The sequence below is a fragment of the Cryptomeria japonica genome, chromosome 11, assembly GCF_030272615.1.
Source record: "Cryptomeria japonica chromosome 11, Sugi_1.0, whole genome shotgun sequence".
NCBI classification, from domain to species: Eukaryota; Viridiplantae; Streptophyta; class Pinopsida; order Cupressales; family Cupressaceae; genus Cryptomeria; species Cryptomeria japonica.
In genome coordinates, this window is record NC_081415.1 from 692,530,415 (window position 1) to 692,602,503 (window position 72,089).

Here is a 72,089-nt window from a genome sequence, read left to right on the forward strand (position 1 = left end):
TCTTTAGGGTAGTCTGAATATCATTGGGATGTGTACAAAATGCAACATGATATCAAAGATCAGGAGAAATAGACAAAAGAAGAGTACTGAGAACTTAATATCTTCTATCAAATTATTTTCTCTTTTCTACAACACCTGTGTGTTTAGGATCTTGACAAAATATGATACACGGCAATTGATTCAACAACAAAATTGCCATATCTTCCTTCCACTTATGATAATTGTATGGAGTGAAATGTTATATCTTAGATAAATCCATGATCAAACAAGAGAATGCAACATATTTTCCTCACAATACCAACAAATAACTTTTAACACGCCACTAATCTTTACTTAAAAGAAAATAGATTACTATCTATATTAAGATAAAACTTTGAGCATTTCAAAATAAAACATAACTACTCAATTGAAATGGAAAACTAACTAGGTAATTGCTCTTCAACATAATAAGAATCTAACCGATTCAACTAAAAGTAAGATAATTTTCTAAATGAACTAAAACATGGATCATGAACTATTATGCAATCATTAAGGAAAATTAATTAACATGATCATTTCATTTTTCAAAAGAAAGTGAATAAAGTTCAGAGATTGCAAACCTTTAAGCTTTCCAACTAGTCTTTTTATCAAGCCTCAACATGGTTTGGAAGAGGGAGAGAATTGTCAAGGACTTTACCTTCAACCACAAACCTGGTAGTCCCCCGTAGACCTTCCAATTGGAAGTGGCCCTACCCTTCACAAGGGTGTAGACTAAGAACTAGATCTAGTTGCCATCTTGCTATATGAGCCTGGTGTTTAGAATCTACATAGATCTAGTCGGTCACACACTATAGGTAACCTCTAAATAGTATGACCTTCTCACTAGTAGGTGTATCTAGTTCATGTGAACTAATGGTCACATGCATAAAAAAATCCACCTTGGCCAAGGTTTTAAATTCAAGCACATTAAATGTGTTGTCAATATTTACCATATTTACTCGACTTTTATAAATTGGAGTTCAACCGACTCTTTGGATACCTAACATTTAGGTATAATTGTCCCACGAGTTTCGTAACCAATTAGTTATTTAATTTGTCTCATGACTACTATCATTAGTGGTCTACAATGACCTTCACGAGATTGTGACATCTCAGAACTAGCCAACTACTTTCTATCCCCTAACCCAATTAGACTCTACTACCCACATGGGTGAAACATCCATGGTTCCCAACTTTCAACTTAACTTAGATTTACATCTAAGGCTTGACTGCAACTTAATATTTACTATCACAGTAAACATTTATTTGATGAAGACTTGAAAGAGAAATAATTGATAAATGCAGTTAACTGATATACGTAATTGATTGATATTCAAAGGTTTAAAAGGATCCATGACTTAGATCAGTATTGACTATGGAATGCATAGACAAAAAACCAACTTCGAATTTTTATTTCTTATCAATGTTGTCTTTCTTGTAAAAAATGTATTACAGTTACTAATTATTATCCTCCTATCTTTGATAGATTATTTGAGCAACAAATATTGGAAAATAACACAGCTGCAATTTCACAAACTTATATAAATGCGCAACACAATGAACACAATATTTTCGGACAATTGTCCCTGAAAAAACCCTAAAGGGAAAACCAGTACTGCGGATGAGAACTATATTAAAACTTCAGCAAATCAAGAGATACAAATACCGCTTGCCTATTACTGGCAAAGCTTCGACGATCTCCTAATCCTCCCACTGATATTCCACCCCGCTATTATCCCAACGCTATCACTGCACCCTTGCTAACATTGCAAGTTTCTTCACATGATCCATTGTTTTCCAAATGCCCCTTGACCCCCTTATATACTATTAGGATTCTCATAGATATTGAGAGGGGGGGGGTGAATCAGTATCTAATCGGTAAAAAGATTTTCTTAACTTAAAACATGTAAAGCATATTAATACTGTGTACCAGTAAACAAGAAATAATGCAATAAACAGAGATAACAACAACCACATGAAGAACACACCATAACATAGTAGTTTAATGAGGAAACCCGATGTGGGAAAAACCTCGGTGGGATTTGTGACCCACAATATTCACTTACTGGCCAATAAGAGAATATTACTGCTACAATAGGGGCCTGCACATGTAGGAAGGCCAAGTGCCTAGAGCTCACTGCTTAATTACAAAATGGGAAGTCTCACCGACTTACAAAATGGATTATATAAATCCAATGTCTTGTACTGCTTCAAAATAGCATCTACTATGCCAGATCTAGTACTGGTTTATAGCTCTACTTTATACATAAACCCTTAACCTATAATTCGCATAATAGGTCTGCCTTATTTCGCCTAATAATCTCCTTCCATCTTCTTTTATAATTACTATAATGTTCTACAATGAACTCTTATATATATGAGTCATTTTACAACTTGCCAAGTCGGCTTACAATGATTTTATAATAATTAACAAAATATATTATAAACAAAATTCCTGTCGGCTTCTATGCTGGTATGCTTCCTTTCACTGCTGGTACAGGTGGTCTATGTGCTGGTGTAGAGTCTGACCTTGTTGGTGCCGGTAAATTGCCTTGCCGGTGTCATAGGATTGTAAGGTTGCCATCAATGACAAAACCTTCAATCACCTACAATATCTCATTGGAGTGTGCATTTGCCAACAATCTCCCCCTTTGGCATTAATGACAACACTCATGAGAAAAATAAAAAAACTGTCATCCAAAAGAAATCTGCCGGAATTGTCTTACCAAAAATTGAGTACCAAAAGAATTTATACTCCCCCTGAGTTGATGAGTCATTTACTGATTATTTTTCTCATTCCACTACTCCCCCTTTGACATCAATGACAAAGGTTGTCAAAGTGTCGATTGAGTGTGGTTTCTAGTTTCACCCTTGTAACCGATGTTTTACAATCTGAAAAAGATCTACCAAAACCAGATTCAGGCTCTCAAGGAACTTTTTGCTGTCTTTTATTGTGGCCTCTATCCTCTGAACTATACCGGTAAGGTGTTGCATTTGCTTTGCCGATGTTTTCTATCCTTGAATCAAAGCATCAGATATTTCTTTTCTTAAGGAGGTGAGGTAGTCCAATTTTGGACTATCTCCATTTTAGATCTTTAGCCTTTCCTTTTATTCTTTCGTTCTCTCTTTCCAACTTTAGTAGTTCTTCCTCAAAAACTGATAATGAATCAGATGAATTAATGAAATTGTCAGCTAGTTGATTTATTTCTTCCTGTATCTTGCTAATCTTCCGGTCTATATCAACTGTCAAAAAGTTAGTTTTACATGTATCCCTGTACAAAGTTTTAAATTCCTTCAATGTACTACACAGTTCCGATAGAAGTGTGTCAAATTGTCTGTACACTTCTTTATTTCTTCCTCAAAGAATTTGTGTTTTTCCTTCTCTAATCTCTCCTTGAATGCTTCCTCTTTTATTTGTTCCTCTTTTATTTGTTCAACTGTCACAGTGTTGTCAGTAATATACTTAGACAAAGTGTCAAGTTGACTCAAACAATCTTTATTATCTACATTACATTTAGGTGCTATCATTTTCAAAATTGGAATGGTATCATCTATTGCTTTGTATGCTTGTGAGCTACATTCTGTTATCTTCTTGATAGAATCCAGAAGAACTTCTGTTACATTAGTTTATTTGAATTCTGCATTTGAAGAGCCAACACTCTGTATCCCGCTAGAGGGAGCAATTTCCTTGCTTGTGGTGACCTCTGGTAGGTTAGTTTGTGTTTCCATTTGGGTCAATGCAAGAATATGAGTCCACTTTTTGGCCAAAAAGTGGAAGTGTTTTCCCTGATTTTCAGATTTTTTCTCATTTGAGCTTAAATTTTGAAACACTTAGAGATTGAATTTTGGAAAAAGTTCGGAATATAAAAGATAGCCCTCTGAGTGTACTTTCCAAATATGTAATTTATTTTAATACCCACATAATAAAAAATAACTTTTTGAATGGAGTTCTGAAAACTATGTTTTAAAAATGCCTGTTTTAGGACCATACCATGCATGTGTACGACCCACACTTTTTGACACAATTAAAATTATTTTCTCAAACAATTTTGGGAAATGGTTTGTAACACACTAAAAATTGATGAGCATATTTTTCTGTATTTTTTTTTCTAATATATTTTTTTTAATTAATTTTTTAATGGCCGTAATTATCTTTTAAAAAATTTGACATGTACGACCCACATAATTTGATGTAAACTTAACATTTTTTGATTTTTTTTTTAAAATACAAAAGAATTTTGTGTAGATTGATGACATATAATTTTTTTTCCAAAATTCTTTAAAATGAAAAAGTTATTAAATTAACAAAATTAGTTAATATTTCAAATTTATGGACTTGATTTAGTATAAATTAAATGAAAATTAGTTAAAGTAATCAATTTTTAAATAAATTTACATATTTAGAATCTAGACAGTATAATCTGAAATGGGTTTTAATTTCGTATAAAAATTCTCTGATTAGAGGCACGTAAATTATTTCAGAAGTTCATATTTGTGCTTTCATTCATGGAGATTTGAATTTGTAGGTCCATGTCTCAAGTGTGGCCATCCCAGGCCTATCCCGGGCCTAATTCCGAGCCAAGTGGCGGGTTGTGGAATCAACTTCCACAAAACGGGCCCCCATTTTCAAACAAGGGCGGCTTGTGGAAAAAAATGAAAAATGCGATTTAGAAATGGGGGCCGTTTTTAAAAAATGGGCCCCCATTTTAGAAAATGGGCCCTCGTTTCTGAAAAATGGGCCCACATTTTGTTTAAAAGTGGCCCCCATTTTAGAACAAAATGGGGGCCCTTTTTTTTGCTTCGGACCCTCGTTACCTTTCGGCTAGGGAGCCCGAAGCATAAACGGGCCCCCGTTTATAAGAGCGTGTTTTCCAACACGCGAACTTCCGTGAATTTGTGACTCATTACCTTGCACTTGCCCATTTCTTTAAGCAAAGGTTTGGATTGCTTAGTTGTTGCCGGTGGCACTGTCTCTGTGTGAACCCATTGCTGTGATGGAGCCTATTGTTCTGCTTGTTGTTCAGTGTTATCATCTGCCAGTTTAACTTCTATACCATCTTTTATCGGTGTCTCACTAGCCATATCTGTTTTCCCAGTTGAATCCTTATCTACAACAATATTGACTTTCTGAGTGTCAATGTCAACTGTATATAACACCTTAGAACTGTGATTTGTGTCCTCTTGTGGTATGTCCATACTCTTACTAGCCAGTTGATTGTTAGTGGCAACTGCCAATGGAGTATCCAGAGGCGGTGGGGATTATCTGTTATTTTTATGCTAGGTGGTCCACCAACCTTGCCTTTTCCCCTATCTGTATCTTTTTGGTATACTTTGATGGGTTTAGGATTTCTATATTCTTCCTACTTTTCTTTCTCTACAAGGAATATGTCCCATGCATTAGCAGTTTCCTCTACAACCTCATTCACTCTACCAACCATAAGTGCTATATGTCAGTGTGCAGCTGAGAATACTGACTGGTTAGCCTCAGAGATCAGATCATCTATCTCTTTTGGTGAGTTGACAAGATAAACAACAAGTAGTTTTTCAACTTTTATTTTCTTATCAAGCTCTACAACAACTTGCCTTCTAGCTTCAAGTCGTTTAAACAGATCTGCCAGTAATTCATCTACAACTTGCATTAAAAATTTCTTGTAAATGTCCAAGTGTAGAATTACATTGTTTTCAACTTTTTCCTTGTCATCAACTGATAATGAATCATATAATTTATTGATGTTTTTCAGCTTTCCATCCTCTGTTATTTCATCTAGAAGTTTGTCAATTGGAGCAATGTTTTGTTGAGTCTTCTTTTTGGGTGTTAAATTTTTCTTTGGAGTTACTTTTCTAGCCAGGGGCCTTACTGCCTGTTGTTTCTGTCTAGTTCTTCTAAGAGAAGGTGTAGATACCGGTGAAGGTTCCCTTTTTCTCACAACTCTTTTAAATGCAGCTGGCATATCACTTTCCGAAGAAGTTGCAACCGGTGAAAGATGAGTTTCCAGTTGAAGTGCTTCTAACTCATCTTCAGTAATACTGGTTTGTTTGAGTACATCTTCCTTAATAGCTTTAGCTTGTCTAGATCCTCTTCTAACTATTGCTTCAACCTTCTTTACCCTTTTCTTTGATTGGATTTGATTTTCAATAGTCTCAGCACTACCAAATACCTCTTCTTTAGGTTCCTTGGGTGCTTCCAAGAGGGCTTTTGCATATGTTTCAATTATGTGGTCATCAGTTTCATAACCCATTTCAGTAACCCAAATGGTTCTTGGGATAGATACCTCCATCCAAATCTCATCCTTCTTAATAACAAAACAAATTTCATCCTTATACTTATTTACAATTGCTTGTGATAATCTGACTCTGGTATTCATCTGGGCCTTCAGTGCCTGAAAGTACTCATTTATATTCTTTTCTCTATTTTCTCCCATGTTATTTAGTAAATCAGACAGTTGTTTGCCTACCGGTATATCAAAACCAAGATTTTTATTACCGAAACTGGGCACTTGTTTTGTTATGTGCAACATTAAATAGACAAGTAGGTTTCCAAATCTAAATGTCCCCTTTTTGTCTTTCTTTATCTTTCCCAAGTTGTCAATTAGTTCATCTTTCAACCATTCACACACATCTATTTTTGCATTATCTTTAATCATATCATAGGCACTCTTTATGTATAAGCTAGAGACTAAGTCTAACCTATTTGCATGTGTGGTTTTGTAGCCTAAGATCATGCTAATGAATCTGACATTGATGTCGGTTACATCATTTACTCTTAAAGATCTCTTATCAGATGTTGCACTTGTTAGGTTAGTCACTAGGTCATTCGAGACCTTCTTTGTCTTATCAGGTCTGTTACTAGTGGAGCGTAACCCTATCACAGCCTTTACTGCCTCTTTAGTGATTTTGTGAACTGAATCCAACCAAAAGAATGCACCATGTACCCTGCTTAAAACTATCCTTATAACATCCTTAGGGAAATCCAGAATACTAAGAATTTTAGTGAAACCTAGGGTTTCAACTATCTTGTGCTCAGGTTTAACATTACCAGAATCATCACAAATTACAGTCTTATACATGCTCTTGATTTCCTCATCACCTAATTCTTCTATGTGACAATGAATGTACATACTAGGGTCTTCAGCAAAAACTACTCCTTTGGAGATTTGAGAAAATGCACCAACATTATCATCCTTCTTAGCAATTTCGGGAACTAACTGAAATATGGGTCTAGGGCGTTTGATCACTTTGACTACAGTAGGGTTTTTTATGAATTCAGGAACAGATGAAGAAGCCATGATTATAAATACCTTTATCTGCCTTAGGAATGATTGCTTGTTGAATTGCTTCACTTCTTTGCTCAAAATGCCTTTGCTCGGGAATTTTCACGCTCTTCGAATGTTTGAATGCTCAGTGAAATGAAATTGGAACCAAAACAGTGATTTATAATGTTAATTTTGCCAACCACCACATTTAATGCTTGTCGGTTAAGTAATCACTTAACTTATCTACTGGTATAGAAGTAGTTTCAACTTCTTACCATCAACCGAGGGAATAATAACATGTTTCACGTTTGATTGCCAAACCCTCAAAGGAATTTTCTTCAGTTAGATGAAGAGTCTCCTACCAGTGGAGTGTTACTCTATTCTACCGGTGGAGGAGTATTCCTATCAACATTTAGTTTTTCTTTCCTGATCTATTGTTTTGAGAATTCCTACTTTACTTCTTCAACATTTTATTTACCTTTCAAACTAGGACCTTTGTTATTTATCGGTGAGGACTTGCTTCTACAAAATTTAGCAGTATGTCCAATCTTGTTACAGGCATAATACGTCACATTATTTTTCTGAATAGCTTTCCCATATCCTATGCTGGTTTGTGTTCTGCATTGATTAGATAGATGTCCAAATCTTCCACAAACATAACATCTTACATTCATTCTACAATTTTCAAAATTATGACCAACTTTGTTGCATTTTGAACATTGACCGGTGGGGTTATTGATATTCTGATAGTTTCTAGATCTACATTAATTTGCTCTATGACCATACTTGTTACAGTTAAATCATTTTCCATTAAATTTATAAGCAGCAGGTTGTCTTACCAGTTTGCCATGATCTTGTGTGTTTGCAGTACCGAAGCTTCACCAACTTCAAAGCCAAGTCCACAAGTATCACCATTAGGTTTCTGATTCTTCAACAAGTCACCAAGTTCTTCTGAGCTTTTCTTGAATTTTTCTTTGTGCTAATTTGCAGTATCCAGTTCTTTTACCAATATTTCTTTCTGTCTCATAAGTTCATTTGAGTCATTCTATGTATGCATTAGATCTGTCTTCAACAAATCATTGTGTTCTCATTTGTAGCATCACTTAGTCTTATAGTCAAATCTTCTTCATTCTTCTTTCTATCTTCAATTTCCTTACAAAATCTCATAGTCATATCCTGCATCTCATTCTTTGTTGTCATGTTTTCTTGTTTCAACTTATTTATCAGATCACTAAGGGTTTCCTTTTCATCATTCTCATTTTGTATATTTTTACAAAGTTCTCTTCTCTTATTTCTTGCAATGGTAAGATTTTCTTAAAGTGCTTGAATAATATCTTGTGCAGCTTTTAGGTCATCTTCAAGTTTGATATTTTTCAATTTTTCTGCATCATAGTCTAAGAGAGCTGCTTCTAATTGTTTCATCAAGTTTTCCATCTTTACTGGTGTCAAGATCTTCCTCAAGTTGTTAGGCTTATGAAAATAGAGGACTGAGCTCTGATACCAATTGTTAAGATTCTCACAGATACTGAGAGGGGGGGGGGGGGGGGGTGAATCAATATCTAACCGGTAAAAAGATTTTCTTAACTTAAAACATGTAAAGCATATTAATACTGTGTACCGGTAAACAAAAAATAATGCAATAAACAGAGATAACAACAACCAAATGAAAAACACACCATAACATAGTAGTTTAACAAGGAAACCCGGTGTGGGAAAAACCTCAATGGGATTTGTGATCCACAATATTCACTTACTGGCCAATAAGAGAATATTACTGCTACAATAGGGTCCTGCATATGCAGGAAGGCCAAGTGCCTAGAGCTCACTGCTCAATTACAAAATGGGAAGTCTCACTGACTTACAAAATGGATTATATAAATCCAATGTCTTGTAATGCTTCAAAATAGCATCTACTATGCCAGATCCAGTACCGGTTTATAGCTCTGCTTTATACATAAACCCTTAACCTATAATTTGCATAATAGGTCTGCCTTATTTCGCCTAATAATCTCCTTCCATCTTCTTTTATAATTACTACAATGTTCTACAATGAACTCTTATATATATGAGTCATTTACAACTTGCTAAGTCGGCTTACAATGATTTTGAAATAATTAACAAAATATATTATAAATAAAATTCATGTCGGCTTCTGTGCCAGTATGCTTCCTTTCACTACCAGTGCTGGTGGTCTATGTGCCGGTGTAGAGTCTGACCTTGCTGGTGTCGGTAAATTGCCTTGTCGGTGTCATAGGATTGTAAGGTTGCCATCAATGACAAAACCTTCAATCACCTACAATATCCCATTGGAGTGTGCATTTGCCAACATATACTACTCTCATTGGAAAACCAACGACTGAGACTAAAAAAAACTAAACAACCCTAACCAAATTGGTTGCTAGAAGTTTCTAAAAAGAATCAAATAATTAATAAAAATTGTTTGAACTCTAACTACATTTGTTAGCAAACAATTATTTACTAATTATTTAGCAAATGGACAAACAACTGTCCAAGCTAATAAACTAACAAACTAACACTCCCTCTTAGCGAGGAAGCTGTTATGCATGACACCCAACTTCTCTCCGAAGAAGATGAATTTCACCTTCCCCAATGCCTTTGTCAGAATATCTGCTACCTGCTGATTTGTAGGTATAAATTGTAGCTGAACAACTCCACGTTGTACACAATCTCTGATGAAGTGATACCTGATTTCTATATGTTTCAACCTATCATGAAACACCGGATTATCAATCAACTTAATGCAACTCTGATTATCGTAGTGTATCACTGTAGTCTCGACCTTCTAACCAAACAAGGCTACTAGCAACTTCCGAAGCCATATAGCTTCACACGTCGCCTTGCTAGTTGCTATGTATTCGGACTCTGCAAAACTCAGAGCCATAGACTTCTGCTTCCTACTGAACCAAGAGACAACTCTTGATCCCAGACTGAAACAACACCCCGAAGTGCTCCTCTTGTCTGTTGTACTGCCTTCCCAATTTGTGTCAGTAAAGCCCATCAACTTGATTCCTTCACCTCGAGCATATCTAATCCCATACTCGCTTGTACCTCGCAAATAACGCAACACATGCTTTGCCACTTTCTAATGCACTCCTTTTGGCTCAACCATGAACTGACTAAGAGAGTTAACTGCAAACGCTATATCTGGCCTGGTGTTGACCAAATACATGAGAGAACCAATCAACTGCCTGAATAATGTGGGATCTACATCCTTCTCCCTGGATGTATCTACCTTCCTCCAATTCATGATCATAGGTGTAGACATCGCTTTGCAATCTTCCATCCAGAACCTTTTCAAGATTTCAATGCAATATTTCCCTTGTCCAAGGAAAATCTCTTCATCTGTCAGCCATACCTCCATGCTTAGAAAGTAGTGCTTAAGTCCCAAATCCTTCATCTCGAACTTTGTTGCAAGGTCCCTCTTGCACTCTTCTATGAGCCCTAGTGAACCTGTTAGAAACAAGTCATCCACATATAGAACAAGAATGAGAATCTTACCCCCAACCACCAAGTAGTAGAGATTAACATCCGCCTCACTCTTCACAAATCCCATTTCTTGCAAGTAACTATCAATGCGCTCATACCATGCTTTGGGAGCCTGCTTGAGTCCGTACAAAGCTCTCTTTAATCTACACACGTGGGTCTCTTTGTTGTGTGCTACAAAGCCTTCTGGTTGTTCTATGTATACCTCCTCTTTCAACTCACCATCGAGGAAAACTGTCTTGACATCCATTTGATGGATCTGCCATCCCATTTGTGCTGAAATTGAGATTACAGCTCGTATAGAAGTATACCTGGCAATTGGAGCAAATGTCTCCTCATAGTCTATTCCCTCCTTCTGAGAGAACCCTTTTTCCACAAACTATGCCTTGTATTTCTCAATGCTACCATCTGCACCATGCTTGATCTTATAGATCCAACGTGATCCAACCATAACTCTATCCGTTGGTCTATGCACTAGCTCCCAAACATCATTCTGCATAATTGTACTCCTCACCATAGCATCTTGCCACACTTGATGTTGTGCAACCTCCTGATAGCTAGAAGGTTCACTATCTACCAACTGATTAACTAATGCAACATAGTCATCAAACTTGGCTGGTTGTTTCCATTGTCTACTACTCCTCCTAGGAGTACCCACTAACTTCTGAGTATTTCTTTGTGTCTGCTGAACCTCATGGTTGTTGCTACCAACTGTAGAAGATGAAATATCAACCTCCATGTCTTCTTGATACATCTCTTCTTGCACCTGCTGCTCCATACTCTGAGAACTCTCACCTCCTGAGCCTATGCTTGTACTAGTAACTCTACTATAGCTTTGTTGACCTTGTTTCAGTTGACTGATCCTTGGAGCTTGTGTTGGCTACTCACTCTGATCATCTACTGGAAAATCTCTAGACCTTCTAAATGCCTTGTCCTCCATGAAATTGACATCATGTCAAACAATAATTTGCCTAGTCCCTGGAATGAATATCCGATATGCCTTTGAGGTTTCACTGTACCCCACAAAGTACCCTCTTTCTGCAGTCTGATCTAACTTGGTACGTGTAACCTTTAGAATGTGACAATATGCCAAACTCCCAAAGATCCTGAAGTGACTAACATCTGGCTTCTTCCAGTGAATGCTTCCTTTGGTGTCATCTTCCCTAGAACCTTATGTGGAACCCTATTCTGTATGTATACTACTCTACTACATGCCTCTGCCCACAGATAATGAGGCATATCCTGGTCATGCAACATAGCCTTTACTCCCTCTGATATAGACCAATTCTTCCTCTCAGCAACTCCATTCCTGTTGCGGATTGTAAGGAACAATCCACTCTCTCTTGATTCCTTCTTTGGTATAGAACTCCTGAAACTCATTGCCTTTATACTCACCTCCATTGTTTGACTGAAGAACCTTTATCTTCTTTCTTGTCGAATTCTCCACAACAGCTTTGAACTCTTGGAAGCGACTGAAAACTTCATCCTTGGTCTTCAAGAAGTATATCCAAGTCTTCCTCGAGAAATCATCTATAAAAATAACAAAGTACTCATACCCTCTGAGATATTTCATCGACATTGGTCCACAGACATCTGAATGTACTAGATCAAGAACACCCTTGGATCTAGTGTCACTCCTTGGAAAAGTTGCTTTTACAAACTTCCCCAACACACATCCCTTACATACATCATCATGCTCTGTGCTCACCTCTGGAACACCTGCCACTATCTCACGAAGCAAATTAAGTGCTCCATGATGTATATGACCCATTCTCCTATGCCATAGCTCTCTTCGTTCTCTAAGATTGTTACTACTCATGAGTGCCTTAGAAATATCAAACTGCAGCCTGTAAAGCCGACTGCTCGTAACTCCAATAGCTATGGGTGATTTCCAATCCTTATGCTTAATCAATACATGTGCCCCTCTAAAGAGTACATTGTACCCTTTGTCCTGAAGGATAGATACAGAAATAAAATTCATCCCTAAGCCTGGAACATGCAACACATCATGATGAGGAATCATCTTAACATTCTCCCTCTGAAACTGAATAGTCCCTTTCCCAACTGAGCTGAGTTTGGACATGTTTCCCATAGAGATCTAGATTTTGGTGCTCTCCTCCTTATAACTGGAGAAGTATTCTCTAACTCCTATCATATGAAATGACACCCCACATGGATCTTTATTACAAACATGAAAATGGAAAAGAGGCTTCATTGTTGGGGCGCTCCTGCACCACCTTGGTATGTCTTGATAAGGCTGTGAGTAAGATGTACTATCCTTGGGTAACTATCTTTTGAGTTTTATGGCATCATTCATCAGTCTTTGAATTACAGAGGCTGAAGAGGTAGAGGGTTGCGAATTAGCCACTTGCACTTCTCTCTTCCATTTTCCCAAAGTAATCAAGTCATCTTCTAACTCAACAACAAGTGTTTTAACATCATTCAGAGTTGCAACTCTTTGTCTATGAATCAAGAAACTTATCTCTAAGGGCATAGAGTTTATAAAAAAAACATTTCAAATTATCATCTGAAGGTTTCTGATTTGTAGGAATTTTATGAACAATTTTATCAAACTGAGCCAGGAAATCTCTCATAGATTCAAGGATCTCTTTTTTTAATTGAGCTAACTGGGCCAAAATGGAATGCTCATCTTCTGCTACTTTGAAGCTAGCTTCAAATCTAGTTTTCAAATCTTGCCAGTTTGTTATTACACTGTTTGGAAAATGATAAAACCAATTTGCAACGACTTCAGTTAATGTTTGTACAAACAACCTTACTGCAACATCTTCATGTTGGAAAACTATTATACCACATGCAACATTAAATGCATTCAAATGTTCATCAACTATGGCCTTCCCATCACCACTTAATTTAGGCAAATGATCCCTCGCTCCTTTGGGTAAAGCATTCAAATTCAAACCAAGATTCAATGGACCTACTGTAGCCCCCCAAGGATTGTTGGCTGCCATTGGAAGAATGATATTAAGAGGTGTTGTGTTGATTACACTGGGTAAGGTAACACCATGCAAGGTTAAGGCTTGATAGACTGAAGATACAGGGAATGAAGGGGATGGATAAGTAGGTCTACTTCTTGCTCATCTCTTAGGTGAAAAGGATGGTTGGAAGTTTAGGTTTTGCAATTTCTAAAAGACAGAGTCAACTAGTCCTTCATGCCTCTGATACCTAGTGTACCTCCTTGGGTCCAACCTATTCACAATGCAAAATCTTGATAGAACTGGATAGATTCTTAAAAGTTCACAAGACAGTTCTTTGTATCTTGTAATCAAGCGACCAATCTTATAATTCAACTCCCTAGTAGAGTCACCAAAAATATTTTGGTAAACAGATTTGCCTTTCCTTTAATATACCCTTTGATGAAAAGCAAATGAAACCAACAGTTGGGTGAACCGAGTTTCGGTTTACCCTCTGCATAAGAGTGCAACTCCTTGTAATATATTCAATTAATTTTTTTGCAAATAACTCAGAAAGAAACACACTTTTCACCAAAAAGCAAGAAAGGCATTCACATTCATTTGTCTACACAAAAAGAATGCTACAAGATAATTATAAATAAATGTAAAGATCACGGACTCAAATTTTGAACATTTAAATTCAATGTAAAGCTTATTTCACAAAACATACTCAATGTAGCATAAATGTTGATCGATAATTGCTCATGCCTCATAGGACAAATGGGATTAGAATCATTTAAATAACAATGTACCACTAATTTTCTTAAACAATTAATTCACAAACTTATGAAGAACTGATAATGAAGTAAAATATTCTGTACACAAGCATACATCCCAACAGAGATTGCTCTATCATTCAAACAAATAGATTTGAAGACCATAGAAAATATACAATTTCATTCATATATCAAATGTCTACACTGCAATTCAAAGAAAATTAAGTCTGCAAATTCAAATCAAAGTTTTTTGGACCTTTAACAAAGCTTTCTTAATTACATTTATAGCCTCTAGGATAATAGTTCTTTTGAAAATAACCCTAAATTATTAAACTCTACCCTAGAGTTAAAAGAAACTACTTTCTTGAAACTGGATAAAACTTAAATGAACAAAGGCCTCATATAGGATGACAACTCACCCATAAACCAATCAAGACTCCAACGTGGTAGAAGAGGCTGCTGATTTGTCTTGTTTTGTTGCTACCACGTACATTTCGCCACTCTAAATGTGTTGTTGAGAAATTAAGGATAACTTGATAGTGCAGGAGTCCAATGTGTAGAATGCGCTGCTTCCAAACTTCTTTGTCCATGTTTGCCTCCATAACTTTAATTTTATGCACTTCCAAGTGATCGAAGCAGACTACTAACATTGATTCTATCCTTGCCACTTTGGAAAAGTCATTTGTAGTTAGAGACTTTGTCTCTTTAACAAGTTGCACCCTTTCTTTAAAGGTTTTGACCATAGCTGCCGCTGGTTCAATCATCAGTCCATCCTCCAAGAGTTGTATATCGGTTCATTTTAGATATTTTTGCATTGTATCAATAAGTTCTTTTAATCCTTTTTGTAACTTGACAGATTCTTCATGACCTTGTTTAATAATAGAGTTCCTCCATTCAACATTCTTTCTTGATACATACAACACGTTGTCATCTAGGTTATCTACTGGCTTCCCAGTAAGAAATTTCATGACACCAAATTTCTGCACATCATTCATCTGCCCCAAAACTGCTACCCATTTAGTTCTTTCTTTATCCCATGCAGTAGCTTCCAGTTCTAGCTCTTTACTCACAGTTACAACCTTATCATATACCTTGATCAGGCTAGCAATGTAGTTCGTACCCTGCTACACTATGGAATCAAGCCACTCATCAAAAATTTCAGCTATCATGCAACTTATCTGAACCTAATCCAATAGCTTTTGATTCACTGGTGATTTGGGGTCAAAGGACAATGCCATTTGTGTCAGGGGCTAAGGACTTGGGTGATGTATGGCATTGATATATTCTGCCATCTAAGTAACAACTTGTTTCAACTCCTGTTTGTCCTTTTCATCTTTCCAGGTCCTGGATATCATTCTCTTAGTGGAGGATTCCAAATGTTTGGCATCCACATCCCTTGGAGCAACTCCCAAGTCAATTTTCTGAACAATAAAATCATTCTCAGTGGCTTTTTTGGGATCTCTATCTAAGATAGGCTTAGCTACTTCTACTACCTAGTGGCCTGTTTCATCATCAACTTCCATCATTGGGTGTGTTTTGAGCTTCTTGGGTTTGGATATTTTCCCAAGGCACTTACTTACCATATCTTCCATGGGAATAGTAGTAGGAATAATACTGCGTTTCTTTCCATTTGAAGCTCCAAGACATCAAGAACTACTAGAAGTTTCTTTGGGCAGAGGTGTCTAATAATCAGGTGGGTTGACAACAGTCATAGTGCTCATCGGATTTGGATCTTCTTCAGGATCTTTTCCTGCATCTGTATCCTACACTGAAGGGTTATTTAACACTTGTTGATCCATGATCACCTGGGTTTCTTCATCTGAATCCAAGTCCACATCAATTTGATCCGCCACTAGTTCCTTGTTTTTCTTTTTGCTCCTTGAACGGGTGATTCGAACTGCTGAAGAACTCAATGGGGATCTCTTTGATCCTCTAGTTTGAACCTCTCCAATTTTTAGCCTTGTGGCACCTGCAACATCAACAATTTTGTTAGAGGAAGTGGGAATCTATGTTGTAGCAAGTGGACCAACTGTTAATTCATTAGGAGTGATAATCGACTCCTTTCTAAATTTGTGGTCCCTTAACCACTTCTCCGTTCTTCTTATGGCATTGAAGGACTTGGCTTGAATATTTTCCTCTTCTCTCCTATCCCAGTCAATTTTAGGGATAGGTTGCCCTTGAACCCTTTCATTGAATTCTCCAATACATCTTCTCCTTCCTCTTCTTGTACTCTTGAAACACTAATGGACAACTTCATTGTAACAACCTCCTGCAGAGTGAATCTTGATCACAATCTCCTCCTCACTTCAAATTCATCACAACAATTTTCTCAATAATCTTCTAATTGAGGTTCATGGAAGAAATGGTCATCAACATTTAGATGTTCTACAACATATCCCCTGCTATCAAACTTACGTCTAGCAATGTAGGGCTGCAAATTCATTTTCTTGAGCTTTAATTCTAGGTTCAAGGCATCTTATAAAGATTTAAAACTATAGTATCTAAGTTCAATGGGGAAGGCAACCCCAAATTTACCCTTCGTCCCTAGCCTTTTGTCAATGTGGGCTAGCTATTTGCAAATTTCAATAAGAACATAACTATCAAAAGCATCCCTGGGCAATTTGAATGGTTCACCTTCCAAGACCCCCACTCTAATGTAAGTAAATATGGGAAATTAGATAAAGTAGCTTCCATATATACTGATCAGCTCCATGGCCTCGACTGACATTCTTTTATTTATGTCTCCCTGTAGCTCAAAGGCAAGCCTTCCTACAAAAACATCATTCCACCGTGTGAAATTTTCTACATGTCTCTGTTGTTGTAGGTATCGTTGATAATCATAAACCTTCATGCCGTCCACCCAAGGCTCATTATGCAACCCTTTCCATTCTCTGGTACAAGACAATATATAAAATAAATATGAGGACATGTAAAAATTGGACATTCCAACAAAGTTACTCAAACCCTCATGGAGCCTTTCAACAATAACCTGCGCCCAGTCAAGATATTTCTCGCTAATTAACAATACTTGAATATAAAAATACATCCAATATTCCCAATAAAAAGCATGTCAATTTCCTTTGAGTTTGTTCAACAATATTATAATATCGCGTACCTCCATGAGGAAATGCTCTCTTGTAAGAGGCTTGGGTAATCGGGACCCCCTTTTTGAACCTTTAGAAGCCAATTAATTGCAATGACACTTTTATATGTGCTTTTCTTCTCAGAGAAAAATGCATATGAGGTACCAATTGACCAATATTCATACGACTCTTTATGAGGGATTCCCATTGCAGCCATCACCGTTTCTCTGTTAATTTCTATGAACAATTCACCACTGCTGGTCCTAATGCACCTGCTATCAACATCATATCTGGTCATACATGCTATCACTAATTCTGGACAAGGAGCGGTAGTTGGGAAAGAAGCATCTTCAATCAAGCCACTTCTAACTATTCTTTCCATCATCGAGTTAGCCCCAGGGTTTGTAGCTCTTTCTAAGAAATCTCCTAAGTCAGCTTGGGCCAAAGAAGTGTCACCCAGTTCTGGAAGTATACTAACTAGGCATGATATGTGACCAAGTTTTGGAAAAGTTGGCCTCATAATGGCAGCTTTTACATTCATCAAACAGTTCCTAGAAATAACATAATTCTATTCTAAAACAAAGAATTTTCCTACACTAACTTTCTGAGCTAGTAACACAGCGGAGGGGAAATTATCAAAACTTACTTGTTACCACCATCAAATCTATGAAACCCTTAGAAGTATGGAGTTTAAATTACCTCTGACGTCTTTCACTCATCCAACAATAACAACTACCACTTTCACAATTTGGGAATTCACATGTTAAGAAGTGGAAAAACTGAGTAGCACCTACACATGCCTCATAATGATTCATCTGATCGTGTGAGATAACCAATGATTTGATGGGAACCTGACAAATTTCTTAATTACACATCAACTCCGCGCAAATGACTTCAGTTTTCATGATTTCTTTCCAAATTTAGAATTTTAAATTATAAGATGCCCAAAATATTCCTTTTGCAACACCACCTTTTGTGTTATTAATGTCCTCAGGGCCAATCTTGGAATGAACCTTCAATGGTTCAATTTCAATCCCGAGAAAACAAAAGAACTTCCAACTTGTGGCTCAACACAACACTGGGAACGAGCAAAGACTTTAAACAAACATAAAGGAAGACTTTGAACATTGAATCACTTTAGAAATGGTTCAAAAGTTCAAGTTCAAGACCAACTTAACACATTCATGTTTTCTCACTTAACAACATAACAAAGTCGTGACCCACACAAAGGCACCGATTGAACTTTTAACCTTGAACCAATTTGTAGGTTTAACCAACGGGTTCATTGGGGCAAAAAAGTTAAAACATAAAGGAACAAAAGGTGCATGGCTAAAGATGAATCAAACTGAATGAGGGAAACAAAACTAAATCCACATTATTTTGTTCAAAACAAATAATGAGGTAACACTTAACAAATTCATCAGATGTGAATTCACCTCCTTAGTCTAATCTTAAACACTTCAAGTTCTTACTTGTTTCCTTCTCAACCAGAGCTTTAAATGATTTAAATTTATTAAATGTTTTTGATTTCTCTCTAAAAAATGTTACTCACATCATTTTAGAATATTCATAGATGAAGATCATGAAATACCTATCACCATAATAAATCTTTGTTCTCATGGGGCCACAAAGATTTGTATGTACCAAATCTAAAACATTCTTAAAAATATCATTCTTACTCTTGAAAGAAATAGAGGTCATCTTACCAATTTGACAATATTTGCATATCACACTATTCGGTTTGACAAGTTGAGGTAATCCTCTTACAATATTTGACTTGCTTATCTTAATCAAATTATCAAAATTAACATGACAACATATTTTATGCCATAACCATCTGTCTTCCATTCTTGCAACTAGACAATTATTAACATTACTATTCAAATGGAATAAGTTACCTCTAGTTTGCTTCTCGGTAGCAATCAATTCACCATTACCTCCAAGAATTTTGCAGACTAAACTCTTAAACTCAAGCAGATAACCTTTATCATTGAGCTGTCCAACACTTAAAAGATTATGCTTAAGACCATCAACCCAAAATACATCATCAACATTACTCTTTCCATTTAGAGATATCGAACCTTTACCTTTCACCATGCAAGGAGAGTTGTTTCCAAATCTAACAACACATCCAGGGATATGAACTTACTTTTGTCTCCAGTCATGTGGTGTGAGCAACCATTGTCTATAATCCATTCATCACTATTCTCCATATGAGATACTAGTGCCTTTTTATCAGACAGTTCCTCTTTCACATCTACAAACACAATTTATTTATTGTCACCTTCTTCTTCCGACTCCTCATCGATCACACCTTCATCTACTACAACATAACAATGTTTCTTGCCCTTTCCTTTGAATCTTCTAAAATTTTCTTCCTTATCAATGTTAGGGCAGTTAGCAGCAATATGGCCAATTTTATTACAAGAGAAACACTTAAAAGGTAGCTTTCCTCTATACTTACCAGTGCCTCTTGGAAATATCTTTGCTAACAATGCTTCAAGCTCCATCACTTGATCTTCACTATCTTCATCACCCCGGTTACTTCGATGACTTGTCCTGCACTCATGATTTTGATATACATCTTTTCTTTTTCTAGCAGATGAACCGGTAACATAAGCTTTAAAGGCAAATTCAGTAGATTTTGTCACACACTTGTCAAAACTATTTAATTCAAAATTTATAAGCTTACCAATCAATGAATCAACACTTACCTTATCCTTTGAAATAGATCTAAGTTCTTGGATTTCCGATACTCTTATAGCATACTGAGGTTGAAGAGTTCTGAGCATTTTACTTACTATTGTACCATCTTCTATTTTGCCTCCAACACTCTTAATGCCACCAACAACTTCTTTGATTCTCTGACCATACTGTCCAATATTCTCTCCTTCAAGCATTCTCATGTCATTAAAATTTCCTCTCAAACTTTCCTCTTTGGCTCTTTGAACACACTCATCTCCTCCATAGATTGTCTCTAACTTTTCCCAAACCTCACCTGCAGTTTCCAATCCTTGAATACCAATATATTCTGAATCAGATAAAGTACTTACAATAGCTTCTAGGGCTTGCATTTTATCTTGCTATTCTCTGAGTTCATCTGGTGTCAAGGGAGTAGTAGTAGGAGAAACATATTGTTGGCAATTGACACTCATTTGATTGGTTTCATATGTTGTCATTGATGACAACATGTTCCGACTACATTCTTTAGTTTGGTACTTCACCGACGGACACTTCACCATCAACGACAGGTATATTCACCAATAGGAAGGATTCTATGAGTATCAGTATAGGAGGTTGACATCATTGTGAGATCTGACAATCGACAATTCATTTTGTTGTTTATTCATATATGTAATGAGCTGATATGCATAATTATTTTTATATTATCAATGTAAGAGGATATAAGTCATGAAGGATTGTAAGGGTATATAGGTCAGTTATTAGATCATTTTGAGATAGAATGATGATGATGTTGATAGATTAGAGCAATAATTCAAAGATCATGAGGTCATTTGTGTATGAAATCAATATTTTGTAATGATTTGTAGATGATTTTGGATGCACTCACAAAGCGAAGGTTATTCCGGTAAGGGTTTTAAAACCAAAACAGTCAGAGCTTGAATTGAAACTAGATCAGAAATAGCAGATGTGTTAAATGAGTCTAGTCTTATGTTTTATTATTCAAAGTGACTGTCAGTGAGACTTCTTTGTGTTGAGCAGTGTGCTCTAGGCGATAAGCCTTTCTGCATGAGCACGCCCCCATATTATGTAATATCTCTTCATATGGCTTGTTAATTGATATTGTGGGTTACAAATCCCATTGTGGTTTTTATTCTTTGAGGTTTCCCACGTATAAACTCTCTATGTTATGGTGTTCATTTGTGTGATTGGTTCATTGATTGCTTTACTTCTTTCAATTATATATGTACCGGTATACCGGTTGGTGAATACATGTTATAATAAGGTTAAATTTGAACATTCTAGTAGAACATTGATTCACCCCCCTCTCATTGTTCTTGGACTCCAACAATTGGTATTAGAGCCTTGTGCCTCAGAGGAAGTCTAACAGCTTGAGGGAGATCTTGAATCCGAAATCCGTGGAAATGAGTATGGAGAAGCAACTTGAGGTAGCACTTGAAGATTATGATGCTGAAAGGATGAAGAACTTGAAGTTACAAGATGAATTAAATTTTGCAGTGGAATTCATTCTTATTCTATAGGAGAGGTTGTCATCTGTTCAAGCTAGGAGGAAGGAACTTTTGCAAAATCGGGATAATAAAGAGAAAGATGCCCTTAATGAAAAATGTCAAAAGCTGAGTCAAGAGATTGTTTTCATGAGGAATGAAATGCAAGCCCTAACTATGAGGATGTAAAAAGAGATTGAAGACTAGAAGATGAATGAAGAAAACCATGGGAGATCTCTGAAAGATAGATCTGAAGAATGCATCTAGTTGGTTCATGAAAATGATGTGTTAAGAACAAAATTAGTGCAATCCCAAAGCAATGAACAAGAACTTGAAAGACAAATGATAATCCTAAGAGATGATCTAACTATTGCAAATGAGTACAAGGACAAATTCAAAGTTAGTTCAGCACAACTTGATGAACTATTGAAAAACCAAAGACAAAACAAAGATTCCAATGGACTTGGATTTGAACAAGGTCAAAGCTCTGGTACTGTAAATGAAGACCAGAACAACCAAAACTAGAGGAAACCTGTAAGGAAGCTCAATGCTTACAAATTAAATGGTAGATGCTTTGTTTGTGATAAATTTGGTCACATGGCTAGGCAATGTAGAAATGGAGCAAATTAGAATTATAATTCTACTCCCGATCAATGTTCCAAATGTAATAAGTATGGTCATAAGACAAAAGATTTCAAAATGAATGTAAAATATCATGCATGTGGAAAATTTGGACATATGGCTAATCAATGCAGGTCAAGCAATTATTTTGGTTATAGCAAAATAATTCAAAAGAACAATGTTACATGTTATGCATGCAACAAGATTGGATACATAGCCAAGTTTTGTAGAAGCCAAAATCCACCGGTTAGCAATCATGGATCAAATGATAAAGGGAAAGAAAAGATCAATGAAATTCAACAAGATCATACCAAGAAATGGGTCAGGAAGTTAGATGATCAATCAACAAATGGAACTGCTCTGGTTACTCAACCAACAGAGCAGATTGCTCCTGCACTGACAGGAAGATCATCTAGTAAGTGAGGCAGATGCCTTAGGGGTAGGAAAATTTCATGAAAATATTGCATAAGCCCTGGGAAGGAGATCTAGAAGAAGTTCTAGACATTGGAAAAGGATTATCCGGCATGGAGATGTTCGACTGAGATCCGGTATGTTCCATTGGAAGTCCTTTATATCAATGACAAATTAGGGTTTCTCGAAGGTTAAAAGGTTTAATCCACTTCATTTTTTATCACCTTGCATTTAGAGAAATTAAGAGTGATATAGAGAGAGTCTAAGGTGATTCAGAGCAATCGTAAATCTTCATCAACGATTCCACCAGTACTCGAAATAATTCTCTAGGTTTATTTACCGACAACCATTTCTTAGGTATTTATTGCATTCATCTCTCATCATGGAAGCTAGATCATCCTCTACACCTACTTTCATTGCAAATCCAACTGTTGTTGAGGTTAAGGATCATCCCAGGCCAATTTTCAACCAATGTCTACATATTGCCACCTTGGATGATTCGGTTGGTGCATTTTCACATGTTCCGGAAGGAGTTTTTTATGTGGAAGATGCCAAAGAATATATTCATTGCCATATTGAGGATTTGGGTACTAGTGACACCAAGAATATGTACATGAATGAGTTGATGGGTGACTCTGGAAAGATCAAACCCGAATATAAGAAAATTGAAGATCTAGGGTTTACTAGCATTCTAGATATCCCTGAATTCAAAGATGAGATCATCCAATATGTACTGAGTAGGGTTCATGGAGAGTTCATTTGGTTGGATAGGCCATATAAGATCTCAAAGGAGGCCATTAGGGCAATCACTGGTTTTCCACAGATTGGTCAGTGTCTAGAGAAAAAGGTTTCAAATGATCAAGTTAACAAAATCACCGACGCAACTTCAGATCGACGATCAATGAGGGTTAGCACCATCACTGATCGAGACATCAGATTTGGAAACATGATTATTGGGTATAAGGTAACTCAATCCAACCATCTCAATTTTGTTTCTAGCTCCCGCATATATGCCTCACATAAAATTATGAGGGAAAATGAGAAAATAGATCTATATGGATGGATGAATGATGAGTTGATCATTAACCTTGGAAATATTAAAGGAGAGAAAAAGGGGATATTCTGGTATGGGAATCTCATTGTCTTCTTAATGTTATTTTTTCTTAATGAAACTCTCGGTTTGGGAAAGAGATAGTGGGCATTTTATATCCCGGTAGGCAGACAATTGAAGCAATCTATTGCTAGCTTGGGAAGCCTGCGAGATGATAAGGTTTGGGTTATTTCAAGGCATTTCAAAAAGAAATGAAATCCAGAGAGAGGGTTCCCAAACACATTGTTGACAAATAATCAACCGAGATTTGCTTTATGGTAAAAAAGGATGAAACCTTAATGGAAGCAGTTAAACCCCGAAAGATATGGATATATGAGATGGGGTATGAGGTTGATGCTGTGATTCTGGATGCTTATGCTAAAATGTTGATTGATGCTCCAATTGATGAGGTGAAAAGTCTTTTGGTACTGCAAAGCAAAAAAAGCAAGAGGTTCAAACTGAATTCAATTAGAAGAAGAGGGAGAAACAATGAGGTAAGGCCAACAAATTTGTTGAAAAGGTATTGCAAGACATCAAGGCCTTAATGGATGTTGTTCTGCCAAAAGGAAGGAAGAGCAAAGAGCTTGAAATATTCATTGAGCCTATTCCATTAGACTCTGGAACTGAAGATGACACTCCTCTAGCATTCAAGAGGGTATTGAGAAAGAAAGGTGAGGAGTCTAAGGAGGAGGCAAGGAAGCAACCGGTAAGAAAGGTGACAATAAAGGTACCGGCCAAAAAACCTGAAAAGAGCTCCAAAGGAACATCTCTTACACCTTCTGCACCATCTAATACTGACAGAAGAAAGAAGAATGGAGACACAGACCTTTCTATTGTAACCGATAATGTATCTATAATCCCTCCTAAGACTTGTGCAGAATTGATAGATGAAATCACCAAGGATAAAAGTTTGAAAAATATACACTACTATTATGAGCACTTAGATGATGATGATGAGCAAAAAGAAATTGAGGAAGAAGTCTTGTTACACCTAGATATATTTAAGAAGGCTTTGTTAGAAATTGAAAAGCAAATACTGACACAACTGTATAACAATCTAGATGCTAGAAGATTATTTTCTGCAGAGGAGGACCAACACATAAAAATTCAAGAGTTATTAACTACTTGTGGATCAATTAATCCAAATGAGTTGGATATGACCATTGAAGTTGCAAACAGAACAATTTTTTGTAGCAAGAACAAGATAATTAGTCTTATGGCAAGTAGGGTTAATGAAATAATCAGTGAAACTCACAAGGCATGGGCACAATTCTTTGTTGAAAACCCTGGTTTCTTCTCTTCACTGAAAGCTAAGAATGAGACTACTGACATCCCGGCTGAAGGGAAAGGCAAAAGTGTAGTGGGTACCCCACCTACAATTTTGAAAGATACTAAGGAATTGGATGTAGAGCCCCCAATAGAATCAGATGTACAGGACAAAGAGGAGATACCAACAAAACTAGATAATGTACATATACCGATAGATACACAGAATGTACAGTTTACAGATGTTGAGGACAATAGTCATCCGGATCAGAATGTACAGGTTGAGGATACAATTAATGAGGAACCGATAGTAACAGACAATGTACCAAGTGGAAAAGCTACCATTACAAAAGAGGATGTTATTAAAGGTATTAAACCATCAGAGAAAAAGGGAGAGGAATCCGATAGGGAACTGGTAGCCAACACATCATTGTTGTCAATTGACACCTCTCAGGTAGATCATAAGAGCATAAGTGACATGAGTTCTACTAAGCTCATGATGATTGCTGCTCAAAAGATGAAGGAAGGATCAGTGGACAAGGGAATAATTGATTAGTCAATTTCAATATTGCACATACTTGTCCCAGAGTGCCAGTTTGACAAAGGAGCAAGCCCATCCGACAAGCTCAACATAATTACTGAGCACATCTCTAAGGATTTTCAATCATTGCAGCAAATATCTAAGCGACATGCATTGGAAATATTCACTCAAGCTAAGAAAGACACTTTCGATCAATTGATTGAATCAGAAAAGAAATAGATTACTGACAAATTGAAGTTAATTGATAATGCTTTAAGGCAATGCACAAATATATGCAGAGTATGCTATAACACCAAATTACTAACAACAGATATAGATAAAGGCATTAAAGATTCTCAGACTAAAATTGTAGGTATAGTCAATTCTTTTGATGGTTCCAATTCTTTAACTACATCTATTGATGGGCAGATTTTGTTGTTAGAAGCTCAAATTTCAGCTCTTGAAAGTGACAAAGACAAAATCATTAGGAGAGCTAAAGGGCTCAGAGGATTGGTGAGTCCCTAGTTGGAAAACTTAAATGTACATAAAAAGGAATGCATTGATATGGATGGCAAGCCCACACCGATAGAGCTTAAGGAGAAAGAGTCCCATGCTCATATGCTTAATGGGCTTCTATCAGTATCCGACAAATTCAAATCTAGTTGGGACACTTATCTAGAGATTTTGGATAAAGCCTATCCAAATTTTTTTAATTAAATTCAGCTCTAGTAAGGTATTTTGGGACACATTCTTTGCATAAAATTTCATTTCGTGTCTAATAATATCCACTTCAGAACATTACAACATCACATAGACTTCATCTCTCAACTCCTTTGATCTTCGCACTATCAAAAATATAAAATTTGCTCATCACATATCACACTATCAAGCTCATGTATATATATATCCTTTCATACCTCATTACACAATAAAAATTATCATAAGGTCGACTAGAACCTTATTACAATCCCTAGGCTCAATGCATCTAGACAATCTTGCATTATACATTTTATTTATGTCGGCCACCGACATAACAAATCCAATTCTGTGTCATTTTACCGATCTGAGTGATTTTCATCACTACCGATTGACTGTGTTTCTTGATCTCTGCCTTGTTGATCAAATCTCATTCATCTGATCAAATCTTCTTATGTGGTCATGAATTTAACTTCATTTGATAGTCATCAACGTTATTGAAAAATGGCATTCCTTCATCCTTCATGGATTTCATGTACCAGTTGTCGGTGTGAGACTCTGTTAGTCATTTTATCGGTTCTAATAAAATTATCTCTGCTTTACCAGTTAAGTCTAGCCGGTTGAACTGAAGAACTTAGATGATTCAAAGAAACATAGTTGCCATCAATGACAACATACAAAATATTTATCATACATAAATCTAATCTCTATGCATAAAAAACATATATCGGTTGTCCAAATGATCAAATGCCAACAATCTCCCCCTTTGGCATTGATGGCAACACATAGGAAAATTTTTGTCAACTAAGTTTGCAAAATAAAAATTGACTTCATGACATACACTCACTTCATGACATGCACTCCCCCTTAGAAATTGCATGCCAAAATGAAATCATTACTCCCCCTTAACAATACATACAAATTTTTGACTCACTTCACTTTAAACTAATTCTACTCCTCTTTTGACAACAATGCCAAATAAAGAAGTAAAATACATATATTACATCAAAATTTGTCATAAAAAACTGCATGTATATAGAGATAAAAGTTTTAAGGTCTTTACAATACAATTATTAAGATAACATCACTAAAATGAAACTTCAACTGCTTAAGGTCATTGCCCCATGTTTATAACAGTGTCTCAGTGATCTCAACATGTGTCAAAATTTGAGCTACAAACTCCTCCATAGCATCAACTGTACTCATCTCAGGGGTAGCCAAAATTGTTGCGGACTCCTTGTATGCTCTCTGTTACATTTCAACTTTCGAAATTAACTGATTCTTTAGCTCCTTCAAGGATCTTATCTGCTTCACCTGTTCAAAATCATAAATTTCTAATATGTACTGTAAGGCACCAATTGATTTACCAGAATCCAAAGCGGAGTCCTATACCAGTATGTATGCTTCACTTATCCTTTCTAGTTCCTTCTCTATATCTTCTCTCTTTTTCTTTAAGTTAGAACAAAATAATGATACTTTAGATATAGTGGCCAAAATGTGACCTCCAATTTCTATTCCAGTTTTCAAAAGATCTTTGTTCACTGTTAAAGCAACCTTACCTTTGTCAATTTTTGAAAACAATTATTCTCCCCTTCTCTTCTTGTAATCTTTTTTTGCTAAATCATGAGCTTCCTCTTCAAGGGATTTTAGTTGTTCACTGGCATCAATAACTAACTGTCCAAGCTTAGCAATAGGGGTGGATAGATTATCTATCAATATTTGGTAGGAGACTTGACACAAGAACAGTTTGAATGGTGTCTGCTTCTTGTTTATGATCTTTCAACCTCTTCTTTTGTGCTCAGGATCGCATAGCAGTAGCAATTTCCATTAACTCAAATTATCCATATTTATAGGACCTTTAATACTCACAGAGTCTTCATCATAATCATCATCGATCAAGGTTTTCTTCTTCTCCTTTGTTTTCTTTTCTTCATCCTATTTTTCTCCTGACTTCTTCTCTGGTTTTTCTTTCCATGTCTCTATCTATTCCTTCTATGTTGTTGTAGTGACTAGTGGCAGGTGACTTTCAACATGATTATCCTTTACCAGTGGTGGTTACATTTCCACACCTTTTTTAGTAATCGGTGCTTCCTCTGCTTTATGTTCCTCAACCATATCCTTCTGGCTGTCATTGATAACATCATTTATATTTGTATCAATGGTTACATTTACCGATGGAGTTTTTGATCCTGCGGATTGAGCATTCACTGATTGGTCACTTGAGCTCTTATAAGTTTCCTTCTCACCTTCATTAATTACATCTCATTGTTACTCTAGGGGATCATCCATTTGTACATCAATATTTACTACATTTACATTATCTCTGGTATTGTCAACATTATCTGTGTCATCATTAACTACATTACCAGTGTCATCATCATCCAGTATATCTATATGCTCAGTATCAATAGGGCCCGACTCAAAATCTGTAGGCTTAACACCCTCAGGAAAATCTTCTCCCTTTAACTTAACAGGTGTATCATCCTCATCTTTTTCTTCTTCTTCTTCAGGGATGAGACCTAAAGATTTCTTTATCAAAGTTTCAGTCTCCTTTTGGATTGATTCAATATCACCTGTTAACATTCTAGTCAGTCTTTTCTTGGATCTAAGAAAATATTTTGCATTTACTCATGCATCTTCTATTTCTTCCTTACTGGATTTCGGTTGTAGGTGCTTAAGAGTGTAATCAATAAATTCTTTATCCTATCTAATGGCGGCTTGCCATCTTGCATCAATAATATTATACAAATTGTCTGGAATTTGCCCTTGTAGTTTAATGAGGACTCTACTAAACTTGTCCATACTGAAGATGATTACATCTCCAATCTCCCTTCCTTGAATTTCAGGCAAATGAGTAAACAATATGTTTAAACCTTTTTAAATACCATACTCCTTAATAATCTTAATCATTTTAGTGAAAGAATCTTCAAGTGTCAATAGTTTTGTAGCCTCTTTACCTTTTTGTGTAGTCTCTGCTTCTTATCACTTTCTCTTAGTGCTCTCTTATCTTCTTCTGATTCTGTTTCCTCTATATCTATCACCAGTTTGTGAGCTTTCTCCTTCTTTCTTTTTCTGATTTTGGTAGGCACAACATGAGGTTCAACAGTTTTACCTTTCCTTCAAAATTCTATTTTAGAGGGTTTCCGTCTTTGGGATTCAACAGGGTTCACCTTAGTTTCTTTTGCTTTCTTCTTCTCAGCTGCTTTGACTAATCTGGTCTTACCAATTGGTACACTGGAAGTTCCACCTTGTTGAGCCTCATATTTGGCTCTTGCTGCAACTATATGTTCTTTTGTGAATCTGGCCTGCTCAGCAAAGGCATGTACCTCTTTTCTTACTTTCTTTGCAATCAAGGGTTTCTCTAGTTCAAAGTGCACTTTCAGTAGTTTCTCCATGTAGGTTTCAAACCTCTAAGTGGTGGTATCAACCGATTGAGATAACAAATGATCATCATAAGCAATAAGTAGGTCTTTATCTACTTCAAAACCCATGGGCATTACCCATGTGTTCTTGGGAATAACAACTTCCATCAAGCATGTGTCTGTGTCAACCATAAAATAGATAAAATCCTCATATCGATTGACTACCTCTCTCGGTATGCGTTCTCTAGAATGCATTTGCTTCTATATTTTCTAAAAATATCCCCATGAAATATCATCGAACTTGTTTTTCAGCATCCTAATGTTGTTCTTCATCTGCAATAGTGCAAGTGTTCCGGTTATCCATTGTACATCACCAATATTGGGGAAATTTTTTTGAAAATAAAAGAATAAGCCCATGATAAGTTGTCCAAAATTGAATCTCAGTTTGTTGTCCTTCCTGACTACTTCCAAATTTTTCATTAATTGACTTCTCATTGCTTCACAAAGATCATAATCAACATCCTCCTTAATCATCTAGTAGGCAGTGTGAATAGCTGCTCTTGGTATACTATTCATTATGCTTAAATAGAAAATTCTATAGCCAATCACCATAGATGCAAATTTAACAACAGGATCATTAATTTCATTCACAGTCATGGCTCTTTTATCCCATCTAGATCCAGTTAACTTCACAACATCATCGTTAGGTATAGACCTAAGCAATGACACTTCATCGGTTGAGCGGAAGCCGGTTACAACGTGGATTGCTTCCTTAGTGATTTTGTTAGGTCTATCCAACCACATGAACTGATCATGAATACAACTCAAAACAAATCTCACCAACTCGTCATCAAAATCATCAATGAAATTGATCGTATGATGAAAACCTTTATCGGCTACACTTCTGAACTATTCTTTCAATCTTCCCTATTCATTACACAGAGATTTGTATTGCTCATAAATAGCTACAACTCCCAAGTCTTCAAGTTTGCAATGATCAGAGCATCTTACATCCTCTATATGAAAAACACTGTTTGGTACACCAGATAGGGCACCGACAAGGTCAATATTCTCCGACTTGTATAGATGTCATTTGTATTTAGGTCTTTCCCTCTCGGTCGTATCACCTAGATGCGGAGTATCCATACTACAATATGCAAAAAATTAAAGCAAAGAGTAAGATTCATTGATAAATACCTCTTCTTCTTTAGTGCTAGTGTTTCCAACTGTAAAAAACTTTCAATACTCAATCACCGAATCAAACTTTACTTCGATCACCTTAGATGCTAGTAAATGATCTGAATGCTTCTTGCACAAACTTATCTCTGCTCTACTTGCTTCGCCAAAAGTTCTCAAGATGCAAAGTGATAAATGAAATTCAAAAAGTTCTATTTATTTGTACTTTAACTACTGCATAAATGCATTTATCGACAAAACCCTAAAACACCTTAGCAAACTCTAAAGCATATTACTGGTAGCAAAAACTCAATGATATTTACCAGTTATGATCTAAAAAAACATGAAAACATCAAAATGCATTAGAATATGTAGATTTAATTTACAGTACATCATCTAGGGGTTCAACTCAATATTTGACAATAAGCTCACCGCAAGTTGTAGAAACAACTTTGTTTGCTGAAGAGGGATTCTCCACGTTAGGTGAACAATCTGATTCCTCAGATGGTTTGTCATCACTCTTCTTCCTCAAGGTCTTATTAATCTCATCTCTAGTTTTTTCAATATCAACCTTCTACTTTCCTTTCCGGTCTGCAGGATGATTCACCAGTTGGTTCTTGTTTGTTCTGTAAAACTTGGCAATGTCTCCCAGTTTGTTGCAATGGTAACATGTCATTTTAGATGCTCTCCAAGGTCCCAAGTTTCCTCTACCCATTCTTCTTTTGTAGTTCATTACCACATGTCCAAAATTGTTGCAGTTTGAACAAGTCACATTGAATCTCTTTTCCATCTCATAAGGACTGGACTGGTTAACATAGGGTCTTTGCCAATTTGTGTTCCTCCGGTCAGTGAAATTCCTTCTCCAGTCACCAATAGGTCTTGGATTCATGTGATGTGTAGGATTGTTTTCTCCATATCTGCATTCAACTGATCTATTATCATACATGTTGCATGTATAATAATAACCTTCAAATGTCCTAGCTACATATCTAGTATTAGGTCTATAACCAATATTACCATCAGATTTTGTTCTATAAATATTAGGAGTATGTCCTGGTTTACGACAGTCAAAGCAAACAGGTTTGTAAGATTTCTTACCGGTAGTCTTCTGAGCCTTAGGAGTAGTTTTACCTTCATGCATGTCATTCTTGGTACCAGAAGGTTCTCCCTTCTCAGATTTATTGTATCCTAACCCAGATGTATCACCTTTCATCCTCTGAGATTGGATCTGTTCATCCAACATAGTAGAACTCTTGTTGAATTTTGCAAGCTTCTCATTAGCTTATGTAATCTCTTTAGTAAGATCTTCATTTTTCTTCATAAGAGTCTCTCTAAGAGACATTGCCATATCAAGATATGCTTTGATTTCTTCTTTCTCCTCATGCCAGTGTTCATAGAAAGTTGCATTCTCTTGCTTGATCTTAAAGATCTCATGGTCTTTCTCTTTGATCTGGTCTTCAACTTCCCTCCTAGCTTCAAGTTCTTGACTCATACGGATTGAAAGGGCTTCAAGTTCTATCCTTAGGTTAAGTTTCTCACTATTCAATTTCTCCACTTTCTCAACCAATGCATCTATATTTAATTTATCAAAAGAGCTGCTTTCATTGATCTCCAACAATTGTTCGATCAATTTCTTCCTTTTAGCTAGTGATGTCTTATACTTGCCTCTTAGGGTTTCTAGCTCATCCTTGGTTTCAACAAGTTCTCTAGCCATCTCTCTATAGCTCATTCCTTCACCCATAGTTGCCTTATGATTAGAGATCCCTTCCAATGGTTAAGCCTTAATGAAGTTACGCTTTGATACAAATTGATGAACTTATAAGGCACTGAGAGGGGGGGGGTGAATCAATGATAATAAAAACAAAACAAATCTGAATATCAATTTCACCAACTTAAAACTCAATAGACATGTAAGAAATAACACCAAGTATGCAATCACCACATAAAGCATACACCACATGACACAAGAGTTTATATGTGGAAAACCCAAATGGGAAAAAACAAATAGGGAGTTAGTACCCACAAGATCCACTAACTGCAGTATAGAGATCTGATCGGTTAAAGTCTACAACACTTGGTTAGGGGCACACCCTATTAGAAGTGTCTAAGCCTGGTTAAGAGCATTACAAAAAGGCCTATAAGGACCAACCCTATTAGGAGCTATCCAAGTAACTTGGATTTGAAAACACAAGCTAATGTGTGACCTGGTTAGAGGATTTAATGATCAAAACTGATAGGATTTGACTGCACGCTGTTAGGAGTGACCTTATAAGAGGGTTTTCTTGCTACAACTATTAGGAAGACAACAAGTACAAATGATCTCAGTAACAACTTCTGTATCTGATAAAATCCACTTAAGAACATTTAAAAATCATAGAGACTTCATCTCTCAACTCCTCTGATCTTTACACTATCAAAAAGACAAAATTCGCTCATAACATATGACACTATCAAGATCATGTATATATATCCTTTCATACCTCATCACACAATAAAATTTTTCATAAGGTTGACTAGAGCCTTATTACAATTCCCTAGGTTCAATGCGTCTAGACAATCTTGCATTGTACGCTTTAGTTATGTCGGCCACCGACATAACAAATCCAATTCTGTGTCGTTTTACCGATCTGAGTGATTTTCATTACTATTAGTTGATTGTGTTTCTTGATCTCTACCTTGTTGATCAGATCTCATTCATCTAATCAAATCTGCTCATGTGGTCATGAATTTACCTTCATCTGATAGTCATGAATGTTGCTGCAAAACTGTATTCCTTCATCCTTCATGGATTTCATGTACCAGTTGTCGGTGTGAGATTTTGTCAGTTATTTTACCAGTTCTGATAAAATTGCCTCTGCTTTATTGGTTAAGTCTAGCCGATTGAACTGAAGGACTTAGATGACTCAAAGAAACATAGTTTCTATCAATGAAAACATACAAAATAGTTATCATACATAAATCTAATCTCTATACACAACATACATTTATCGGTTGTCCAAATGATCAAATGCCAACATTTGATTGGTTTCATATGTTGTCATTGATGGCAACATGTTCCAGTTTCATTCTTTGGTTTGGTACTTCACCAACAAACACTTCACCGACTTCGACAGGTATCTTCACTAGTAGGAAGGATTATTTGAGTACTGGTATAGGAGGCCGACATCATTGTGAGATCTAACAATCAACAATTCATTTTATTGTTTATATATATATGTAATGAGCCAACATGTATAATCATTTTTGTATTATCTATGTAAGCTGACATAAGTCATGAAGGATTGTAAGGGTATATAGGTCAATTATTAGATCATTTTGAGATAGGATGATGATGATGTTGTTAGGTTAGATTAGTAATGCAAACATGACATAGTCAAGGCAAGGAGATCCAATGAAGGACAACCCAATCTTGTATCTTAAAACACATAAACCATGCAAAGCATACCGGTAATCAGTAACAAGGTGCCAGAAACAACAAGCAGAACAACTGGTAACAACACATAACACATAACTGGTAAACAATGTGAATTATTCTTATTACAATTTAAAGAATTATACATGCCACATGCTAGATCGTAGTCCAGGATACAAACAATTCTTACAATACAATTACAGATCAACAGATCATCCTTAGATCAAATCGGCTTCCGATAACATTCTACCAGTTCTACCCTAACCAGAACGTCAGCCTTCCGGCCTTAGTCCCACTAGATCAGAATCTCATCGGTTCTACATCTTCGCTCAATTGCCTTACTCTGTCTTCAATCTTCTTACTTCTCTGTTGTCTTGAAATTATTCACAAGCTTCCATTTATGCCATCACCAAATAACTACAACTCAATCAAGTCGGCCCAAAGACCAACCGGTTCATGAAACGTGCAATGGTAACATGTTGGCTCAATCACTTAAGAACAATCTAAAAAACATAAAATGATGTACAGACCTCCGGGAATACTGGTCAAGGCCCAAAGCATCACCTCCAATGATCTACATGCCACAAAGATAAAGCGCAACCCGAAATCATCTTCATTCAACACTCTGCAAGACTAATCGGTAGTCACATCAACTGGGAGAATACCAGGATCCACATCTTACCAGAAATAAATCCAAATGGTCTGAAACTCAAACATGATAAAGACCATGGAAACAAGGGAATAAACCCAAAACCACAATGCTAAACACTCAAACATGAAGAAATGCCACACTCTCAAGCAATTCCATTGAAATCTGCCCAACTGGTAAGAACTAGACTGGTGCTCCTGCATCAGACTCTCAGGGTTAATTGAAAAGTGAGTCCCATCACTTTCTATGGTTCAGGGATTGGTCAGTAGGTACTTGTAACTACCTCAGGGATTCAATGATCTAACCACAACTTTTGATTGCCTCTCCACGATGATCTACCGGTACAAACTGCAGCTTGCCTCAATCGGCGATCTGTTCAAGTCTCCACCCACTAACTGTCACAAGCTCAAGCTCTAGGATCGGCAGTCTACCTGCAAACCTTGCTCTACCTCACATTCGGCGATATGAACAAGTTCATAAGTTGCCTCTGTTGGCTTTTTGGTGATGTTTGTACTTAGTTGTGATTGTCATTGATGGACACACACTTATTTGTTGTATGAGTTATTCTCAATCGGTAGTATGTGATGTATTATTTAAACTGGTATTATATGCCAAGCGATATGAGGACCTCAAGCCGTACGAGAACCTCAAGCAAAATGAGGACCCCAAGCGACAACCAATCTTTTTAAGATCGGAGCACTATGTTCCAGTTTACCAGTCTTTGTTTGTAAACTGATAACCGGTATACTTTGTTTTGTTAACCGACAAACTTGTAAAGTGTGATGAGTAATCATCCACCGACACCGATGCAGTGATTCTATGTCATGTTACAATTGTGTCTAGATGAATTGTACCTAGTAATTTGTAATCTAATCTCATTGGACCAATATGAAATCAGATTCCTATATGAGGATATCATGTCTAGGGTTTTGAGTGTTGTGTAAGAAGATTAGGTCTTTGCAAAAAGTATCTTGCGACAGAGATTGAATGTGTGAAGGACAAAAGACTAAAGTAATGCTGCAGTGCATTAACAGAGAGGAATCAAGGATCTAACTAAGTATTTTGTGCTACTTTATAGATCACTTACTTGTTGATTACTAATCTCTTCGACAAGTCAGAAACCCTTAAGCGAGTAGGCTCAGTTAAGCCTATTCTAAATCCTCTAACAAGGTGGTTCACAGTTGTGGATTTGAAATCCTTTAACATGGTAGTCTTTAACATGACTTATATCCTAATAGAGATCAATATTCCTAATAGGATCTGTTCTGGTGAAGAAAATTGTAAGGCCTTAACCAATCTGACCTTAATCGGTCTAGTTGCTATTCTACAGATAGTAGACTTGTGAGTTTTACTCGCCGTGGTTTTTCCCATTTGGGTTTCCACATCAAAATATCTTGTGTTATGGTTATTGTGTTACTGTGGGTGAATGCTTTATTTTCTATTTGGCTTATTTTCATATTAACCGGTTTGCTATTGAAAGGGCTATACCTGTCTGCAGTAAAATTGCTGAAGTGTTTGGTAAGGTTTTTGGGTATACTAATTCACCCCCTCCTTTGAGTATTCATCAATTGGTATCAGAGCCAACGTTTCTTTTAGTCTAACCACTTGAAAGGAGATATGGGGGAATACAACACAAGGGAACTCACTCACCATCTAGTTGAATCTGAGAGAGCCTATGATGAACTTAAGGTCAAGTATAAAGCCTCTTTAGCCAAAAGAAGAGAACTTGCTGAGCAAATACTGGAAATTACTGAAAAAATATCTTCTAATGAAGCAGAGATGGATGCCCTAGTCAAAGAAGTGGAGAAATTGAATGAGTCAAAAACTAACTTGAGGAGGGAGCTAGAAGCACTGACCATTAGGATGAGTTAGGAACTGGAAAATCAAAGAAAAGCTGAGGATCTAGTGAAGGACAAGGAGCACGAGATCTTTAAGTTGAATCAAGAAATCGGTACCATTACTGCCTATCTGTAAGAGGGTAAGGAAGAGAGAGAAGAAATTCAAGCAGAACTCAATGCAGTCATTTCTCATAATGAAACCCTAATGAAGACCAATGAAGCTCTTTCCAAAGAACTTGTTGAGATGAAGGAGATACTTGCAAAGTTCAACCCGAGCTCTACAAAATTGGACCAATAGCTAGAATCAATGAAGTCATCAAGGGATACAACTGGACTTGGTTTCTCTACAAATGAGGAAGGTGAATCCTCTAGAACCAAGATTGATGCACCAAAAGAGCAACCGGTACCTATGAAAGTAGCAAAGGAAAAGGTAAGTCAAAGTTCAAACCTGTATGCTTTAACTGCCATAAGGAAGGACATACTACCAATGTATGTAGGAGCAAGACTTATAATAATTTCCCTTACATGCAAAACAATGTGTATAACTACAAGGATAGAACTAGTAGATTTAATGGTCATTGTTATGCAAACAACAAGTCTAGGCATAGATCTTTTGAGTGCAGGTCAGCTATGAACAACCCTGGAGGTTATGCACTGAGATCAAAAGGAGTTGTCCAAGAACCTCTTATGAACTGGAACCCAAACCACTATAGAACCTATGACCAATGGTCAAATGGTTATGGAGTGACAAACGGTTGGCGTGCAACCTGTGTGATCTGTCGTGGTAGCGGTCAAACTGTTGCAACATGTAGGAGAAAGAATGGAAATGTGAACACCGGATCGTGGAGAGCACTTGGTATGGTATGCTATCATTGTCACAAACCGAGACATCTTGCTAGATCATGCAGACTTAGACAAAATCCATCGAAAGATAGATCGGTCAACCCAGAAGGTAAAGGAAAGGTCGATGTTGAAACCGTTTAGGCAGATATGAATAAAACTTGGAAAAGGAAATCTGAAGAGAAGCCATAAGATGTACTAGTTTCCGCACCTAGTGTGGAGACTCCTGAATTGGCAAATTAAGCTTTGAAAAGATTAAGGGGGAACATATTGGTAACAATGTTTTGGACCCAAAGAGTATATCGATAAAGTTCTTTTATCGGTATTGGTTACCTGTCGACCGACAGAAGAAATGAAGTGGCAAAAGGTAAAATTAGGGTTTATACCCTAATGGTGATGCATTTATTATGGTAGGTAGGAGCATGTATAAAGGTGACTCTTGTAGTCATTTTTCCTTGCCCATTTTTGAAGAAGCATTTGTCTAACTTGAGCAGCACAACAAAAGCGATCAATCTTGCATTCAAAGAAATCCAAAAAGAAATCTTGTGCAAGACCCAAGAGTCATTTCAAGGTATCTAGAGTGGAGGTTAGAGTGGTAAAGCAAGCTTTTGGAGAAGTTTATTGTGCTCGACATCGGCGATCCCTAGTTCGGAGTGAAAAGGTATTTTTTATCGAATCACTCTTATCATTCGGAATTATTTAGACATGGATTCTATATCCAAAGTCTCTTCTAGTTCTTCCGCATCTGAGGAGTCATCCAAATCTCTTAGGAAGAAGTTTAATTACAATGCCATATCGCAAATTCCCGCCAGAGTCATTATCGAAAGGGATGTTTCTGGTTATATTGATTGCAGACTTGAAGACCTAGGGTCTCTAGTGATTCACTCCAAGTTGAGTTTGTTCCATGGAGAAGATAAGAAGAGTAAACAAGAGTACAACATGATTGACAAGAATAATTTCCACAATGCAACATATTTTCTCGAGGAATTCACAAAGAATCATATAATAATTATTCTTAGTAGGGTTCATGGTGACAAGATGTATCTTGAGAAAAGCCATGATATCACACGGGAGGCAATCCATGCCGTGACCGGTTTTTGCAATACTGGAGAATTCCTTGTTCTTCGTAAGATCACAAAAGACAAAGTGGAAGAACTCACTAGTTCTGTGAGTGACAAGCGGGTAATGACTGTCAACACCATAAGAGATGACTTGGTGAAGTATGCATGCATGGTGATTGGGTATAGAGTATTATATGCTAGCAGGATGAATTATGTTCCTATAGCTGCGGTGCATGTCGCTTATCGAATGATCAAGGAAGATGTAGAGTACAACTTGTGTACCTGCATGCAAAAACAACTCATGGAGAATTTGAAATCCATCAAAGAGGACAAGGCACTAAGGTTCAAGTTTGGTCAACTAATTGTCGAGTTGTTTTTCTACTTTCAAGGGTATTTTCAAAGAGTTGGTGATGTTGAATAGTCAAGTGACCTACCGGTTACAAGACAAATCAAGGAGAGTCTGCAAGCAGTGGGATCTACTTATCCGGAGACTCTGAATAGGTATTTTAATGAGTTCGGATTGAAGATGAACTAGAGAATAAGGCTATCAAGTGACCTGGCTAAGAAGTATGAAGATGGTATTTGTTTCACTATCAAAGTGGATCATTTCATAATAGCAGCGGTTAAGCCAAGAAAAGAGAAAGTTGAGCATATGGGCTATGAAGTGGTGAAAAATATACTCATTGGGTATGCCTCTACCCTACTTGCTTCATCGCTTGATCCAAAGAAGAAGAGGACCAGTACCTACTCTGAGAGGGTTAATCCTACTGAATTACCGAAGAAAAGGAAGAAGAAAGTTGTGCCATTAGCATTGGCACCGGTTACATTTGCTGCCAGTCCAAAAGTGACCAAGAGGTCACCAGCCAAGAAGAAACCAGAGGCTATTTCACCAAAAGTATTTGAGAGGAAGAAGAAAACCAAGAACGAAGCACATGATTCAGAAGACATTGAATCAAAAGATAAAATGAAGAAGATGAGGCAATTAGGTAAGAAGACCAAGCTAATCGATAATGTACCTGTAACCTCTACATCGATAAATTTACACATTGCTTCTTACAAGCCTATGGCACATTATCAAAGGACTATAAAGAATATTAGAAGGAAAATTGTTGATGATCTAAAAGATTATTTTGATGATCCTAATGATACTGAAAAGCAGGAGGTAGAACAAGAACTCATTAAGTATTTATGTGATAATGATCGGTTTCCAACCGATATTAAAACTATAGTTTTTAATTCTTTGGACAATAAATGGCGCATTGTCATTGAAAAGGAGCAAGAAATTAGGGAGAAAATTTTTGCTCAATATTTCCCAGATGCTTCCAATTATGAATTATTTGAGATTCTTGATAGGTACAAAGGCAAATCTACAAGCTGAGCAAGTGTTTGACCTATCAAAATCAAAACTGGATGAAGTCTTCAATGATCAACAAGAAAGAGCATCTGAGCAAAATGATCCTATTAATGTGGATGCATTAGATGTTGAAGGAACCAAACCGGAGGATACTGCACTAGATATTCAAGAATCACCTAGTGAGAAAGAGAAGAAGGAGAAAGCGGAGAAGGAGAAAGCAAAGAAGGAGAAAGTTGAGAAGGAGAAAGGTGAGAAGGAGAAAGCGAAGGAGAAAATGGAGAAGAAGAAAGCTGAGAAGAAGAAAGCAGAGAAGGAGTAAGAGAAGAAGGAGAAAGGAGAGAAGGAGAAAGTGGAGAAGGAGAAAGAAGAAAAAGAGGAGAAAGAGAAGGCCGACAAGGAGGCCAAGGAGAAAGAAGAGCAGGAGAAGAAGAGAGAAGAGGCGATCAAAGAAAAGGAAGGTGGACAAACTTTTGAGATTCCCAAGGCAGCCAGAGATCAATTTCAAGCTAAATAGGTTGATCCCACCGGTCATAGTGAATTGACTCTTGCCTATCTTACCAAATCTATAGACGAAAAATGAGCTACTTAGAAGTATTCAACTTGCTAAAGAAAGATTGGATGAACTAAGAAAGAAGAAAGAAAAATATGTTATTCAATTTGTTGTTGATACTCTTTCAAACTTAGTCCTCGATACTGATCTTTCCGGTACCGATTCCTCACTAGCCCAGTTGAAGCTTCTATGCACAAGGTGGGTAATCAAGTACAATCATTGGAAGATGTTGCCCAGGATACTACAGAGAAAAAACATGAAAAGGCACTAAAAGTTGCATTTATGAAGCAAATTGATGAAGACAAAGCCAAGCCGACCCATTAGAGAGATGATATTAGTTTGGCAATGGCTGAAGGACATAAACTTTTGAGAAAAATCTGCCCTGGCCAGATCTATATTAATATGATGCTATGAAGAAGAAATGTCAACTCCAATTGGAATTAAAGTGGTATATGGAGACCTTCAAAGTGCCATATGATTCCTTCACAATGTATGGGCGGACTATATAGATTCACAAGCAATAGATTGCCATGATTGATTGAGAGATTTGCAAGCGGACTCAAAATCTATAGGAGCTTCAGTTGCTTTTGTTACCTAAGTTGCAGATTCTTCAAAAGTTCTTTTTGAACATGGAAGCCATTATTATCACTCAGGAAATGAGCACTATGGATGCCATGGAGGAGTTAGCATTCAAGATGAAGACCCAGAGTGAAATTGCTGCCTCACTCCTAGATACTTGGTGTACAAACATGAAGGAATTTCTGAAAGACTTTAAATTCATTTTTGAGAAGTTTTACTCATTATTGTCATAAACATATACTCTATTTTCATGTTATGCAATATGATTTTGGTAAATCTCTGCGGCATTTTTTCATTACTTTGTCATTGTTGGCAAAGGGGGAGTGATATTGAATGAAAACTTTATACATATGAAAGTAGTGCATGCTTGTAATTTTGGCAAAGGGAGTAGTGTATATGCTTAGGGGGAGTAATTTTGATTATGGCATCATTTTTGTTTTGTAAGAACTTAGATGTCAAATTTTCTTAAGTGTTGCCATCAATGCCAAAGGGGGAGATTGTTGGTATTTTGATAATGTTTGTACTTAGTCGTAATTGTCATTGATGGACACACACTTACTTATTGTATGAGTTATTCTCAACCAGTAGTATGTGATGTGTTGTTCAAACTAGTATTATATGTCAAGTGGTACGAGGACCCCAAGCGACATCCAATCTTTTTAAGATCGGAATACTATGTTCCAGTTTATCAGTCTTTGTTTGTAAACCAATAATCGGTATACTCTGTTTTGTTAACCGACAAACTTGTAAAGTGTGATGAGTTATCATCCATCGAAACCGATGCGATGATTTTGTGTCATATTAAAATTGTGTCTAGATGCATTGTACCTAGGAAATTGTAATCTAATCTCATTGGGTCGACATGAAATCAGATTCCTATATGAGGATATCATGTCTAGGGTTTTGAGTGTTGTGTAAGAAGATTAGGTCTTTGCAAAAAGTATCTTGCGATAGAGATTGAACGTGCGAAGGATAGAAGACTGAAGTAATGCTGCAATGCATTAACAAAGAGCAATCAAGGATCTAACTAAGAATTTTAAGCTACTTTATAAATCACTTACTTGTTGATTACTAATCTCTTCGACAAGTCAGAAACCCTTAAGCGAGTAGGTTCAGTTAAGCCTGTTCTAAATCCTCTAACAAGGCAGTTCACAGTTGTGGATCTAAAATCCTTTAACAGGGTAGTCTTTAACATGACTTATCTCCTAACAGAGATCAAGATTCCTAACAAGATCTGTTCTGGTGAAGAACATTGTAAGGCCTTAACCGGTCTGGTTGCTATTCTACAGATAGTAGACTTGTGAGTTTTACTCACCGTGGTTTTTCCCATTTGGGTTTCCATGTCAAAATATCTTGTGTTATGGTGATTGTGTTATTGTGGGTGAATGCTTTATTTGCTATTTGGCTTGTTTGCGTATTAACTGGTTTGTTGTTGGAAGGGCTATACTAGTCTACAATAAAATTGCTTAAGTGTTTAATAAGGTTTCTGGGTATACTAATTCACCCCCCCTCTTAGTATTCATCAGCCTCAATATTCTCTCCAACCAACCGGTGCACAAACAACACTCTGTCCAACACTAGGTTCATGAACCAACTCTAATACCATTTGACGCATTCAAGGAAGAAAGATCCAATGAAGGATAGCCCAGCCTTGTAGCTTAAAACACATAAACCATGCAAAGAATATCGATAACTGGAAACAATATGCTAGAAATAGAAGGCAGAACAATCGGTAACAACACAAAACACATAACTGGTAAACAATGTGAATGAATCATTACAATTTGAATAATTATACATGCCACATGCTAGATCACAGTCCAGGATACAAACAATGCTTATAATGCAATTACAAGATTTGCAGATCATCCTTAGATCAAATTGGCTTTTGGTAACAGTCTACCGGTTTTACCATAACCCGGACCTCAACCTTCCGACCTCAATCCTAGTAGATCAGAATCTCGTTGATTCTACATCTTCGCTCAATCGCCTAACTTTGTCTTCAATATTCTTACTTCTCTATTGTCTTCAAATGATTCACAAGCTTCTATTTATACCATCACCAAATAATTACAACTCAATCAAGTCGACCCAAAGACCAACTGGTTCATGAAACGTGCAACGGTAACATGTCGGCTCGATCACTTAGAAACAATCTCCAAAACATAGAACAATGTGCACATCTCCGGGAATACCGGTTAAGGCCCAAAGCAACACCTCCAATGATCCACAAGTCATGGAGATCAACCGCAACCCAAAATCATCTTCATTCAACACTCTGCAAGACTAACCGGTAATCACATCAACCAAGACAATACCAAGATCCACATCTTACTGGAAACAAAGCCAAATGTTCTTAAAATCGAACATGATAAATAACATGGACATAAGGGAATAAACCCAAAACCACAATGCTAAACACTCAAACATGAAGAAATGCCACGCTTTCAAGTAATTCTAATGAAATCTGCCCAACCGGTGCTTCTGCATTAGAAGATCATGTATATGAGGTCATTTGTGTATGAGATGAATATTTTGTAATGATCTGTAGATGATTTTGGATGCACTCACAGAGAGAAGGTTATTCTAGTAAGGGTTTAAGGGTTTCAGAACTAGAACAGCTAGAGATTGAACTAAAACTCGATCAGGCATAACAAATGCATTAAATGAGTTCACTCTTATGTTTTATTATTCAAAGTGACTATAGTCAATGAGACTTCTTTGTGTTGAGCAGTGTGCTCTAGGTAGTGTGCTCTTATGTAATATCTCTTCATATGGGCAGTGAATTGATATTGTGGGTCATAGATCCCACTATGGTTTTTCCTCTTTGAGGGTTTCCATGTAAAAAATCTCTATATTACGACGTTCATTTGTGTGATTGGTTCATTGATTGCTTTACTTATTTCAATTATATATGTATCGGTATATCAATTGGTGAATGCATGTTATAATAAGGTTAAATTTGAAAATTTTGACAGAACACTAATTCACCCCCCTCTTGTTGTTCTTGGATTTCAACACATATGTTGTTTCAACTTGATTCCAATATTGTGCACCAAGACCTTTGATGTAGATCTTCATTCTATCCTTCCAGATCTTGTAGTTATCCTTGTTGAAATTGGGATCCTTTTTCTTCATCATCTTGAATTCCTCAAAATATTTTCCTCAAGCGATTATGCTTTCTGCACACAAAGGATTAAGCTCTAATACCAATTGTTAATCATATGAGGATCTCATTAATACTGAGGGGGGGGTTAATCAGTATTAAGACCAATTCAAACTTTAACTCAAAATCAAACTTATTTCAGCTTCTATAATTAGATCTAATAACCTCTTTATTAGATTTCCTTAACACATTAATCAAATCATTTATCAATACTTTCACCACCAAAACAATCATATAAAATTGATCAATTACTATATGAGCTTGAATTTCATCCTTAGAATGTTACCTGTAATAAGTTAGTTTCACAAAATACAAATGGAAATGCTACAGGAAATCCAAATTCAACCAATGAAACTGCATGAAATACATATTAAAATAAAACATTATTTTACCTTCATGGTTTATGTCTCATTGTGTCCTAACTCCAATGTTCCTGGTTGCAGATGGTGTCCTCTCAGACAGTGCATTGTTGGCTTCCAAGATGGCATATGAAGAATGGACTAATAACTTGTAGTTAACTGATAGTATGATATGCAAAGCAACATGATTATGCTAAAATGCTATATGATATTTGCCATTGCTATTTGCTATTTGCTTCAAAAACTCACGGATGCATATGATTAGCTTGCAAAATGCACTTGCAGTCTCTTGAAGTCTATCTCTCTCTCAACTGAAGCTCTTGATTTTATAGACTTTGAGAGGATTAGATGATGTGGCTCAGATCAACGGTCTTGATCAGATCTACAGATTTGGATGGCTATGAGCAAAGGTGAAGGTTGAGAGAAAGGGGGAAGGAGAAGACAAGTGTCGCTTATCTCACCTTGACTGGGTTGCTGACTGAGAGAATCTAGGGATGGTTGGAAGAAATTTAGGCATGAGAGGACAAGTGGACTCAAATCCTTCCTAAGATGTAGGGGTGTTGGAGATAATATAGGAAATGGTTATGAAATATGTGTACATACACAATTTTCATTAAGTTTGGAAGTTGAAGATAAATGATGAATTAATATTTAAGAAATATTAATTTCCTTAGCCACATGTTTGATGAGTTGGCAAAGGGAAGATGAAGTGGAGATGGAGGGTGAGTTGGATAAGGGATTAAATAATTTAAAAATTATTTAATATTTGAGACTATAGGATAGGAGAATAACTATTAAATATTAGATATTTAATTATTTGGAGGAGATAATTAAATATTGGATATTTAATTAACTTGGTTAGAGGAATAATTAAATATTAGATATTTAATTAATTAGAGGAATAAGATAGATGAATTAATTAATAAAATATTAATTAATAGAAAGTCATGAAATGAATTAAATAAATTAATCTTTTCAAATTAACTATTTAATAGAAGAATAATTATTAAATAAATATAGAATATTTATTTAATTGCTCATAGCCAATTTTTAGATGTATACATTTTGCCCCTCTTTGAAATGATGTTGAGACAACATTGTTTCAAAGATTAAATCAAGTCTCGATAATGTTGCTAATGAAGATTGCAAATCCTGATTGTGTGCCCCAGATACTGATTTTTGGATATTGATTTGATGATGGTGCCCCCTCGAGAGATCATTTGTGCATTAAAGGAATGAATGATCTCTCGATAGAAGAATAATGTTTTATGAATGATAGATGAGTGAATAGATTGTAGATTGATCAGATGAATTAGATTGATAAGATTGATTGGATTGAGATCAAGTCTGGTTTCAGGAAGGACACATCTCGTATAAGACAAAAAATGATCAAAAGGTCTGGTTTCAGGAAAGATATATCCTATATAAGACATGATACATGATCAAAATGTCTAGTTTCAGGAAAGATGCATCCTGTATAAGACTTGATAGATGATAATTGAATGAATGATGACGATATTAAATTGAAGAATGATTCCATTGGATGATGATGCTGGTGGAGATATTGTAGGTGATCCAGGTGTTAGACCCATAGGTTCGAGAGGCAGACATGATTCTTGACTTGATTTGTATTGAGGAGACTTGTATTTTTGATCTGATATCATTGTATACTTGGACTTTTATTGTTTTATGATAATCTATATGCCTTGTTTATATAGATGCAGTGATTATATGGATGATGTTTCTTTATGCATGTTATTCTATGTGATGATGATATGGATGCAAATGAAAATGATTACTATCTTAAATGATGCAAATGTAATGATCTATATGGAATAAAAATGAATGATTGATTTTCTTTTGATGATGATGCAAATGATCTATATGAAATGTTTTTGATTTTATATGCAATGTTTATAAGGATTATGAATCTAAGTGCAAAGATGCAACTAAATGATTGTTAATGGAATGATAATGCAAACTATAATGATGATACACTATATGATTAATGCAATGTATTTATTTAAATGCAAACTAATGCAATGATTTAAATGCAACTAAATGAAATGGATAATGATTAAAAATGAATGCACCTATCATGATCAAATGCAAATTGTTTTTGTTTGTCCAAGTATACTCAATCTTTATTTATGACCATTGATCTGTTAATAAAATGAAATTCTTATAATGCAGACGAATAATGAGCTAATGAAATGATCTAACTAAAAATTGTACTGCCATTCTTCATATGCTATCTTGTAACAGTTCTTGATTTCATCATTGAGCTTTAAAATGTTGTAAGAAAATATAAGCAACTTGACATAAAGATTCAAGATGACCTAAGTATTCCTTACATGGATTTTGATATAGGAAGTTGATGGTCTGCAAAATACCCAAAGGTTAGATTGGAACCTGTAGTTGTATAACACACAAAAACACACAAGAAATTGTTAGTGTTATTCAACCAAAAACTAATCTAAGCAGACATATCAAAAGAGATACTAAGATCATGCTAACATATTTAACAAATGACACAAATATAAGAAGACATCTCCAAATGCCTCTTAATATGTTCTTAACTCCTTCTCCTTTGTTCCTCTCCTCTCCAAGTTCCAAAATAGTGTAGCTCTCAACAGCTTTTTGCACTATGGATGCTTATGGAGATTCAACATTGTAGATGATCTCAAGCTTATGCTATGCAAGTGTAAAACAAACTAATTAAACATATTATGACAAAAGAACTAAGATTTATTTTAGTCCAAGATAACAATATATTAGTGATTTATGCTAAATTCTCTCTAAAATTCACTATAGATTAAATGCATACATGTTTTCAAGATCTGAATTATGAAGAAATGGGCTCTATTTATAGGAAAAATAGACCAATGGATGGTTGAGATCAAGTAATCTCAACAAGGGTCAAGATTGAATGAAATTCAATCCATGTGAGGGCTTTCAACCCAATCTTAGGATGACAAGTGTCAATGTGAGATAGGTTGAGAGGAGAAGAAATAAGCATTAAATGCTTTATATGACCTGAGAGTTAACTTGGGGGTTAGGGTCAAGGTTGGGTTGAGTGAATAAATTCTTTATTCAAAGAATAAAGCTTTTATCCAATGGATAAACTCTTGTGCAAAGACAAAAGGGATAACCATGGTCAAAGCAATAAATGTTTGAGGAGATACATGAGTGCAAGTTGAAATAACCATAAATGGCTATGTAAGAGCCATAAATGGTCATGTAAGAGCCATTAATGGTTTTGGAAGACTTTGGAGGTTAAATTGTTGAACACACAAAGCATTAAATGTTTTTCAAAGACTTTGAAGTTTTTGAGAAGTGACTCCAAGTTGCTTAGGAATGTGACAATAATTAGGGGATGTATTAGGCTAATTAGGAAGGGGTTAGAAGAATCTAGAAAGAGATTAGATTTGCAAGTGGGTTTGGTGGGTGAGGGAAAATAAAATTTTAATTAAAATAAAATTCATTTATTTCAATAAATGTGTGCAAGTTGCATTTGTAGGAAAATGCAAGTGGGGGGATAAATGATTTAAATAAATGTTTTATTTAATTTATTTAAAAGAGAAAAAGGGGGATTTAATTAAATAAATAAAATTTTATTTATTTAGTTGATTGTGAATTTGGTATAATGAATTAATTAAAATAAATTGAATAATTTATTTAATTAATAGGAGAATGTTTGAAGATGAATTAATTAAATATTAATTTAATTAACTGATGGCTAGTGGATTTTTGATTAAATAAATAACATATATTCATTTAATTAGAATGGACAGATTTATGTGACTACATTTGCCCCTCTTTGAGACGGTGCATTTTATCGCATCGTTTCAAAGAAAGAGAAATAGATGTGAAGAAATGTCCCATAAAATGTAGATTTAATGGGTGGTATGCCCCCTCGAGAGATGGGCCAAAATTTTTTAAAAAAATCGGGCGATCTCTCAAAAAAAAATGAAAATTGGTAGGGTGATAGAAGAGAAGAAGTTAGCAATACGGATGAAAAATAGAAGAAATCAGAGGAAAAATGGAGAAATGGGAGGTTCGGAAGTTTACGGGGACCACGGCGATGAGCGGGGGAAAATTACGGTGACAGCGAAGGGTTTATATGGGGAGAAAGGGGTGAAAACATGATCATTTGTTACCACGACCATTGTGAATTCAGAGCTCTGATAGTGACCTTTGGGAGGAGTGAGCAACAGTTAGGATGCCGATACCCATTGCAGAGCACCGTTTCGAGCGAGTCCGTCGATTCCAGCAGCCAAACGACTACGGACCAGCGGTATGCATTTTTGTCATGTTTTTTGCTAAGTCCAAGTTGAGTCAGGACAATAGCGTTGAAACTATGTTTTGGTGCTTTTCTCCAATTAACTAGCGCTTTTGTGCTGCAATGGCGCTATTGGGCTGCTGTTTGAGCGCGTTTGAAAAGTTGAGCACTATTGTATGCATATTTAAGCGCTATTGTTTGTTTAGCACTGTTGAGGGGTCAATTGAGCGCTTTTGTTTTTAAGCAGCGCTATTGCATAGGTCTTGTAGCGCTTTTGCAATTTGAGCACTTTTGTAGGGTTGATTAAGTGCTTTTGTGAGGGGTTTAGCGCTTTTGTTTAGGAAGTAGCGCTATTGTTGAGGAAAATAGATGCCCTAGTTTGTGTGAACAAAAATCTTCCGATGCCAATGATGGATGGATAGGGATGTGAAGTGAGAGTTGTTTTGAACCATAGCAGCCCTAATGAGACTCAGGTCATTAGGATAAATGTCTGTTGAAGTCTAGGTGTGCCACGATTGCTTACCTATTGAGACCCGAAGATACTTGATCAAAGTATCTGTTGATAGTCTAGGTTTAAACTTAAGAAAGATTGAAAATAAAACAACTGATGATGCTTGATTGATGCCTGTGTGCAGGAGGACTACGTGTGTTACAGTTGCACGAGAGACATCCAGTGACACAGGGGTTATGCGATCGGCTGACAGAGGCCAAGATTGATTGCATTGTAGCAACTGAGTTGTATGATGTGATGCATACGCCCGTAATTCAGATGAATCATGGTTTGATTACAGCCTTGGCAGAGCGTTGGCATAGTGAGACATGCACATTTCACCTAGCATAGGGGGAGATGACGGTGATACTGGAGGATGTATGGCACATCCTATATATTCCCATTCGGGGTGAGCTAGTTACATATGATAGATCATGGGGGACTCTAGCGGTGCAACGATTCTTCGATGGGGACGTGTTCATTGATGACGACTCCATAGCCTGGGAGGATATCACGACGTTGTACGAGCTATTGCCCATAGTTTTGTCTAGGATCGTGGGAGGGCTATTGTGTCCTGATAGGCGATCGCATGGTCTGGCTATTGGGTGGGGATAGGTGATAGAGCAGATAATGACAGAGGGTACTCAATTTTCTTGGAGACCGTGTGTGTTAGCACACATGTATCAGGAGCTGCATGAGGTAGTGTATCGTGGGAGAGGCTCCTTGGCAGTGGGAGTGATGCTGCTTCATATATGGGCATGGGAGCACTTACCAGTGACGCGACCAGTGAGTCTTAGATTCTAAGAAGTTGATCAACCCTATATGTTCATGTACAGTAGCATGATGAGTCAGCCCCACTTGGGGAAGTTAGAGTGGTGGCGGTGGGTGCTAGATGATCTTGATGCAGTGATTTGGAGACCCTATCTAGAGTGTGAGCCTTGGGAGGATGATGTGGAGGCCTTGCCCTATGTATTCATGACCCGATTCCTCATTGGGAGGACATCCTATGATGTAGAGAGACAGGTGTTAGGCAAAGTTATGAGGTAGTTTGGACGACAGTGAGGATTACCTAGGGGATCAGGAGAGTATGCCAGAGTGGTCTGAGAGAGATATGCATGGGGGCCAGTACTTCCATATGATCAGGCATTAGCGGAGTTCCAGATGCTTCAAGTGAGGCCATAAGATATATGACCGAGGGTGGTAGATGCAGGGGTATTAGAGGAGTATACGCAGTATATGGTGGCTCATCCGATTCCTCAGATGTCAGATCCAGTTGAGTCAATTCTTGATTTTGAGGAGGAGAGGGGATGGAGACAGAGGAGGGGAGGAGGTCGAGGATCAATGATAGGGGGATGAGGAGGAGGAGAGGGTGGAGGTAGTGGAGGAGGTGGATTAGGTGGCTTAGGTGGTCGGGTCCAGTGGAGAGGGAGAGGCGGATTGCCACTACGGATATCACAGGGACCGTTGGTGCTGGGAGGAGTCAAATTAGGTGGTCGAGGTATGGAGAGGGAGATACCAATGGATAGAGGGGAGGGAGCCATTAGAGACCCACCTATGGAGACAGGGTAGGGAGCGACAGGGGGTGGTGATCCTCGGGAGCATATACTAGCACATTTGCATACTCGATTGACAACAGCCAAGACACGGGTGGAGGATCTAGAGGCAGAGGTTGCAGTGAGATATGTGCAGCTATTTGCACAAGAGGCGGAGATGACTATAGTGTTGTGGGAGAGGGATGGTGCAATGGAGAGCTTAGCAGAGCTACAGGAGAGAGTCTAGGTTGGAGTAGGAGCATAGGGTCCTACTAGGGAGGTGATGAGACAGTTTGGACGGGCACGGGCTGAGATAGAGTATTGGCGAGGATTATATGAGTAGGTGGTGTTAGCTAGTCAGCGAGCACTGAGCTATACACAGATGTGGCAAACCAGGTCAAACCGGTCATAGAGGATGAAGAGTAGTGGGAGAGTGATGGGTCCACGACGAAGAGAGGTGTCAGGTGGTGCAGGAGCTAGTGGGGGTTTGATGGGGCCTCCACGGAGAGATAAATCAGATGATGCAGGGACTAGTGGGGGAGCAGGTGGTGATGGTGATGTAGCATCTAGTCAGAGTGGCATCTGAGAGAGCATCTTGCATATATGTATTTATATTGTTATTTTGGACTATGTCTTGGATGGCTCTTGGTAGCCGATTTTGTAGACTTCATTGTACTCTGATACATGAGATGATATATATGAGGAGATCCCATGTTTTGATGATATGCATTTTGATATGTATGGATGTTATGCAGGATGGTGATTTTATGAGTTTATGCTTAGATGGATATGTGTATATGTATGCATTTATGAGATGATTCCTATATGCATGTTTTATGATGATTTATGATGTTGGATACTGACATATGAATGCAGGTTTATACATGTGTGCATGTTTTGTTTGATGTAATGCTTTATGTATGTAAATGCCATGATGATGATGTATGCTTTATGATGATATGGACAGGATCTTGTGCTTCATGTTGATATAATGATGAGATAATGATATGCAATGATGTTAATGCAATGTTTTTGAAGGAATGATTCTATGTATGTAAATGCATCTAGATGGTTTTAGATGAATGTAATATGGATAAACAAATGTAAAGTACAAATGTTTATATGAATACATATGTATAATGTACATAAAATGGTCTGAACCAATGTTTGAGACAAATGGTTTTATGATTCTAAATGTCCTAAATATGATTAAGTAAAATGATAATGTGATGATAATGCAACTTATGGTTTAATAATTTCACCTTAATGCAATTAAAAAAGGATAATGAAAGCAATGTAAATGAATCTTAAAATGAGCATAATAAGACACTTAATAATGGATGAATGAATGCACTTTTTAACTAATGAATAGACAAATGAATGTATGCAACGATAAATGATAACGGATAATAAAGGGTGATAAAATGATAATTGATAATTGACACTAAATGAATGCATGGTAAAAGGCTAATACAATCAAGGACAATTGGTTTATATGTATGAATCTAAACATTATGTAATGATGAAATGATATAAGGAGACTAATGTTAATAAATGATAATGAACTATATGCATTTTGACCAACTAAAATGATATGAAATGTACTTGATGCAAAAGCAACTAAATGTAATGATGATGATGATATGATCATGATGAATGCAAGGTATTTGAGACTTTGCATGATGCATTGATGATGTATCAGAGTACTTGATTGCGATTATATCCAAGACCAGCTTAATTTTCACATAGCTGCTCATTTTAACCTTGTTCACATTTGCATACAAATCATACATATGAATGAGTGAATGGATGGGCGATGTGCAACAGAATGCAACATATAAACAAATGAGATGAAATGACGATCCATAGTGCTTTATTTTTCATCATCGAGCTTTAAAATGTTGTAAGAAAATACAAGCATCTTGACATAATGATTCAAGATGACCAAAGTATTTCTTACATGGATTTGATATAGCAAGTTAATACAAATAACTTGATATAATGGGTCAAGTTGACCAGAGTATTACTTGCCGAACAGACAAGGATCATCTCCATTCATGTATGACTTGGATCATCCTCCTTAATCTTGGGTTGATCATATCTTGAGACAAGTTCACACCTTAATAAGATACAAAAACCTTTATCCAAATTGGATGAGGAAGAACCAAAGAAGGAGCATTGTTCTGGCAAACAAAATAGTATATACATAAAGAATAAAGAATATGGATCCTTGGTAATGGTTCATGCTCATATGGTCGAGGTATACCTGTAGTCAGCAAGCCGTAGTGATCTATGACTGCATTTTGCATAAGATCATGTAGCCTAGTGAACTTCCCACGTAGACACCATTAGTACATGCCCGATAACTTCATCGGAATAATGCACCAAAGATACACAAACAATGCTGTAGGAACCTGATATATATAAACGAATCAATTACTCACAAATCAACCAAGTATTTGATAGTTTAACACATAATTTTCCTGTCAAAGAAAACGTCATTTTGTCTTTGTTTTGGTAAGGAAGGATGCATCCTTGTTGAAGACAGTTTGATTGTTGATATTGATTGTTTGGTCGATTTGAGAAGTGATCATTGTGTTAGTATTTTTCAATGCTTGTTTGGAATCTGCTTGGATGAGCATGTTCAATGTGTGGCCATGTTTTTTTGTTTGATTTTCGATGTTTTCCGATGTTTTTGGATTTTGTGAGATATTTTTGAATGTTTTTTTTGGTATTTTGTGAGATAGTTTTCCAATGTTTTTGGTTTTTTGTGAGATAGTTTTGAATGAAGAACGTCATGAATCACAAAACATTGTAGAATCCACTTCCATCAATAGGTTAAGGTCATTGCCCCCAGTTTAGACATGACTATGAAAAAGTGGGATGCAAGATGCATGGAGCACTATCTCGTGATTGTAGATCAATAATAAGCCATGGTTTGGGTGGATGGATGCATGAATGAAATGACTGTGATCACAACAAGCCTGAATGATAATGGAGTCATAGTCTTTATGAGTGGCACCTGTTTGCCAAGTTTTCACTGTCGCTCTTACCCAAGGTGCCACCGGAGTGGTTGTTCACCATTTGGATGCATGATTTTTCTTTACTCTTTTGATGTTTTTTGTATTTTCTTCAGGTCATTTATCTGGATGTTTTTGGTATTTTTACCAGTATATATGGGAGCCTGATGCTCTATGCAACTTATATATAAAACCATTTGAGGTGCATGCTATTGATTGGATCTGCTAGCGGTTCTCCTTCTGAAGTTGCCAACTGATATGCCCTGGACCCAAATACAACAGTGACGACATATGGACCCAACCAATTTGATTCAAACTTTCCTTGATGTTCTCGGTTTGGTTGGTTATGAGGATTCTCGCGAAGAATAAGATCACCTAGCTCGAATGTACGAGGTCTAACCCGATGATTATAGCTTCTGCTCATGCACTGTTGATAGGCCTTGAGGTGATTGTATGCAGCTTGTTGTTTCTCATCAAGTAGCTCTAAGTCTTGGAGATAGGATACTCTATATGCTTCATCATTGATGAGATTGTGCAAGGAAACCCGTAGTGACGATATCTCAACCTCAATAGGTAAAATAGCTTCTATACCATAGACCAATGAGTAGGGAGTTGGGCCTGTAGGGGTTCGAATGCTAGTTCGATATGCCCATAGTGATGGATTCAATTGAATGTGCCAATCACGACTGACATCATTGACTGTCTTCTTTAGGATTCTTAATATGTTCTTGTTTGACGCTTCGGCTTGACCATTACCTTGTGGGTAATAGGGAGTGGAAAAGCGGTGTTGGATGTGAAATTTCTCACAAAGTTCACAGACATCCCAATTTTTGAAAGGAAGACCGTTATCTGTGATGATGGACATGGGTACACCATACCGGCAGTTGATGTAATTGAGGATGAATGAGGCGATCTGCTTGCTGGTAACTTGGGTAAGTGGAACAACTTCGATCCACTTTGTGAAGTATTCGGTGGCGGTAATTATGAATTTGTGGTCGTTGGATGAAGATGGATGGATTTTATCCACAAGGTCAAGGCCCCATTGACAAAAAGGCCATGGTGTTGTGATGGGTTCCAATTCTTGAGCGGGTGCATGTATCAGGTCTCCATGAACTTGGCATTTCTTGCACTTTTCGACAAATTAGTAGGAGTCTTTTTCCATAGATGGCCAGTAGTATCCAGTGCACAGGAGTTTCTTGGCTAGTGACGGACCGCTTGCATGAGTTCCACAAATTCCTTCATGTATCTCTTCCAAGGCCTTTGTTATCTCATCATGTTCCAGACATCGAAGGAGAGTACCATCAAGACTACATCGGTATAGGGTTTCAACAATAATGGTATATCGAGCAGTTTGGTGAATGAAGGTTTTACATTGGTTATTTGATTGGTTAGGAGGAAGGGTGTGATCACGGAGATAGGTGTAGAACTCACCGTACCATGGGGATTCGAAACCGATAAGGTGACATATCATCTTGGATTCGAGGATATCATAAGCGGGAATCCAAAGCTGTTCTACCAAGAACTCGTAGCGTGTTGAATTCTGTGGAAGATCTAGAAGAGATGAGATAGTAGCCATAGCGTCAGCAGCTTGATTTTGATCTCCGGGTATTTGCTCAAAGGTGATAGTAGTAAATGATGCCTTTAATTTGTCCACCATTTGCTTGTATGGCATGAGTTTATCATCCTTTGTCTGATATTCATCTGTTGCTTATCAAATGACCAGTTGGGAGTCATCATAGACTTGTAGTTCTTGTAACTTCCATTGTACGGCTAGCCTGAGTCCTGTTATCAAGGCCTCATACTCTGTTATGTTGTTGGTGCATGGAAATGTGAGCCTGTAAGACTTCGGGATGCTATCACCTTGAGATGTGATAAATAGAATGCCTACCCCCGAGCCATGCTTAGTATACGAACCATCAAAGTATAGTTTCCATGGTTGTGCTGTTGTGATTATGAATATCTCTTCATCTAGAAAGTTGGAAATGAGAGGATGATCGCCTATGAGTGGTGCATCAGCCAACTGATCTGCAATGACTTGTCCTTTGCTAGCCTTACGGTCCACATACTCAATATCAAATTCATTGAGAATCATCACCCATTTGGCCAAGCGACCTGTCAATGCTGCTTTACTAAGTAAGTATTTGAGTGGATCAATCTTTGCAATGAGTTGTACTTTGTGTGTTAACAGATAGTGCCTTAGTTTAGTGGCTGCCAAGATTAATGCTAGGCAAGCTCGCTCAATAGGGATGTAATTGAGTTCATAGCCAACCAAGGTGCAAGAGATGTAGCAAACAACACACTCTTTTCCTTTTGCATTATGTTGTGCTAGTAGTACACCCAATGCTGTATTTGTTGCTGAAATATAGAGTAACAGAGGTCTACTTGGATCTAGTGGGATCAACAATGGTGTATTCATGAGATAGTCTTTAAGCATCTGGTATCCCATTGAAAGTGGATGTTTTTGTGTAGTAGATGTGTAAAGGGGTGACACTTATCTGCCAGTTGTGAAATGAATCTTCGAATGGATTGGAGCTGCCCTTGTAATGTCCTTAGCTGACTGATGTTCTTTGGTGGTGGCATGTCCATGATTGCTTTGACCTTTACTGGATCGACCTCAATACCTTTGCTTGAGACAATGTATCCTAGAAGCTTCCCTGAGGTTACTCCAAAGACACATTTCTTTGGGTTGAGTCAAACATGATATTGTTCCAGTCTATCAAAGATTTTATCTAATATGTCGAGATGACCTTCTTTGGTGAGTGATTTTGCTAGTAAGTCATCAACATAATCTTCCATCATAGTATACATCATGTCATGGAAGATTGTGGTCATTGCTCGTTGATAGGTCGCTCCTGCATTCTTGAGACCGAAAGGCATTACATTCCAGTAGTATGTGCCCCATGGACATGTGAAGGTTGTCTTATGTTGATCCTCTGGTGCTATCTTTATCTGATTGTATCCTAAAAAGCCATCCATGAGTGAAAGCATGGCATGTCCTGCTGTTAGGTCCACTATTATGTCAATGTTTGGTAGGGGGAAATCATCCTTAGGACATGCCTTATTTAGATCTCTAAAGTCAGTACAAATACGGATGCCCCCATTTGGTTTGCTGACAGGCATTATATTGGATATCCAATCTGCATAATCAATTGGTCTAATGAAACCAACATCTAGGAGTTTCTTGAGTTCTGCCTTGACTAGTACTGCAATCTGAGGATGCATCTTGCAAAGCTTTTGCTTGATAGGCTTGGCTCCTTCTGCTATGGTGAGGTGATGCATGACTAAATCAGGATCAAGCCCAGGCATGTCTGCATATGACCATGCAAAGTTGATCTGATGCTTCTGGAAGAACTCTACAAACTGAGGCTGTTCCTCTGGAGTTAGAAGAGATGCCAGATGTATGAGGTGAAAAATTTCAAGAGTCCCCACATTGTATTCTTTTGTTTCCTCGATGAGAATCATTGATTATTCCCATTGTGTGCTACAGGGAAGGATGTCAAACCTTTCATCCTCGGGTGCCTCAGAGAGGTTTTCACCATTGGATACGCTCTTTCTTTTTACTTTTGTTGAATCAAACAGTGCAATGGTGTGGTTTTCATTGGAAGATCCATGTTTTATTGTTATATTTTTGTAGCTGAAAGGTTTAGCATCCGCCTCGAAGTATGTTGCACTATTAAGTTCTATGGCGAATCCAACTTTGTGATCCCCGCTTGGTATGTTATCCCGCAGTTCCAAAAAGTCAATAATCACCTCATCATTTTGGAAATGGTCAAGACATGGGGGATTAGGTTGGTTCCATTCGATGAGTCCAGGATGGATAATGGGCATTACTTCATCGATTAGGTTAAGTTTGTTAGATGTGTCAGTGAGGGTTAAGACATTGTGGTGAAGGTCATTGATGGTACTCTCCCTGTCAGAACCAGGCATAGGATGTGATGTAGGGTTTGTGGAAGAATTTTCTAGCTCAAGAACCCAAGAGGTCTTTATCTGTGCTTCTCCGTAAATAGGGATGTCTTTGCGAGGTGGAGGTAGTGATGTGTCTTCCTCATATAAAGTATTAAGCTGGATGGAATCAAATTTCCATTCATGTGAGTCGGTCTCTGAATCACTTTCCAGTATCTGATTACTATACCATACTGGGATGTCCTTTGTGTTAAACATTGCAGGTGTGATCGGTTGATGTACCTTTGTAGATGAAATGATCAGTGTTGTAGGAAGGATGATGGGGATCAATAAATCCGATATGGGGAGTATTGGTAGTGTTGACTCTACTGCTTCTGCTGGAATCGCTGGTGTCGTGGATACTGCTATGGGTATATAGTTGCTGTTGTTAATGGTGTTATTGACGTTATTGATGTTGCTGATGGGATCATTGGTTTGATTGGTGGGATGATTGGTATTTTGAGCTTCAGTGGGGGAGTTGTGATGGTGTTTGATGCTGCTTTTATAATAAAAGGTGTCCTCTTTGCAATAGGTTGATATAGTGGTTTGTTGGGTTTTCCTTTGAATTTGAGATTAGGAAGGATCTCCTTTTGAAAGCCTAAGCCTGTATTATCTTTGGGCTTTAATTCTAGCAATAGTGGTTCATGTCTTCCTTGTTTGCAAGGTCCCAAAGCACTGTAACCATCGTAACCAATTCTTTGCATAATGAGGAGGCCTTTGCCATACTGATCTGTGGGAAGTGTAGCTTGCGGTATATCGGTGGTAATGGGATCTTTATAGATCCATTCTGCTAAGTCCTCATCTCTAGTTTCTTCTTCTTGACTCTTCCCAAGGATGAAAGGCGTCAAAGTATATGCTGGCGTGATCATTGGTGTTTGAAGTAACCGCTGAGGGTTTCCATGTGTTCTAGGAGAAGTTGGCATTTGTCCCACACAAAAGAGTTGACTCAAATTGTATTCTCCCAGGCCTTCCTCTGCTACTTTCACCTTGAGATTTTCTTGCTTAGGTATAGTGGTGTTTGAACTGGAAAGAGAGGCTAGACTTATGTATGATGTGGAGGAGATGGCTTCTCTATTGTTAGGAATGGTAATATCTGGTTGATGACTGATATTATGACAATATGAAAAGGGGTTTGCATCGCCCAGGATTGTGATCTCTACACCATTATGTGGGAACTTGATACATTGATGGTAGGTGGATGGAACGGCTTGCATGGCATGTATCCAAGGTCTTCCCAACAACAAATTGTATGGCAGAGGAAGGTCCAGAACCTGACAGATGTTGTGCTTCACCACATGGCCCACTCAGATTGGTAGTACCACAGCTCCTTTGGATGAATGCTCTGCATCATCATAGGCTTTGATTGTGATCTTCTTGTGAGGATCCACTGATTCTATTGCATATCCCAAAGCTATGACCAACTGCAGTGTACAAATATTCAAGTCGACTCCATTATCGATCAAGACTTGCTTGATCCTATGCTGGTTGATAAATCCTTCAATGTGTAGTGAGGCGTTATGTGGTTGCTGGAAGGAAGAGTTGTCACTTTCAGAAAAAGTGAGACAAGGAGATGATCTTAGACTTCCAACCATGGCTTGGAACTGATCTGTATTTAGGTTTGCAGGGACTAACGCCTCTTGGAAAGCTTGATCCAAGATTGTTTTATGAGACGGAGATAGACGCAATATCTCTAAAATGGATATAAGCATGGGCATTTTGTCTAATGGTTCCACAAGATTATACTGCTTTGGGATAAATGGGGTGCCTTGTGGAGCTGCTTTTATAGTAATCTTGTTGCGATGTGTAACAACATTGCAAGTGGAGCTGGGATTTTTGATGGTTATAGTTGCAATTTGTTTATTGGCATCATATAGGTGATTCACAATATAATTATACACGGCTTGTGTATAATCAGTGGTATTAGTGCCTCTCCTAAAAGTGGAAGAACCCCTTTGATCTGGTGATGGAAGTGGATTTTTGAACATCAGATGATCATTGTTTGTTGTCTTTGGGTCATGTCCTTCGATTTCGATTTCACCTCGGTCAATAAGATCCTAAATAAGATCTTTTAATTTGTGACAATTGTTTGTCTTGTGTCCTCTCCATTGATGGAAATCATAATGTTTAGTATCCCTCCACCATGCGGGTTTGACTTGAGGTTCATAGTTTGATGTTTTGGGTAGGGTTACCAGATTTTGAGAAACCAGTTGTCGTAATACTGTTTCGATGGGTTCCCCTAAGGGAGTGTATGTGCACTTTTATTTTTGTTGACGAGGTGTGGGTTCATCGTGAGATGTGATGTGGCCTTGATTTGGAGGAGCAACTGTGTTAGTCTGAGGTGGGGGATTTTGTCCTGCAAATCAAACTACAGGTTACGCACTTTTGATAGTTCTTGCATCCACAACCCCGTCGTTGACAATAGTTTTGTTTTTGTTCCAGAAGCTTGGTTTGTCACTATTGAAGCGTGGGTAAGGACCATCCTTTGGTTCATTATAGATTTTGATAAGCCCTTTCTTGATGAGAGCCCGCTCACATTTTAAACCTTTTGTGATCATGTCATTGAAAGAGTCCGTGTCTTTGACATCCAGGTGAAATTCCATTTCTTCATTTAAGTTGGAAATAAATATTTCCACTAGTTCTTGTTCAGGTAACTGAAGAGAATGTTTGCTAGACATTTGACGCTATCATTGCAGGAATACTGAGAATAGTTCACCAGGTTTTTGTTTAGTGTTACATAGATCAGCCATGGTGATATCACGTTCAATGTTATGAGAGTAATGTGCCAAGAACTTCTGAACTAGCTCTTCAAAGGTCCTAATGCCACCTAGTAGTTGGGAAAACCATGATGTGGTTGTTCCTCCCAAGCTTTGGGGAAAAAGGTGCATTAGGTATGTATCTTCGTATGCCACTTCAAGGCAAGCTGAATGGAATTCTCTGACATGATCGCGAGGATCTCCTTTTCCTCTATACTTTTCAAACTTGGGTGTTTTGAACCCTCGTGGAAAAGGTGGCATATAAATATTCCTATCAAAGGGATAGGGACAAATGTCATTGAGTGAAAATTGATTAGTCTTTACACCACTACGAAGTTGTTGGGTGAGATTTTCAACTTGTTGTCGCAACATGTCTATGTCATTTGGAGGAGGAGGAGGTGGGTTGCCTCGAGGAATGTTATATCTGATGGGATCTCTACCTCTTTCTTCTTCATGGTGACTGTCATTCTGATTCTTGTCTTAGTTGTGCAAGATCAAAGTCAGAGGGGAGTTTGGCTCCTTCTTGAGCAAGCTTTAAAAAGTGAGCATCTGCATTGCTCCTGAGTATTTCGTCAAAAATTCTGTTAAAGAGAGGGTTGTGTTGAGCCCTTTTTATTGTTGCAGGAGTAGGAGTACTTGGGTTTTTCATCATTAGCATTTCCTCCAAGTGCTTCTTGAAATTCATTGATATTTTCCTCCTCTTCTTCTTCAATTTCTATTTCTCGTTGCCTTGACTGTGATCAGGTATGAGCCATTTTGTTTATGAGTTTTTGTTGAAGTTGGGTGAAAATGATGACGAGTTTTTCATGAAATGAAAGATCGATGGTTGGTGTGTTGTTTTGTATGTGGATCTCTAGCACTTAAAGGTAGATGTTACCAAAGTTTTCTTCTTTGAATTGCTTGTTGTGTTTGATAAGGTTTGATGTGATAAGGTTTAGAGATATATGAGATGTGTTACAGACTTAACTGCCTAGTAATGAGAGGATTCACTCATAAACTAGCTTTAACCTGCGTAGATATGTCTCTTAGGATGAGCTTATCCTAGATGTAGAAACAATCTAAAAGGTGATGTTTTGTGTTTGATTCAAGCAATATACAAAAGAGAACTTAGGACAAGAACCTCTTTAATGTTTTGAGAGTTGAAAATGAATGAGATGATGTGTGAATGAAAAATGGATGAAATGTTTTAACTTCAATAAAAGCTTTGTGTAAGAAATGGAACAAATTCTACCTCTTCCCTTTCGGGCATTGGTGGCATTTCTCGAGCTATGTTGTATGTGATACAAATGTTTGGGAAGAAGTTGGGATTGATCTTGCCTCCTTGATTTTTGTGATAACTCAAAGCTCTATATTGCATAAAAGCCTCACGGTTTAATGACTCTTGATCAAATTCGTTTGATTTGCCTTGAAGGTATAGACGCATATGACGTAGAAAAGCTCTATGAGAGACAAATATTTGTCTATTTAGATAGAAGAATTTCCTCCTTTTGATGAAAGCCTTTGAGCTCAATGGTCTTCTTTTCAAGTTGATGTTTTGATGAAGATTCTTCTTTCTCAAGATGCGAAGAATGGTCATATTATCTTTATCTTCTTCAAAGAACTCACTTGGTAATTTCCTTAAGATCATTGCAATAAAGCCACCTTTCTTTCGAGGTTTTGAAATAGTTGTATCTAGAATTTGAACTTGTTTGGCAAGGAGTTGGTTCTGATCCAATGTCATGTTTTGATATTGGACTTGGTTCAATTGTTCTGACATGTTTGAAACTTGGGTTGGTGTGTGCTGCAACCTTTGTTTTTGAATGTTTGGTTGTGGTTGTTGACATTGATATTCCACCATTGGTTGAACCATTTGTTGACATTGTATAGTTGGTTGGACATATTGTTGAAATTGGACCATTGGTTGTGTTGGTTGTATATGTTGGACAATTGGTTGAACCATTGGTTGTATTGGTTGAAAATTTGATTGATAGTAAACACCTTCTTGTTCTTGTTGTGGAGGCACATAATGTTGAAATTGATGTTGTCTCCTTTCTTGAAATTGTTTCATCATCTCTATTTGGGAGAGGAGAGCTGGTATGTCTGATTGTTCAAGAAGAGATCTTACATCAACTGGCTCAATCTTTGGATTTCGACTTGGAAATTTTTGAAACATTTTGGACATTTGTGATCTATTCTTCTCAATGTTTTTCACTCTTTGTTCCAATATCTCATTTTCTTGAGCTAGTTTCTCCTCTAGTTTCTGTATTTGGAGACTTGTTTCATCATAAAAAGTTTGATCAATGTTGCTTTGTTGTTGGGTTGGATAGAATTGTGATTGCATTGTCGGTTGATACGTCAAACTTTGTTGCATCATTGGTGCTTGGAACCTTGTTTCAATAGACATGTCACTATGCAATGCCATATTTTTTGAATTTTTCAAGGATAATGTATGATATGCAACTAAATGCAAACTAAATAGATGAAAATGCAATCTATGGCAAGAATGCAACCTATGTTTTTGGTTGTTTTTCAAGATTTTGACAAACTTTTGAAATGCAAATCTAAAAAGAGACCCTTAGGAAATTGAAATGATGACTAGACCTCAAAGGACAAAATGACAATGTCTCCCCTATATGCTTGGATACTAAGCTAGGTTTGACCAAATGACATTGATGACAAAAGACAAAAGTTTGATAAGCTCTAGACTTCTTAACAATGACTTAGGGTTTATCAAAGATTTGGATTACTCAAGTATGACAAAACCTAGTTTGACACTATATGCAAAGGGACAAATAATATGCAAATTACCCTAATATGATATGATAATGACTTAAGCTTAATGAAGAGACCTAAGGTATGAAAATATGAATGTATGACAATGGTATGACCTTAATACAAGAGGACACATGCAAATGGATGACCCTTATGCAAAGGATTATGACCTAGATGAAACTTAACCTTGGTACTTGACAATGACTTTGCAAAATGCAAACCTAGGATGAACCTAAATCTAAGTGACATGTGGTGTTGAGACAAGATTTTGAAAAATGTTTGACAACCATGTTTGAAGGTGTTTTGACCTTTGTTGGATGAAATGCTCTTGTGTTTAACCTTGTTTTGAATCAATTTGTCTTGTTCTTGAAATGAGATGCAATTCAACTTTTGACAAGCAAAGAAGACAAGATATTTCAACTTAGACTCAAGACAATCATGCTCATTCACACATTTCTTATGGTAGGCAAGGACATTAGGTACTTGAGAGGTAGACTTGTTATGGGATTCAAGGAGAATATATAGATGCTTGACCCCACGGGCTCCCCTCCATGACACTCACTTCTCAGGGTAGCCAAGCATTAGTCCCCATTGAAATCTCCCCATGGCGAACTTAGTATCTCTTCCAAGTATCCGAACTTGTCCTTCTCAAGAAACTAGAAGGGTTTTTGGCCTCTAAAAACAAGGTGTTTAGTAAGGATTTCTGTTAAGTGTTACTCCTTGATGTCACCCAAGCATGATTGAGACATTAAGCCCACCAAGATACCAAACAAATGTAGTCGCGCAAGCACGATTTAGACCATGAGGCCCTACTTAGATGTTGATATGAGAAAGAGTCCAAGGGTCATCACTTCCCAAGTAACTACAATTCCCATGTAACTCTTCCTTCAAAGCTTTCGCCCGTCAGGTATTTGTTTATAGTGAGTTAGAATGCCAAGGTATTCTAGCTGTACTCACTTTGGGTCGTTCCCTTCTCACGATTATCACTTGCTTGTAAAAGCAAACGGTCGGGAAGGCAGGCCCTCTAAAGGTGACACACAATCAAAAACATGAGCATGGTATTGAAGATCTAGATTTCTGATCACCCTAAGAAGGATGAGAGCATACTCTCCTACTCCAATGTCAAACTCAACAATCAAGGCTAACATACATTCATTCCATCCTATTTAGAAATCACTAGGTGCCTAAATATTAATTGCAAACACAAAGTTTAGTTGTAGTCCAAGGCAACCTGCAAAACCCAAGTCAGAAGTTTGATATGTTTAGTCTTTGACTATCGAACCTGCACAAAAACGTGTTAGTAGTTTGTGAAATAATTCTTTGTCAAGCGTTTTGCCACAAAGCTACCAATAATGTTAGAGAATCAAGAAAAATGAATCACCATCAAAATTAATCCATAAATATTGTGATTCTTTGTCCTCTTAGATTAATCTATGTGAAATTTATCAAATTTACCACCCTAGATTAATGTAGATAAAATTTGCATGAATGCATGATTAATTTGCCAAGCTAAATTAATCTAGATGAAGGTTGCATGATTTTGTTTTTGAAAATTTTGACCATTTACAGAAGCATAATTAAAAATATCATAGCTTCCTCAATATTTATCCAAATCACAAACCGTAAGATGATCTAAAAAGGTAAAAACGTGATCTAATATATCCAGAAATCGTTTATTTTAATTCTACACGAAATTTTTTACGTGATCAATTGATTATGACTATTTTTTTTAAGAAGAAAAATCTGCAATTTCTCCACAAAAAAAATTGCAACTTCACAAAACATTCAAAAAAAAAATATTAGATTTAATCATGTTCACGTCGGGTTCACCAATTAATGTAGCTAGGAAATCGGAAATCATCAAAGCAATTCAAAGTACTAGTCATAGCTCAATCACAAAAACTAAAATGCAATGATCTATCCTAAACACACTCAATAAAGACATGAAAATGAAACATTCAAAACTAAAGATTATGCAAACCAAATGTAGATCTGAATGCTTCCTTCATGCGGCTCCATTGTCCTTCTTTCTTCTCCAAATAACCTTTGTTTGTGGATCTCACCTTCAAGTGCATAAATCTAATGTGAAAGCAAGATTGACATTGGCACAAGAATACTCAAAGCGTGATTGATTCAACGAAATAATTATTTCGATAATGTGATTATTAGATCAGGATTGAAGAAATTCATCCAATTTATAGACAAATTGGAGAAAAGACAAGATTAGCATGAAATTGATATTTAGGAAATTGATTTCAAAATGGGAAAATTGAGTGGAAAGAAGAAGGTTATGACACCTTCTATGTCATGAATTATGACATATTGCCAATGCAAAGGTTAGAGGACTAGAGGCTTATGACATCTCACTATGCCAAAAGTATGACGCATGAGAAATTCATGCTTCCACCGAAGCACAAAAATAGGGAGAACTAGAGAAACATTTGATTAGGTGGAAATTGAATTTGACAAATTAGAAAATAGGTGGAAATTAGGAATTTAGGAAAAATAGGAAAATTAGGAAATTAGAAAATTGATGCAAATTAGGTAAATTAATTAATAATTTCTCATTCATTAATTAATTTATAAAAATAGGAGGAATTAATTAGCCAATTAAATTAAACATTTAATTGTGACACGAAGACCTAGGATAAATAAATAAATTATTTAACCTAGAGGGAGAAAATGCCAAACAAGATTAAATGAATAAATCATAAAACCTTGGAAGATGAATTAGGAATGTAAGGACGACAATTAGGTCTTGATGTAAGATTGATTTGATGTTGATTCACCCATGATTTTGAATTGATAAATGACCAGTGTTGATAAATGATTTGATTGAGATTAGTTGACAAAAATCAATGACAAATTGACCAAATTGACATGATTGAAAAGGACAAGGATCGATGTCGAATCGATCGCAATATGACAAGATTGACAAGGACAAAGATTGACCAAAATCATGACTGAAGATTGTTGTCAACAAGACCAAATTCGAAGGCGAGATGAATGAAGAATGTAGAAGAATGACTCGATGCTCGTAAATGATAAAGACCAAATGCGTGACATAGGAGAAATCTTAATGTGACGCAAAAACCCTAAAATAAGGCAATGCGCAAATGTTAAAGTATGACTCCGCAAGCGTTGACCATTTTTAGGTGTCTACAGTGAGTATCTTGGGAGCAAAACCATCTATGCTCTTGCACTGAATTATATCACAAATATTCTAAATCAATAGAACGGGTGGGCTTCTACTTAAAGGTGTTTAGTCATTTTCAATGTCTTTGGACATAAGTTCATTCTGCAATGACTCACTTAAGAGCCTTGTAACTTGTGGTGGGGCCCATTTGTCCTTTCGACAAGTTACATTGTAGGAACAACTATACCCAAGGCTACAACTTTCGCTCTCACCTGATTTCTATAGCGGCTCAAAGGATTTATTGCACGAGGTCATTCCCAAGAGTGATGTGTCTCTTGGTAGGCCTCTCTTAAAAAGATAAAAAATGTGAGTGTTACTAACACTTTTCTCTTACACCTAGGACCATGAAAGCCAAGGGAGAGGATAGTGTGTGTTAGAAGTAGGACCACTCGACCAACTTTTTGCACAAGTGTGCCAATCTCAAAAAGCACTGGTTCTTTTTAACTTGTCATTGCAATGATTTTCTATCTAATTTGGAGATGTTGCTCCAACAACCATGATGTTCTTTTTAACTTCAAAGGCAATATGTTTAAGTAACTAGGAAAATGAAATCCTGGTCAACTTAATAAAAAGCACATTTTGCTTGAAGTAAATCGCTTGCAAAATTGAAACAAATTGATTGTGAATTTTATTTGCACCAAAATGGAAGTGTGGATTGTGAAATTTTAGTTTGATGCAAGAAAGAAATTTGTCTTGTCTTGTTTTAAGCACCAAATAAAATGAACCTAACTTGCAAGGAAGTAAATTTGTTGTGTTCAATTTTTAGAGCACCTAAATGTAAATGATCCTAATCTTGCAAGAAAACAAACTTGTTTTGTTCAATTTTTAGAGCAGCAAAATGGAATTTGTTTTTTTTAAAAACTTTTTTAGCAACAAAAAGGGTTAGTTTTAAACACCTACACAAGAAATGAACAGTTAGGAAAAACCGAATTTATGGTGGGCTTCTACAAGCCTAACAAATTTCAATTTTTTGGTTACAGGGTCTTTTTTAGAACGTTCTGTTACAATAGCGCCACTCTGTGTTTGAACATAAGTGCTATTTAACATAAACGCGCTAATACAGACACAACAACGCTAAAAGTAAAATTTTGACAGCAAATGCAACAGCTCTAAAACAAGCACAAAGATGCCAAAACAATAACAAAAGCGTTGAATAAAGGTCAATAGCACCAAACTTTTTACAATAGCGCTAGAATGTCAAGTTGCAGTAGTGCTACAACATGATCAAAAGCGCTAAAGCGCGACCTGTGTGTCAAGTTCAACATTCAAACAAGTCAGTTGTATCAAAAAAAGTTGTTTTTAGGTGTTTGGATTCACGTCAGGTTCACCAAATGATGCTCTGCAAAATACCCAAAGGTTAGACTGGAACCTGTAGTCGTATAACACACAAAAACACACAAGAAATCGTTAGTGTTATTCAACCAAGAACTAATCTAAGCAGGCATATCAAGAGAGATACTAAGATCATGCTAACATATTTAACAAATGACACAAATATAAGAAGGCATCTCCAAATGCCTCTTAACATGTTCTTAACTCCTCCTCCTTTGTTCCTCTCATCTCCAAGTTCCAAAATAGTGTAGCTCTCAACAACTTTTTGCACTATGGATGCTTATGGAGATTCAAGATTGTAGATGATTTCAAGCTTATGCTATGCAAGTGTAAAACAAACTAATTAAACATATTATGACAAAAGAACTAAGATTTATTTTAGTCCAAGATAACAATATATTAGTGATTTATGCTAAATGCTCTCTAAAATTCACTATAGATTAAATGCATACAAGTTTTCAGGATCTGGATTATGAAGAAATGGGCTCTATTTATAGGGAAAATGGAGCAATGGATGGTTGAGATTGAGTAATCTCAACAAGGGTCAGGATTGAATGAAATTAAATCCATGTGAGGGATTTCAACCCAATCTCAAGATGACAAGTGTCAATGTGAGATAGGTTAAGAGGAGAGGGAATAAGCATTAAATGCTTGACATGACCTGAGAGTTAACTTGGGGGTTAGGGTCAAGGTTGGGTTGAGTGAATAAATTCTTTATTCAAAGAATAAAGCTTTTATCCAATGGATAAACTCTTGTGCAAAGGCAAAAGGGATAACCATGGTCAAAGTAGTAAATGCTTGAGGAGACACATGAGTGCAAGTTGAAATAACCATAAATGGTTATGTAAGAGCCATAAATGGTCATGTAAGAGTCATTAGTGGTTTTGGAAGACTTTGGAAGTTAAATTGTTGAACACACAAAGCATTAAATGCTTTTCAAAGACTTTGAAGTCTTTGAGAAGTGACTCCAAGTTGCTTAGGAATATGACAATAACTAGGGGATGGATTAGGCTAATTAGGAAGGGGTTAGAAGAATCTAGAAAGGGATTAGATTTGCAAGTGGCTTTGGTGGGTGAGGGAAAATAGGATTTTAATTAAAATAAAATTCATTTATTTCAATAAATGTGTGCAAGTTGCATTTGTAGGAAAATGCAAGTGGGGGGGATAAATGATTTAAATAAATTTTTTATTTAATTTATTTAAAAGAGGAAAAGGGGGATTTAATTAAATAAATAGGATTTTATTTATTTAATTGATTGTGAATTTGGTATAATGAATTAATTAAAATAAATTGAATAATTTATTTAATTAATAGGAGAATGTTTGAAGATGAATTAATTAAATATTAAATTAATTAACTGATGGCTGGTGAATTTTTAATTAAATAAATAACATATATTCATTTAATTAGAATGGACAGATTTATGTGACTACACAAGTTAATACAAGCAACTTGATATAATGGATCAAGTTGACCTGAGTATTGCTTGCAGAACAAACAAGGATTATCTCCTTTCATGCATGACTTGGAACGTCCTCCTTGATCTTTTGATGATCATATCCTGAGACAAGTTCATACCGTAGTAAGAGATAAACCACAGACAACAATCAAAAAAAATAATCATGCCCCATCATAGCTTCTCTAGTCATGGACATCCTAGAGTTGCATAGAGTACATGATTAGCAATAAAATCAAGATATAAACACTGAATCTTGTATGTCATTCACATGTTCTAATGGTCATTAACTAATATTATCATCTTAATGAATGATCTTTGATAATCTTTTATAGCTTGCTAATTGATTCTTCGGTTTCTGAATTTCACGATTCAGTTGTTGATGAAATGCCTTGATTTTCATTGCTTTGTTGCTTGTTATCTATTTCAAAACCCTATACTTTTTTTGGTTTTTCTAAGTTTTTTAATGTTTTTGGTTTTCAAAGATTCAAAAGATTATCTTAGAAAAAGGAATTAGGATTTTGCCCCCCAGCGGAAACAAAAATTTATTATGGATGTATGAATTGATCAAGATCCCAACCACTGCGAGATACAAATGCAGATTTGTTGATTCTGATAAAATCTAAGATAGTGACTATGACAAGTATGTCAAAGATTGATAACTATTGGTAAACTGCATATTTCTTTGTAAATGGTTCAGAGCAATGGATGCGAAAGGTGGAATAGACGAGATGGGATAGATGGAAGCGATAGATTGGATATGATGACATGGATAAGTGCGCAAAGCGATCTCATAGATGAAAGAACTTACTTTTTTAGATAATGCCTTTTTAGCAAGTTTTCACCATCTAAATTTATTGCATTTTTCTCATATTTTTATTTTTTTGTCTTTTCTGATTTTCACTGTTTATGCTTTTTTTTATTTTTTAGAGATGAAACATGTCCTGCCATCAATTGATAAAGATAAGACTACCCAAAACAAAATCCAGCAGTCATATTGATCTATGTTACTGTTTTGATTTGTTTGATGATTGATAAGAATGTTTGGTTTCAAAGAGTGAGTACCTCGTGTAAGACCGATCTGTTTGGTTTCGAGTGTACCTATCCTTGTATAAGACATGTTAATGTTGATAGCTATATTGATTAGCTAGACATGTGATCAGTTTGATTGCAATATTTGATAAGTGCAAATGCTAAAAATCACTTTGATGATTAGATTTAATGTGTTTGATGCACATGTATGATGAAATAAGGACTTGATTGGTTGATTTGATTGATCGATTGATTGATGTTGCTGGATAGATTGATTTGATTGATTGATTTGATTGTTTGATTGTGTGATTGGCTTGATTTCTCGATAGATTGCTTGATTAGCTTGATTGCTTGATAGATTGCTTGATAAGCTTGATTGCTTGATTGCTTGATAGATTGCTTGATTGATTTATTGATTGATTTGATTGGCTCTAAGATACTGATCTAGTTTCTAATGCAAGAGCTTAGCAGAGTTTTGATTGAACTCAGTGATTGATAGAAAACTATGATTGATAGGTTTTAAAAATGATTTGATAGCTTAAGTTGCTTCAATTTGATTCAATAGATTTGATAATTGATGATTGATTCAGTTTGATTTGATAGATTTTGATAGTTTTCCTATTATTTATTTGATGGATGGGCCATGCACTCATGCTTTGATTTTCAATTTTGATCTTTTTTTTAGTTTTTGGATATTTTATTTTATTTTTTGAGCTTTTTGGATTAGAAGAAAGATGTATTTGGTTTCCTCAATGTATAGCAAGATAAGGAATGGATGAATTGTTGAGTTGAAGATGAATGGGTGAAAGATGGAGGTAGCTTATGAGGAGACACATCAAGAGATTTTTTGAAATCATGTTTTTGTCCTTAGTTTTGATCAAGATCAAGGATGGAAAAGGGGATATGGATAGGAGAAACAAGATCATAAATAGTGATAGATGATGGAAGAAATGAATAGTTAGGATATATGGTATAGATTAGCATGAATCAAGATAGTAGATAGCAATGGGTGAACTTAGATAGAGTAATGGATACTGGAGGAAGGATAATGGGAGATGTGGTATGAAGAATAGAGTGGATGAAACTTTGACCCCAAGTATAGATGTATCCATTTGTAAAGAAGTGATATGTAATATTGTCATAATATTTAGCACCACCTGAATAAGTGTTCCTGAACTTTTCAAAGATAGAGACCCAAACCACACTTACAACCTCTAATAAATTCAACCAAACATATCTAGAAACTAGGAAATAGATTGAAAAGGGAAGAAGAATCCTAAATTGGATCATGGTACTTAGTCTTTGATTACCCATGTGTGTGCAATTGGGTTCATTCTAGCTCATATGATCATTGTAATCTTTAGAATCTAACATGGCAAGCTACATGAGTTATCCTAACTTCAAAAGCATCATGGATAGAGCCTTGCTGCCAAAAAGAATCCATAGCTCCAATGAGGTTATCGTTGTAATATCATAAATATTGCTCCATTGCCAGCCAGGCGTCCATAGCCCCGATGGAGTTACTCGCATATTCTCATAGCCAAGCTTTTGATATTTCATTTTTTTTCTTTTACATATTTCTTTTCCTGATCATGGTTTGGATCTTTTGATATTGTCTT